The sequence below is a fragment of the Lucilia sericata genome, unplaced genomic scaffold (assembly GCF_015586225.1).
Source record: "Lucilia sericata isolate MDLA Ls3-8-SP2 unplaced genomic scaffold, ASM1558622v1 Contig000043F_arrow, whole genome shotgun sequence".
NCBI lineage: Eukaryota > Metazoa > Arthropoda > Insecta > Diptera > Calliphoridae > Lucilia > Lucilia sericata.
The window spans coordinates 995,804-1,067,892 of NW_023994081.1; the positions used below are offsets into that span (position 1 = coordinate 995,804).

Here is a 72,089-nt window from a genome sequence, read left to right on the forward strand (position 1 = left end):
TTAAACGCGCATAACTCATTACTAAATTAAGATATCCATATAAAATTTGGTACAAGTATTGCTCATTTGCACAGAAATATTACTATAAAATTGTTTTACGATCGGTCCATAATTGGTCATAGCTCCCATACAAGGCCCCTCCAGAAAATCACTTAAACGCACATAACTCATTACTAAATTAAGATATCCATATAAAATTTGGTACAGGCATTGCTCACATAAACAGAAATATTACTATGAAATTTTTTTCTTATCGGCCCATACAAGGTCCCCTACCTAAAATCACTTAAGGTATTTTCAGACTACAATACTGAGTATTAACACACTTCAAATTAAAAATATTATGAAAATAATTCGCATTTTCAAAACATCAATCCGAAAAATACATTTTATGTTTACACTATAATATTTGTAATATTTTTTATCCAATTTTTAATTATTTATGCACTTTTCGTTCTTATTTTTAATGTATTTTACACTTTTTGTTTGTTTTTTATTGTATTTATAAAATACATACCGAATACGTTTGAAAATAAAAAGTTTTTGAATTGTTTTAAAAAATTTATGAATACCGACCGTATGCCAAAAAAATCAGTAATATTTTTGAAAATCAAATTACAAATTATATTTAGACTAGTAAATTGTATTATGATACAAACATTTTTGACAAGTATTAATACTCAGTATTGTAGTCTAAAAATACCTTTAAACGCACATAACTCATTACAAAATATTGATATCTGTACATTTAGCACAAATATTGCTCTTATATACATAAATTACAATCGTTTTACGATCGGTCCATATTTGGTCATAGCTCCCATACAAGGTCCTTTTACGAAAATCTCTTAAACGCCCATTACTCATACAAGGTCACCTACCGAAAATCACTTAAACGCACATAACTCATTACAAAATATTGATATTTGTACATTTAGCACAAATATGGCTCTTATATACATAAATTACACTATAAAATTGTTTTACGATCGGTCCATATTTGGTCATAGCTCCCATACAAGGTCCTTTTACGAAAATCTCTTAAACGCCCATTACTCATTACCAAATAAAGCTATTGATACAAAATTTGGCACAAATATTAGTTTGGTATACAAAAATTCTATTTCAAGATTTTTTCACGATCGGTCCATAACATGGGTGCGGTCGGTCCTATGCAAGGTTCCCTTCAGAAAATCACTTGAAAATACATTACTTATTACTTAATTACGATATAGATACAAAATTTGACTGAAATATAGCTTTTATGTACAGAAATTTAGCTTAAAGACTTTTTTACGATCGGTCTATAATTGGTCATATCTCCCATACTAGGTCCTGCCCCTAAAAGCACTTTAACCGTATTTAACTAGTTGCATTATCAATTTGTGTAGAACAAAATTATATATGTACCTATATGTATTTTGAAAATCCTTAAATCTTTCACACACATGCATACATGCACATTATTAAATATCGTTAAAGCATATCTTAGGGCGCTATAAAAATATAAAAGAAAATGTACTGTTCAATAAATCTTGGAATTGTAACAGATTTAAGCTGTTTAAATCTTGGGGTTTTTCCATTTAAGACAAAACTTATTTCTACAAATATTTGATCAATTAAAAAAGTATTAATATAAAAGTAGCTGGTGGAGGGTATTATTCGGCTCAGCCGAATATAGCACTCTAACTTGTTTACATTATTTTGGTTCAAATGTTACCGGGTCCATTATAGGTATTCGAAATAAATTGTTTTATCTTCTTAATTTTTTATGTCAAAAATCGTTGATTTGGAAACATGGAATTTTTCGACAACCTGCCTAATAGGGTTTCCCTCATCAAGACAGTGTAAATTTTCACATTTTTCCTTTAAAGTTAGTGTTTTACATATGTATGCTTGCGTTTATTATTTAAAGACATGGCACTTGGTATGAAATTAGACAAACACGCTTGCGAAAGAATGAACCGAAACTGAAGTAATGATAGTGCAAAATGTAAATAAAAGTATGAATAACAAAACATGCGAGTTAAAAACGGGAAACCCCTGAATTTAATTTTTTTATTGCAAATTTTCAGCTCTATCGGCCAAGAACTGCTGGACTTAGAGGGGGTCAAAGTTAGACATTTTGGTTATACCGGGTTTTATTCAAATGAGTGTAACTCTTCACCTATCGTTCAAAGGAGTTCACATAGATTTTTTTTTAATTTTTTTTTCAAAATGGGCCCTTTTTTTTTTGCTTAAAAGAAAGCCTCCCAGCAAAATATTTGCTTACAAATTCACTAGAAAAATCACCAGAACTCATCGAGTAAAGTACTTACAATTCTACTAGAAAAAGTACTTATTTTTGTTTGAGATGTTCCAAAAGTAAGTCAATATTATTTGGTTGGAAATAAGTTGTTTTTTAGTAGAGTTATTTATAGAATATTTATGAAAAAATAAAAATAAAAAGTCGACACAGACTGGCGTTGAACTCAGTACCTTCCGTCTATTAGTTGAATGCTACTCTTACTACACCACTGCTTTGTTGTTTTATTGTACGTCAAATAATAGTTTTCACACACAAATACTATTTTATTTTCTGTTTGTCAAAAAATAGACATTTGATATGTGATACGTGTGCACAAAAAAAAGGAAAAAAAACAGAAAAACTAAAGCTACGTTCAGACCTGTAAAATATTTGGTCCAAATATTTGTTATAAGTATTTATAAAGTTGCGTCAAACAAATGCAATATTTATTTCATGTTCAGACTTGAACAAATATTTGATGGTATTGTTTTATCAAACAGTTCAAAAATAATTTGGTTCAAACACACACATGTGTTGCAGCCACAATATATCGTATATTTTCATGCAAGAAATAAACAATTTGGCAATTTGTTTTAATTTTAACTATTTTTATTAGGTTTAAAATTAAATTTTTATAATAAAAGTGTATAATATTAATATATAACACGATTGAAAAAACTTTGTTTGTCGAATATGAACATAAAATATTTCATGTTAACAAACAGCAATGCGGATGATTTTCATAAAACAAATTGATTTGCTGGCAAATAAATATTTTCTCATTGTTTCATCAATGTGAACACCAAAAGTCAAATAATTTACGTCATTTTGGTAAAATAATTATTTGATCTTGCAAACCAAATGTAAGATCAAACAGCGTCAATGACAGCTGTTCTTTGTTTATTTTCTGAAAAAGAGTGTTATCACCTCATACAAAAATGTAAATAGTCGCTTATATGACTGGTTTTATTTTATTTTTTATAAAATATAAATCTGAGACAAAGTTGTGACATTTAATTGAAATTCAAGCAATTGCGTAAATTAATGATAATTATTATTTTTGTTGTTTTGTTATTTATTGGTTGGTAACAACTTACTATATATAGTTATGCTACATAATATATGCATCTATAGTCTAGTTTGCAGTCTAGTCCAACGGTTTCCAAATTACAATTAAATAAGAGATACTGTTATCTCGGAGTATGAAGTTAGGTCACATTTCATAATTCAAGGACAAGCTTATCGCAGATTTAAGTTTGTCAAATTGTAAACAAAAGTGTTCTTGTTTGGAAGGACTAAAATAATATATTTCCGAAACAGAGGTGACTCTTTATTCGTCTTCAATACGTTAATCCAGGTAATTTTAAATATAAATATTCCATTCCGACGTGATACACAGATTTTAACTTGATTTTGTCGACCAATATTATTAAATTAACATCAGAAAATGCGTAAATAGTCAAAACCATGCAGTAAAATTCACAGTACTTTCGCAAAGAGTTCAAGTCATATATTATGCGGATAAACGCATTCCGCAACAATATCGAAGAAGTTCAACTTTCTTATATTATTTTCCCGAAAAATTAGCTAACATACTCAGATTACCCGTCTGCAATCGCAAAAAAATTTTGCAACGTGACTCTTTAAGCACATGTCGACGATATTTGATGAAGAAACCTTTTCGTTACCTTAAAGAAAAATGAACGTGAAAGATCTCACGATCATAAAATTAAACATCATGTTAACATTTCAACAATGAAGTCATTCTATCTTCAAAAACAGGCAATTGAAACTTCTCTGAAATATTAATTATTCTCAATGTACGGGAATATTTTATAGAAATGACATATCTACATCTGTTTGACCTTGGGATTTATGGACTATGACAATTTTCGGATGAACAATTACATATTTAGAACAATAAGATATCAAAATATGTATGGGGTCCGCGAATTTAAATAAATTCCTCAAGGGGTCCGCGAAGTAAAAACCGGGGGAACCGCTGGTCTAGTCTATAGTCAAGCTATAGTTTAGTCTATAGTCTTGTCTATACTCTAGTTTATAGTATTGTTTATAGTCTAGTCTATAGGTTATAATCTAGTCTATAGTTTAGTAATTAATTGAGAAATTATTTAATTAATTTATTACTCAATTTATTTAAACAATTATTTATTATATTAATGGATATAAAAATATATTGATAATAAACAATTCTCTATAATTTTCAATTTTATTGATATGTAATTTAATGAAAATTATTTATAATTTGGTTATTTCCGGGCTTATAGCGATTTTTTTGAAATCGCTATAAACCGTTCCAAACAACCAAGGTTTTTCGCTACATTGACTATACTAAATAGCAACAACATGACAGTAAAGATCCACCATCTATCTCTTTTCCACTTGCACAAGGTATTGAAATGTAATTTCAATACCTTATGCAAGTCTATCTATCTCTTTTCCACTTGCACAAGGTATTGAAATGTAGTTTGTATTTTTTTGTGGTAAAATTTTGATGAAAAACAATATTAAATGAAATTTTAGGATATATAGAAGTTATTATTCAATGATATAGCTTTTTAGTAAATATAAACACATATATTTTTGGCTTTTGGTTTGGTTGCGCATTAGCTGTTCTTGTTGTTATGTTCCTCTTTGCCTGCAAACAAAATCTTGTTTTTTTTACTGTTTTATCCGTCAATTGCTTTACGAAATTATTTGTTGTAATGTGAACAAACTTTTACTATTTGTATTGAATTATGTTTGGCTTTGTTTCTTCAAACAAAACGTCAAAATAGAAATACTCATTTTAAGCACATTATGAAATAAAAATGTATTTAATTTTTTGTTTTTAGGCAGAAATTTCTATGAAATCGTAAAAAATATTATTAAATAGTTTCTTTAACGTTTAACAAAAATGTTTCATGTTTGGTGTTCACATTGTGTTCACATTAAGAAAATATTTGTAGGTTGACAAATAAAAATGTTTCACGAAAAACAGCTGATATTTAGTTTACTCTTCAAAAATATTTTGTGTTCACATTACAGCCAACAAATATTTGATAAAAAACGTAAAATATTTGATAGGTGTGAACGTACCTTAACTGTTTTATTTTTGTTTGTTTCTTTATTTTGATTTATTTTAGACTTTGCCTACAAATTAAGTCATTAATGAAGTACTCAATGGTAATCATTGTAAGCAAAGATTTTGCTGGGTTATACAATTTCCTTTAAGAGCTTTATATGTAGTCCCATAATGGGATGCGAATGGGATATCTGTCAAGAATAATTTTTTTTCAATATTTTGCACTTAATTTTCCAAATGGACGTTTTTGTTGCCTTTGTTTTGCTAAGAGCTTTGTAATTACTTATTTTATTTAAAACAAAAAAAAATTAAAAAATAAAAACAAGTCAGAGTGCAATCATATATATCGTCACCTAAAACGCAAACGGCCCTATCTAACATTTTTTAAATTTACAAGAGAAGCAAAAAACTATTCAAATTGAAAAGTTTGTTTCTATCAACGCGATTTATATGTAGTAAATAAACAAATTGCTTCATAGTGATAGTTGACAATGGCGTATATAAAAATGGATAAATTGGACTTTTTACCTTTAATATTTAAATGTTTTTGTAGATAGGGCCTTTTGTTTTTTTGTCAATAAAATCGCTAATTTTGGTCGGAGGATTCCAATTTTTTCCGTGGACATTTGTTTTGATGCAATACATTAGAATCAACTATAATAACTAACTATATATAGTTAGGGCCGTTTGCGTTTCAGGTGAACATATGTACCTTTTATGGAGATATGGCCAATCCGAACAAAATTTCGCAGAATGATTTATCGATGAAAAAAACACACATGATTTCGGATTTTATCCGTATATACTTGTATTTTAATGAAATTTATTGGAACAATTTAGATTGTTATATTCGGCTATGCCGAACCTTAAATACCCTCCACCAGCAAGCTACTTTTTATTAAAAGCCATTTAACTATCTAATTTTAACTTGACAAAATTTTTGTTTCCGTAGTGAGGGTACTAACATTTCTGTATATATCGAACGAATTTTGATTTGGTCCAGAAAAAATTTATATTAATAGGTCAGTTCGAAAACATTTTAATAGAATGATTTATCTATACACAGAACATACTCATGTCGAATTTTATACGGATATAACCATTTAATAACGAATTAATTGATTTTCGGAAATAAGACAACTTATGTACCGATCCGGAAAAATTCCGTATAATGATTTATATATACAAAATTTTATCCCGATACCTAACTTTGATTGTCAATGTGCATTTAAGTAATTTTCGGAAATGGTCGAATCAAGTCGAATTTTAATCCAATAGATTTATTAATTAATGAAATATGTGTGTTTATGTGATTTTCGGAAGTGGACTTTATATAGGATCTATGACGAATTACGGGCCTATCCGGACAAATTTCGTAGAGTGATTCCTATGTACACAAAACATTTTTTTCGAATTTTATCAAGATAGGTTTATTTGATAAGGAAATATGTTCGTTTAAGTGATTTTTTGAAGTGGACCTATATGAAAACTATTACCAAATATGGACCGATACGGAAAAAATTGGTAGAATGATTTCTATGTACTTTATCCTGATAGTTTTATTATTCAAAGAAATATATGCGTTTAAGTGATTTTTGGAAGTGGACCTTATATGACAGCTATGACCAAATACGGAAAAAATTTCGTAGATTGATTCAAATATAGACAGAACATATTTGTGTAAAATTTTATCAAGATAGGTTTACTTGACAATGAAATATGTGCGTTTTAGTGATTTTCGGAAGTGGGCCTCATATGGGAGCTATGACCAATAATGGACCGATCCAGGAAACAATTAGTAGAATGATTTATATGTACACAAAACATATTCAGGTCTAATTTTATCCATACAGCTTTAGAATTCAATTAAAAACAGTGCCGGCAAAAAATAGAAACTAGAAAAATTTTCAGTGGAAAATCTATTTTCTGCCAAACTATATGTTAGAATTTGATGATCAATATCTTAAATGAAAGCCATTTATGTGTACTTTCTTCTGTTATTCAGTTATTATAGTTTTTTGGACTCGGAAAATTTTTATTAAAATTTAACTGAAATAAGCGTTGGAAAACATAATAGAAACAAGTTATATAATGCCTTGGGTATGTAACAAAATATTTAAAAAAATAGTTGTTCTTCAATTCTTTTGAAAAAAATTAAATAGAAATTTGCATTAATTTTTCACATTAAAGTTGGTTTTATGAGCATTTTATTGAGTATATGGAACCTGACAGCTGAATCGAGGGTCGCAATTTCAAAATATGTTAAAAAACATGAATACTAATATATATCTATATATATAAAAACGAAAGTGTGTTTGTATGTATGTATGTTTGTTAGTTTGTGCTTTATAGACTGCTAATCGGCTGGACCGATTTTCCTGAAATTTTCACAGTTTCTTCCTGTATGTCTGGAAGGAACTATAGGCTACTGCCACGCCCATATTAAGAAAATATTAAATTAGTATATCTGAGATAATATAATAGTTAGAGTCTTCAAATTTTGTCGGAGCAACTTTAGTATCAATATAATTATTTAAGACAAAAAGTGGGCGGATTAGCATTAGGGGGCGTGGCACCTCCCATATAAATTAAATACAAAAATTCGTTTATCTTGGAAACTATTATAGTTAGAATATTAAACATTTCCACGAGTAACTTTAACATTTTGGGAAATAAATTGGCGGACTACCCATGAGGGGAGCAGCACCTCCCATATTAATAAAATACAAAGCTTGGAGCCCCCATATAAATTGAATAGGAAAATTATTATATCTGAGAAACTATTAGAGCTAGAATCTATATATATAAAAATGAAAGTGTGTTTGTATGTATGTATGTATGTATGTATGTATGTATGTATGTATGTATGTATGTATGTATGTATGTATGTATGTATGTATGTATGTATGTATGTATGTATGTATGTATGTATGTATGTATGTATGTATGTATGTATGTATGTATGTATGTATGTATGTATGTATGTATGTATGTATGTATGTATGTATGTATGTATGTATGTATGTATGTATGTATGTATGTATGTATGTATGTATGTATGTATGTATGTATGTATGTATGTATGTATGTATGTATGTATGTATGTATGTATGTATGAATGTATGTATGTATGTATGTATGTATGTATGTATGTATGTATGTATGAATGTATGTATGTATGTATGTATGTTTGTTTGTTTGTTTGTTTGTGCTTTATAGACTACTAAACGGCTGGACCGATTTTCCTGAAATTTTCACAGTTTCTTCCTGTATGTCTGGAAGGAACTATAGGCTACTTTTTATGTTGAAACTAGCTAAAACCCGGCGTGCTTTGCTACTCCTGTCGATATAAAATAAAAAATTTCCAAAATATATTGATATGCATTTTTTGTTTATAAAAATTTTATTAATATTTGTTTGTCACTATCCAAAACCATAAAGTAATAAGACAAAGAAAGTTTGATATTTAAAGTATTTTATTAATTAATGATATTTATGTACATATATTATTTCTTAATAATTATTTCTTACAAGGAGGATTTTATTTCATTGATGCGCCAGGAGGAACCGGAGAAACCTTTCTCATCTCATTAATTTTAGCTAAAGTTCGATCACAAAAGAATATTGCCTTAGCCATTGCGTCATCAGGTATTGCAGCAACACTTTTAGATTATGCACTCAAATTACCGTTGAAAACACAATTTTCTGAAGATTATACATGTAATGTTAAGAAAAATTCTTCAATGGGTAAAATCCTGCAAACATATAAAATAATAGTGTGGAATAAATGCACCATGGCCCACAAAAAATACTTAGAAGCGCTTGATCGCACTTTAAAGTACATGAGAAGTAATTCTAATTTATTTGGATGTGCATTAATTCTTTTAGCGGGTGATTTTCGCCAGACACTTCCTGTGATACCTGGTTCAACACCGGCTGATGAACTCAATGTTTGCCTAAAATCATCATATCTCTGGCAACATGTTCACACGTTAAAATTAACAACAAAACAATTGCTGGATTTAGGAAATGGAAAAATGACAATTGAGCCAACCACAAATTATGTAAAGTTTCCCTCTAACTTTTGTAGGATCACACAATCAAAGAAAGAGTTAATATATTGTGTTTTTCCAAATCTTCAACGTAATTTCAAAAATAGGCAGTGGTTATGTGAGCGTGCTTTACTGGCACCCAAAAACATTGACGTTAATTGTATCAATAATATTATTTTGAATAGAATCGATGGTAATTTAAAAACATATAAATTCATCGATACTGTTACAAATAATGATGATGTCGTCAATGTATCCCCACGAATTGAAGTTGAAAATTGGCGTTCCAATTATTTTATTGCGAAATATTGATCCACCACGTCTTTGTAATGGTACTCGATTAACAGTTAAAAAATTAATGAACAACTTAATCGAAGCAACGATTACAACTGGCCAATATAAAGGAACGGATGTCTTACTACCTCGGATCTCAATGACAACATCGGAAATGCCATTCGACTTTAAACGGTTGCAATTTCCTACACGTTTGGCATTCGCGATGACAATAAATAAATTTCAGGGTCAATCCCTGCAAGTGTGTGGAATAAATCTCGAAAATCCATGCTTCTCACATGGTCAGCTTTATGTTGCATGCTCGCGAGTTGAGAAACCTTCAGATTTGTATATCTACGCGCCTGAGGGGAAAACGAAAAATATTGTATATCCCAAGGCTTTAGAATAGGAAATAATTATTAAGGAAAATTTTAATTGTAAATATTAAGTCAATTAAATTTTAGTAATTTTGTAATATTTTGTAAATTTATGCTAATGAATAGGAATAAGAAATAATTATTAAGAAATAATATATGTACATAAATATCATTAATAATAACTTTAAATATCAAACTTTCTTTGTCTTATTACTTTATGGTTTTGGATAGTGACAAACAAATATTAATAAAATTTTTATAAACAAAAAATGTATATGAATATATTTTGAAAATTTTTTATTTTATATCGACAGGAGTAGCAAAGCACGCCGGGTTTTAGCTAGTATATTATAAATCTCTTTGTAAGTCTGTTCGTTTGTTTATTTGTTTGTTTGTTCGTCAATCACGCCTAAACGGCTGGACCGATTTTCTTAAAATTTGGAAAATAGTTAGATCTATACTTGGAGAGTATTATAGGCTATATTTTTTGGACTTGGACTAGGAGGGGACAAAAAGAGGGTTAAATGGGTGAAAAACGTGCAAAATTGGTACTTTTGATAGTAAATACTCTGATTTTGTCTATCCTTAATCATGAGCATTTTCTATTAACCTACTTAATTTGTTAGAAATATATATTAGCAAAGTACCGTTGCGAAAATTGGACCGGAAGGGGACAAAACAATAGGCCAAATGGCGAAAATCTGACAAAATAAGTATTTTTGTGCTTTAAGAACGATTTTTTTCTATTCTAAAGCCAAAATATTATAAACTATGATTTTGATAGTCTCAGACATATGTATGTACATATATTTCGAAATTCCAGACTTAGGGGGAAAAATGGGTAAATAAGGGAAATCTGTATTTGCTGCGTATAAATAAATGCATGTTTTGAGATAATCCAAACTACTTCAATGAATAAATAAAACAAATAAATAATCAAGTAAAAATTTATAGTTGGGCATGGCCGACCATATGATGCCCTACACCAGTGATTATGTTACAAATGTTGATTAGTAATAAATTTATTGACAAAAAAGGGATTTTCTAAAAGAGGGTTATATGGGGGTAAGTGGTTAATATGTTAATATCCCATATTAACCACCTACGTCTACATTAAAGTTATTCATGTAGAATATCGCCGTAATATTAGTGTTTATAAGTGAATTTGAACAATCAAGTCCTTTTATGAAGGGGACTATATATGGGGGATGTGATCTAATGAGGACCGATCATTACGAAAATCAGCAGTGGCATTAAAACTTACATAAAACTAAGTTTTGCCGATTTTTGGTGTGATACAAGAACATTTAACATATTTATGAGCTCAAAAACCATATTCAGTGGATTCGTCCTTGAAAGAGTATGTGCAAAAGTACATCAAATTATCTTGCAAATTGCGACCTGTAGCGAGCGCATAACATTTTTAATTACACTTAAACGGCTGGAACGATTTTCTTTAAATTTGAAACATAGTTAGATATATAGCTCTATGGTGTGATAGGCTATATTGTTTACCTAAACTTGGATAAGAAGGGACAAGAAGAGGTATGTGGATGAAAAAGGGACAAAATTCGTAGTTTTGGGAGTAAATACTAATTATTGTCTAACAATCAAGCAAAACATTTCTGATTAAGCTTTTAAAGTGTCTGAAATATGTATTATGTAGCATAGTTCCGTTTCAAAATATGAGAAAAAGCGAAAAAAAACTAGAAAAATTTGTACATCTGTGTTTTAAGTCTGATTTTTTTTTCGTTCTAAATTAAAAATATTTTAGACGATGAGTTTTTAGTTTAAGAGATACTTGAATTCGAGAGTCCACCTCTAGAGGAAAAAACAGGAAAAAGAAATTCAAAGTAAACGGGCAAAAACGTCTAATTATGTGTTCCTTTGCTACATTTTTTGTACTTTTATGAAATTTGAGAAATATATATTTTTTTATAAATATTTTTCCGTAATCGGTCAAGAAATGTGTTTTTCAATAATATCATTAAAGAGGGAAAGGTTCCTCTCTGACGTGATTTTTTTAATAAATGTTCTACAACATCGACTTCTGAAGTGATACAAAATATATTAAACAAAATACATAAATTTGAATAATTCAATGGAGAAAGTGGTTATGGGTAGTAGTTTTGGTACTGTGAAATTTCAATGAAATTTCTTTTGTAGCTTTATAAGATCACAAAGAAATTGTAAGGACTTTCTTCATAAGGAGACCTTCACCATGTTTTGAAACACGAAGAAGTTAGGGAAAAATTTTTATATTTCTGAATGTTCAAAAATTTCAGAAATTAATCTATGGACATAAAGCAGATTTTTTAGTTTACTCTGACGGGAGAATACTTAAGTATAATGTTATGAAACCACTTAAAACCCCGAGCAACGCCGGGTACAAATATCTAGTATAAAATAAATTGGTAAAAATACTAAAATGACCTATAAAACTGTTTTTTTTATTATTTAGTGTCGAAAAAGTTTTGGGACCATTAATAGGTATCGAAAACTTATCGATTTTCAGGGCAATTTTTGGCCAATTTAGCACCCCTTAACCCCATGTCTATATTTGTCTTGTTAACAAACGTCATTTTATTGTAAAATTTGTTTAGAATTTTGTTTTTGTGCAATTAAAATTGATTTTTAACATTAGTTTTAGTGAAATTAGTGTTTATTTACAAAATTTGCATTTAATTTTAATTGTTTTTATAAAATACTAGCTATACCCAGTGTGCTTTGCTACCCTTAAAGGAATATGTATAAATAAAAATCCCACTTAACGATTTTGAAGATTCTAACTACAATAGTTTTCCAGATTTATAATATGTTATATATGAGAGATGTCAAGCAAATTGTAAGTTCGCCAGTTTCCATCTATCGCCAATTTCTATCTATCTATAAAAATTTGAATAATATAAGAGTTTCCAAGATGCACGAAATTTTGTATTTAATTCATATATGTTGTGCCAAGCCGCCCGTTATGCTCTAAATGTTCACATGAATTTCAAAGTTCTCCATGTAAAATTTGAAGATTCTAGCTCTAATAATTTCATACGTACGAATTTTTCTATTTGATTCATGTGGGGGCTTCAAGACCCCCAGATGAAAGTCCGCTTTTTTTCCTCCAATATGTTCAGATGAATATTTAAGTTCTTCGAGCGAAATTTGAAGAATTTAGTTCCATTAGTTTTCCAGATAAACGAATTTTTGTCTTTAATTAATATGGGAGGTGCCGCTCCCCTCATGGGTAGTCCGCCAATTTATTACCCAAAATGTTTAGATGGATGTTAAAGTTTTTCGTGCAAAATTTGAAGATTCTAACTGTAATAGTTTCCAAGATAAACGTATTTTTATACCCTCCACCACCATCAGTGGTGACAAAGGGTATATATAACTTTGTCATTCCGTATGTAACACCAAGAAATATTCATCTGAGACCCAACAAAGTATATATATTCTGGGTCCTTATCAAATTCTGAGTCGATTTAGCTATGTCCGTCTGTCTGTGTAAAACACGCTCACGATAAAACGAAGCAATAGAGTTTAACCAAATTCACCCAAAATGTTCTTCATTTTCCTGAGTTGTTTGGTATTGAAAATTCGCAATATCGGTTCACACCGGGAAAAGTTATGAATCAAAATTTGAAACAACCTCGAAAAAAATAAGCATTTTTTACACATTCTGATGTATTTTCTCGAAAACTATGCAAGATAAATCCATGAAAATTACCACACATTCATTTCTACACAAGATCTTGATCCCTGCTGAAAATTGCCAGAATCGGTCCACAGTTTCATATACCTCCCTTACAAAAGTACATATTCCCGGAAAATGGGTTTTTTGTTAATAACTTCCGTCACAATGTCGATATCTTCATAAAATTTCACAAATTAAAATCTTATGTCAATAGAATTCTTTTAGAGAAAAAATTTTCTGGATCGGTCCATAATTGGACATAGCTCCCATACAAGGACCCCTCCCGAAAATCACTTAAACGCGCATAACTCATTATTAAATTAAGATATCCATATAAAATTTGGTATAAGTATTGCCCATATGCATAAAAATATTACTGAGAAAATTTTTTCCGATCGGTCCAAAATTGGTCATAGCTCCCACACAAGGTCCCCTCCCGAAAATCACTTAAACGCGCATAACTCATTACTAAATTAAGATATCCATATAAAATTTGGTATAAGTATTGCCCATGTGCATAAAAATATTACTGAGAAAATTTTTTCCGTTCGGTCCAAAATTGGTCATAGCTCCCATACAAGGTCCCCTCCCGAAAATCACTTAAACGCGCATAACCCATTACTAAATTAAGATATCCATATAAAATTTGGTGTAAGTATTGCCCATATGCATTAAAATATTACTGAGAAATTTTTTTCCGATCGGTCCAAAATTGGTCATAGCTCCCATACATGGTCCCCTCCCGAAAATCACTTAAACGCGCATAACTCATTACTTAATTAAGATATCTATGTATAATTTGGTATAAGTATTGCCCATATGCATAGAAATATTACTGTGAAAATTTTTTCCGATCGGTCCAAAATTGGTCATAGCTCCCATACAAGCTCCCCTCCCGGAAATCACTTAAACGCGCATAGCTCATTACTAAATTAAGATATCCATGTATAATTTGGTATAAGTATTGCCCATATGCATAAAAATATTACTGAGAAAATTTTTTCCGATCGGTCCAAAATTGGTCATAGCTCCCATACATGGTCCCCTCCCGAAAATCACTTAAACGCGCATAACTCATTACTAAATTAAGATATCCATGTATAATTTGGTATCACTATTGCCCATATGCATAGAAATATTACTGTGAAAATTTTTTCCGATCGGTCCAAAATTGCTCATAGCTCCCATACAAGGTCCCCTCCCGAAAATCACTTAAACGCGCATAACTCATTACTAAATTAAGATATCCATATAAAATTTAATATAAGTATTGCCCATATGCATAAAAATATTACTGAGAAAATTTTTTCCGATCGGTCCAAAATTGGTCATAGCTCCCATACAAGGTCCTCTCCCGAAAATCACTTAAACGCGCATAACTCATTACTAAATTAAGATATCCATATCAAATTTGGTATAAGTATTGCCCATATACATAAAAATATTACTGAGAAATTTTTTTCCGATCGGTCCAAAATTGGTCATAGCTCCCATACATGGTCCTCTCCCGAAAATCACTTCAACGCGCATAACTCATTACTAAATTAAGATATCTATGTATAATTTGGTATAAGTATTGCCCATATGCATAGAAATATTACTGTGAAAATTTTTTCCGATCGGTCCAAAATTGGTCATAGCTCCCATACAAGCTCCCCTCCCGGAAATCACTTAAACGCGCATAGCTCATTACTAAATTAAGATATCCATGTATAATTTGGTATTAGTATTGCCCATATGCATAGAAATATTACTGTGAAAGTTTTTTCCGATCGGTACATAATTGGTCATAGCTCCCATACAAGGTCCCCTCCCGAAAATCACTTAAACGCGCATAACTCATTACTAAATTAAGATATCCATATAAAATTTGGTACAAATATTACTCATATGTACAGAAATATTACTAAGAAATTTTTTCTGATCGGTCCATAATTGGTAATAGCTCCCATACAAGGTCCCCTCCCGAAAATCACTTAAACGCACATAACTCATTACTAAATTAAGGTATCCATATAAAGTTTGGTACAAGTATTGTCTATATGCATAAAAATATTACTGTGAAATTGTTTTCCGATCGGTCTATAACTAGTCATAGCTCCCATACAAGGTCCCCTCCCGAAAATCACTTAAACGTACATAACTCACTACTAAATTAAGATATCCATATAAAGTTTGGAACAAGTATTGCTTATGTGCACGGAAATATTACTGAGACATTTTTTCCGATCGGTCCATAACTGGTCATAGCTCCCATACAAGGTCCCCTACCGAAAATCACTTAAACGCACATAACTCATTACTAAATATAAAGTTTGGCAAAAGTATTGCTCATATACAGAGAAATATTACTGTGAAATTGTTTTCCTATCGGTCCATAATTGATCATAGCTGCTATACAAGGTGCCTTTCAGAAAACACTTAAAGGCACCTAACTCATTACCAAATAGTGATACCCATAAAATATTTGGCATAAATACTATTGTTTATGCGCACAGTGTATATGGCCAGTTACTGTTCACTGGCCATTCTATGTTTTTAATTCTTTGGCGCTTTTTACCCTTTTTCTCTCTTTTTTTAAAGTTGTAATACTTACTTACATTTGTAACCCCGAAGCGTACGGTACGTACAAAACCCCAAATTAAAACCCGAGAAAAACCAATAATAAAACCCCATTTTTCTTATTATTAAAATAAAACTAATTTGTGTTTTTATTTTTCAACCCCACCCCCAATATTTTCGAGGAAATATTTCAAGGAAACATTTTGGTCCTTCGAACCGGATTATAAACCCCCCGAGTCCTTGAAATATTTTAAGAAAATATTTCTATTTCCAGATTACCCCGGATTGTTTCTCCCTAACCCCATTTCACTTGGAAATTATTTTATTTATTACCCCCTTACCCCGAAATCCCTAAGGAAAAAAGGTACGTTCTTGCGAATTTATAAAGTGAAAGAACAAAAAAGTGACAATAAAAGTGTTTCTAATAAAACAAAAAAAATAATAACCAACAAGTGTTTTAAAACAAAAAAACCCTTTGTACAAATTTCAATTTGCCGTCGGCAAAACATATATTTTATTTTTTTTAAACAGTGCTTTTTTTTTCTCTCCTCACTTTCTTTTTACCCGTGTTTTTATTTAATTTATTTATTCGCGTGTGTGCAACAAAACTTTAAAATAAAAGAAAATATAAAAAAAACTCTTATATCAGTGCATATTTTTATTTATTTACTCAGTTCCTTTTTTACCCGCGTTTCTTTTATTTAAAAGTGATTTTTATTTACTTACTGTGCTAATATTAGCGAATATAGCACAAAAGACAATAAAGAAGTTAAAAATTTACTCGCTAGTTTATATGTAAACAGAAACGGACGGACACTCGAACAAATAAAATAAATTTGTGAATTTTTTATTTGTGATATTTTTCTTATTAATATTAAATAAATTAATTTAAATAATAAAAATAAAAATTATATATTTTTTTATTTTACCCATATACCCGTGAGAAGTGAGAGTGTTATTAATTATAATAAACAATAATAATTCAAAAAAAGCTACAGTGTTGTTGGTTGTTTTTTTTATTTATCTCTTGCTTTTATTGTCACACACATTAGTGCTGCAATATTTTGATTGTACGAATAAACCGGTTACTGTGTATTTTTATAGTGATAAAGTACATTTTTACTCAATTTTTTATATTTTAACCCGTGAAAATAGATAAATCGTTTAATTTAAATACAAATTTAACTCATTAATTAAATTTCATTAAATAATAATTATTTTTAAGTGAAAAATAATTATTAATTTTATTCGAAGTGAGTAACCGTTTATTCGTTTGCAGTATTAGTGTGTTTTTATATATTTTTATACCTTTTTTAATATTTAAAGTGCTTTTACACTATAACAAATTGTTGTTCGAAATATTTTAAACCCATTTTTTGTAAAATTTTTACTCTTAAAAACGAACAACGTGTAAAATCACTTTAATATTTAATATTTTTATACTTTTAACCCGTTTTTTGTGGAATTTACGTCGTAAATTCCAATTTATCCAAATATTTATTGAAATTTATTCCTATTTTGAGAAGTTTTTTGACTTTTTGAAATTTTTTACTCGTTTTTTGTCGATTTCGATTTTATTCTGATCCTTAAATCCTTGATACGTGATAAAATTCAATCTTTTAAATTAATTTTGAAGATTAGATTGTTTATTTTTTAATTTTTTTTGAGCAAGTTTACTCTATTTATTGAATATTTTTCAATTTCCCCCTAATTTTTCTTGCTTTTTGCCAAAATTACCCGGTATTTATTAAGATCTAAAATGGACATGTCCACATTAATTCGTAATGCAGATCGTTTAGCCGAATTCGAGGCTTATATTTCAATAATTCCTGTTGGCGAACATCGAATTGGTTCGTTAAGTAGCCATGAAAAGGAATTAACCCGTTTATGGGAAGCTGTTCGTTCAGCATACGATACTTTGTTGATCGAAGCTGAACAATTGAAAACCCCACAAATCGTTGAAGTGAAGTCCAGGTATATGGCTTCTTATAGTATCTACACTCGTGGTATCTCCTTGATCACGACCCATTTGGACAATTTAAAATCCGCTGCTCAGGCAGAAAAGTCCAATGATCATGGAGCAAGTTCAATACCACTCGTTCATTTACCCCCTTGTGACACCCCAATTTTCTATGGTGACTATAAGAACTGGCCTTCATTCCTAGACATGTTCTCTGCGTTGTATGGCAATAACCCCCGTTTGACCCCAGTACAGAAATTGTACTATTTATTGCAGAAAACTGCAAAAAATGCTCATGATGTCATACAAACTGTTCCATTGACTAACGATGGCTATGCAGTGGCATGGAAAAAGTTAGTTGACTAATATGAGAACAAAGACGCCCTCATAAATGAACAGCTTCGTACTCTTTTGAGTATTAAACCCCTTACCCAAGAAACAGGCCCGAATATTAAAAATCTGCAACGATCACTTAATGATTGTATTACGAATCTTTCATTATTAGAAGTTACCCCGGAAATATTCTATCACTTTGTCCTAACTTCTTGAGTCAGAGTGTAGATGATAGGCTGTCAACTGTCAAGAGACTTAGGTGTTGTTCAAATTGTTTGGCGACTTCTCACGATTTTAAGAATTGTAGAAGTACTCATGTTTGTTCGTTGTGTAGACAAAAGCATCACTCTTTGCTTCATAGAGATCCTAGATCGCAAGGTCAAGTTTCTCAAATTTCACCCCAGCTCCCTACAGCTTCTGGTACAAATGTACCAATTCAACCCCTATCTAACCAAACCCCACATAATATAAACCCGATTCCAGCAAGCAACCAAAATCAACACCCTCTCAATTTTCCCCCATCAACTTCTGCAGCGACTCAGAACGTTCATACGTATGCTGCACATCTGAGCCCTAACCCCCATTCCACAGTCCTTTTGGGCTCGGCTATTTGTATAGTCCATTTTGACCATCTCAGATGTACAGCAAGAGCGCTAGTTGACCCTGGTTCGCAAGGTACTTTTATCTCTAGGAGATTACAAAGGAAGCTTGCAATACCAACATTTTCGGTGCCATCGATAAATGTTACTGGTATGATGGATTGCTTGGCTGGAAATTTCTCGACTATGTGCGTTCTTACTATTGGTTCTCCAATAGACCCGAGTTTCAAATTGAAAATTTGTGCATATGTAGTCGAGAAGATTACCGGTCGGTTGCCCTCGTGTTCCCTTACAGATATTGTAAGCTCTAGTTTTCCCGATATTACCATGACCGACGTCATGTGTACCCGTATGGATATTCTATTAGGAGGAAATGTTTATCCAAAAATTGTAACTTCGGATGTTAGAAAGCATCCGAATGGCAACCTGATCGCCCAGAGAACAGTTTTTGGTTGGATAGTAACTGGTAAAGTTTTTCAATCTGAACCCCCTTATACTATTGCATCGTTTTGCAATCAAGTGGAGCTGAACGCTCAATTTGCTCGGTTTTGGTAACTTGAAGAAGTTCCACAAGCGACACGGTTGTCGGAAACTGAGGAATATTGTGAAGAACTTTACCGGTCTACTACCTATAGGAACCCCGATGGTCGCTATGTAGTTTCACTCCCGTTTCGTCGGGAATTTCTTAATGAAGTGACATTAGGAGATTCTCGACATAGTGCTCTGTCCCAGTTTAGGCGAAATGAAACTCGACTTTTGAAAAACCCCGATTTAAAATCACAGTATGATACTGTAATTAGAGAGTATTTCGAAATGGGATATATCATAGCAGTTAACCCCCCGAGTTCAGATGCGACTAATTATTATTTACCGCATCATGCAGTATTTTAACCCGATAGCGTGACCACTAAACTTCGTGTGGTATTTAATGCCTCGAACCCATCCTCCAATGGCGTAAGCCTTAATAATGTTTTGTACCCCGGTCCTGTTTTACAGGCAGACCCAACGGTCTTAATCCTACAATGGCGACTCTTTCGTTACGTTTTTAACGCTGACATTGAGAAAATGTATCGCCAAATTTTAACTCATCCCGAACAGACACAATTTGAACGGGTCTTGTACCTCTGTAATCCCGAAGCTGATATAAAGGACTATGAGCTAAATACTGTCACATTCGGAGTGAATTGTGCGCCGTATTTAGCGATTCGAATTCTTTTACAATTGGCCAACGATTGTGAACCCCTAAGTCCGTTAGCATCTGAAATTTTGAAAACCCAAATGTATGTCGACGACGTACTTGCTGGCTCTCATGAGCTAGAATACGCTTTTAGGAGACATATTGAACTTACCCATGTTCTTGAATCGGCTGGTTTCGTTTTGAGAAAATGGACTGCCAATCACATACGTCTCTTAGAAGATTTACCCCGTGAGAATCTGCTTGATGCAGACTTCTTAAAATTTTCAGATGCTAGTACAACAAAAACCCTAGGCTTGCGATGGAATGCCGAAACTGACAGTTTCTACTTCCGACTCATATCGCAGCCACGCCGGGATATTGTGACTAAACGTGCTGTCTTGTCAGAAATAGCTAAGCTATTTGACCCCGCCGGTTGGCTATCCCCCAAAATCATTGTTGCTAAAATTATAATGCAACAAATATGGAAAGACAAGACAGATTGGGATGAATGTTTAAAACCCTTAACCCTTGTGCAATGGCACTCATTTTTAAATGATTACCCCAATATTGAGAAAATTAACATTCCAAGATGGGTTAATTTTCACCCGAGTTATGATATTGAACTTCATGCATTTTCTGATGCGTCAGAAAAGGCTTATGGCGCTGCTCTTTACGTTCGAAGTATTTCTTCGAATGAAATCACTTGACATTTACTCTCTGCAAAGACGAAGGTAGCTCCTGTTAAGTCTGAAACATTACCCCGTTTAGAACTTTGTGGAGCGGCTTTGATGGCAAATATGGTAGAATCCTTGTGTAGTCAATTAAATCTAGACAAGAGAAAGATTTATCTGTGGACTGATTCTACTATAGTTTTATCTTGGCTCAAAAAACCCCCGTGCCATTGGCCAACCTTTGTCAAAAACAGAGTTGCCCTAATCGTAAAGAAAGTTGGTAACGAGAATTGGTTTCATGTAGATTCCAAAGATAACCCTGCAGATCTTGCAAGTCGTGGAACTCTTGCTCGATATTTAGTTGATAACCCCCTATGGTGGCATGGTCACTCGTGGTTAAAACAGCCGCGAGAGTATTGGCCACAAAATATCGTTACCGAACATCAGCATTTAGAAGTTCAATCTTTTTCTGTTCAGACAGAACCAACATTTGACATACTGGAACGTTTCTCAGATTTACCCCGTGCAATGCGAATTATTTCGTATTGGTTCAGGTGTTTACAATAGTTAAAAACCAGAAAATGCTTGTACAACACCTTAGATTTAACCCAGTCAGAAATGAAATTTACTCGAGATCGATTGGTTCTAGTATGTCAAAAGAATTATATACCCGAATATTCTCTACTCTCGAAAGGTAAACCCATTTCGTCTAAAAGTAATTTACTCACTTTGAACCCGTTTATTGATTCAAATTGTTTTGTCCGAATCAATGGTCGATTAACTCGATCCCCTGGCTTAACATACGATGAGCGTTACCCTAAAATTCTGCCTTATGCAGCCCGATTTACCCGTTTGTTTGTTGAACATGTTCACAAATGCTGTGCCCATGGTGGCCATTCATTAATGCTCAGATTAGTAAGAAATGAGTTTTGGGTCCCCAAGTTAAAAATCTAATTTGTACAGTCATTTTCAATTGCAAGGAATGTACTATATATCGAAAGAAAACCGGTCAGCAGATTATGGCTGCTTTACCCCCTGAACGTGCTTCTATTACGAGGTCCGTTCGACATAAAATCCTACATTGGTAGAGGTTGCCGAATAACGAAAGGTTATGTCCTCGTTTTTGTTTGTTTCGCCACAAAAGCGATACATTTAGAGGCAACCGGTGATATGTCGACCGAAACATTTCTTGGTGCTTTTGCCCGTTTTTTCTCCCGTCGTGGTTGTCCTGCCCACATATACTCCGACAACGGAACTGCATTTGTCGGTGCTGCTAATTTACTCGAAGTAGACCGAAAGTAGTTTTTACCCCAATTAAGAGAAAAAGTACTTGTACGAAATAGTTTTCAGCCAGTTGAATGGCATTTTATACCCCCTGGTGCTCCTCATATGGGCGGCTTATGGGAAGCCGGCGTAAAGAGTGTAAAAACTCATTTTCGCAAAATTGCTGGAATGCAGAAATTTACCTTTGAGGAGTTTTCGACAATGTTAACCCGAATAGAAGCTTGCCTAAACTCAAGACCCTTAACTGCAATGAGCGATGATCCCTTCGATTTAGTCCCTTTAACCCCAGGTCATTTTCTGATAGGAGCACCTCTTTTGGCACCCCCTGAACCCGATCATTCCGATCTTTCATTGAGTATTGCTAATAGATGGCAAAAACTCAAAGTGCTCCATCATCAGTTTGCTCAAAGATGGAAAGAGGAATACCTCAAAGAACTCCATCGGCGAATTAAATGGAAATATCCGCAAAGGGACTACAAAGTCGGAGATTTAGTTGTGATCCGTCAGGATAATTTACCCCCGAATGAATGGCGTTTAGGTAGGATAGAGAAGACCCATGTAGGCCATGACAGCAAGGTCCGCACAGCGGACGTGAGAACAGCTTCGGGCATTTTTACCCGCCCCATAGTGATGCTTGTTCTCTTGCCAAAGTCAGAAATTGACTAATTTGTATTCTTTGTCTCTTTTTTCTTCTCTCTTTCTTTTTTTTACCATAGCAAGATGTCAAGTGTGAACCGGCGATTAGAAATCCACCGCAAACCCGTCGAGGCCCCCGGTACGTCTAAGGATGCAAAAACCACCCGTGACGAGATCCTTCGAGACTGTCGCTTATGCAAAAGCGAGCATGCCCTGCGTAAATGTCCCAAATTTCGCAAGATGTCGGTGGGGGAGCGATGGGAAACGGTGAAGAAGTATCGCTATTGTTTCAACTGCCTGGCTCACTCCCACATGAAAGACAAATGCACCAGCAGAGAGCGGTGCATCGAGTGCATGTCAGAGCACCATACCCTCCTCCACCGTCATAAGGTAAAAAAGGGGCACAAACCCGCAGCCCAACAACAAACCCACACCAGCGGCAGTCCCAAGGATCAAAACTCCTCCAAAAGAAGGAGAAATAAAAATAAGAAGCGGGGAACACCAAAAAAGGTCGCCACACAGCCACAACAACATCATTGCTGCTCACTACCCCTACAACAACAACCCCAGCATTATGTGCAACCACAACAGCAGCAGTATCAACAACAACAACCCCAGCATTATGTGCAACCAGCACAGCAGCACTACCCTCAACAACAGCTTCAGCCGTATCAGCAGCAACCACCTCATCCATACGGCCAGCAACATCAAACCCCAGCCACTATTGTCATAAATGTTATGTCTGGCCGTATAGTTTGAAGTTTTTTTTCCATTTTTTTTATTGTTATTTTTATCAATGAATTTATTATAAATGAATTGTTATTTTTATTTAACTCTGTTTTCAGCTCATTTTACCCCGCAGTATCCTTAGCCTTCCTTGTTGCAGTATAGCCAGGGGGCGGGATGTTTATGCGCACAGTGTATATGGCCAGTTACTGTTCACTGGCCATTCTATGTTCTTAATTCTTTGGCGCTTTTTACCCTTTTTCTCACTTTTTTTAAAGTTGTAATACTTACTTACATTTGTAACCCCGAAGCGTACGGTACGTACAAAACCCCAAATTAAAACCCGAGAAAAACCAATAATAAAACCCCATTTTTCTTATTATTAAAATAAAACTAATTTGTGTTTTTATTTTTCAACCCCCGATATTTTCGAGGAAATATTTCAAAGAAACAACTATTTTTGTACACATAAATCTTATTTAAAATTTTTTTTCACGATTAATCCATCCTTGGTCATAGCTCCCATACAAGGTTCCCTCCCGAAAATCACTTAAAAGCACATAATTCATTACCAAATATTGATATCCATACATTTAGCAAAATTATTGCTCTTATACACATAAATTACACTATAAAATTGTTTTACGATCGGTCCATATTTGGCCATAGCTCTCATACTAGGTCCCCTACCGAAAATCACTTAAACGCACATAACTCATTACTAAATATAAAGTTTGGCAAAAGTATTGCTCATATACAGAGAAATATTACTGTGAAATTGTTTTCCTATCGGTCCATAATTGATCATAGCTGCTATACAAGGTGCCTTTCAGAAAACACTTAAAGGCACATAACTCATTACCAAATAGTGACACCCATAAAATATTTGGCATAAATACTATTTTTGTACACATAAATGTTATTTAAAATTTTTTTCACGATTAGTCCATCCTTGGTCATAGCTCCCATACATGGTTCCCTCCCGAAAATCACTTAAACGCACATAATTCATTACCAAATATTGATATCCATACATTTAGCAAAATTATTGCTCTTATGCACATAAATTACACTATAAAATTGTTTTACGATCGGTCCATATTTGGTCATAGCTCTCATACTAGGTCCCCTCCAGAAAATCACTTAAATGCACAATATTCATTACCAAATAATGATATAGATACAGAATTTTGAAATTTTGTCTTTATATACATAATTCGTCATAGCTCCCATACAAAGTCCTTTTTCGAAAATATCTTAAACGCATATTACTCATTACCAAATAAAGCTATTGATACAAAATTTTCCACAAATATTAGTTTTGTATACAAAAATTCTATTTCAAGATTTTTCACGATCGGTTCATAACATGGGTGCGGTCGGTCCTATACAAGGTTCCCTTCCGAAAATCACTTAAACACACATTACTTATTACTTAATTACGATATAGATAAAAAATTTTACTGAAATATAGCTTTTATGTACAGAAATTTAGCTTAAAGAATTATTTACGATCCGTCTATAATTGGTCATATCTAGGTTCTGCCCCTGAAAGCACTTTAACTGTATTTAACTAGTTGCATTATCAATTTGTGTAGATTATATATATGTATTTTGAAAATCCTTTAATTTTTCATACACATGCAAATTACTAAAAATCGCTATATAAAAAGCGCTATAAAAATATAAAGATAATTGCGTTTGTAATGTTCAATAAATCTTGGAATTGTAATAGATTTAAGCTGTTTAAATATTGCGATTTTTCTATTTAAGGCATGAGATAACTTATTTCTACAAATATTTGACCAATTAGAAAAGTATTAATATAAAAGTAGCTGGTGGAGGGTATTTAAGATTCGGCTCAGCCGAATATAGCACTCTAACTTGTTGTATTTAATTTATATGGGAGGTGTCACGCCCTCTAATGATAGTCCGCCTACTTTTTGTCCTAAATAATTATATTGACACTAAAGTTGGTCCGACAAAATTTGAGGACTCTAACTGTTATATTATCTAAAATATACGGATTTAATATTTTCTTAATATAGGCGTAGCAAAATAAAAAGTAGCCTATTACTTATTCCAGAAATACAGGAACACGCTGTGAAAATTTGAATAAAATCGGTTCAACCGTTTAGTAGTCTATAACGTTCAAACATACAAAGATAGATAGATAGATAGATGGATAGATAGATAGATAGATAGATAGATAGATAGATAGATAGATAGATAGATAGATAGATAGATAGATAGATAGATAGATAGATAGATAGATAGATAGATAGATAGATAGATAGATAGATAGATAGATAGATAGATAGATAGATAGATAGATAGATAGATAGATAGATAGATAGATAGATAGATAGATAGATAGATAGATAGATAGATAGATAGATAGATAGATAGATAGATAGATAGCATTATTTCAATTAAATTATCTGTGAGTTGTCGTGATAAAATCAGCATTTTGTTATGCATTAACATAAACAAATAACTGACAATTTTTCTGCCGACGTTTTTTCAAGTGCCGTGATAAATATTTGTCTAATATATGGGGTAAAAATGGAATCAAACATCAAGGTATTTCGATGAAATGTTAAAAATATGCTAAAGTCATATTTAATACAAAATGTCCAATTAACATCAAAAATTCATGACAAATCATAACCTAATAGAGAGTTTAGAATTTGGGATTAATACCATTATAAAAACGATATATTCTATTATGTAAAAATTAAAAATAAATATAAAAACCAAAACATTTGAAATAGTTTAGTATAGTTTTCCTTTGATTATATATATTTTGTATAAGTCTAATAAGCCTTTATTATCAAAAAAGGAATGAAAAAAATTAGTTTGTAGGATTTTATACCATATAAAAAATAGTTTCTATATCGATATTAATTTCCAATGTTAAGTCCCCTACGACATTTTGATTTGTCAAGCATTTTCGATACTAATTCGACATTTTTGTATTAAATTTAACTTACTTTAGCATCATACCTTTATATAAGTCCATTTTTATTCGATCTAAAGTTTTTGAATTGTTAGGTAGTCAAAAATTTGCTAAAATTATCTGTGAAAATCGGTAAGTTTTCGATTCTGTTGTCAGGTTCCATATATTCAAAAAATTGCTGCTAAAACCAACTTAAATGTGAAAAATCCTAACAAAAAGTCTATTTAATTTTCAGAAATACATTTCTATTTAAAAATTTTCAAAAGAAATGAAAAACAAATATTTTTTAAATATTTTGTTACATACCCAATTCCACCAAATATTGATATCCATACATTTAGCAAAATTATTGCTCTTATACACATAAATTACACTATAAAATTGTTTTACGATCGGTCCATATTTGGCCATAGCTCTCATACTAGGTCCCCTACCGAAAATCACTTAAACGCACATAACTCATTACTAAATATAAAGTTTGGCAAAAGTATTGCTCATATACAGAGAAATATTACTGTGAAATTGTTTTCCTATCGGTCCATAATTGATCATAGCTGCTATACAAGGTGCCTTTCAGAAAACACTTAAAGGCACATAACTCATTACCAAATAGTGACACCCATAAAATATTTGGCATAAATACTATTTTTGTACACATAAATGTTATTTAAAATTTTTTTCACGATTAGTCCATCCTTGGTCATAGCTCCCATACATGGTTCCCTCCCGAAAATCACTTAAACGCACATAATTCATTACCAAATATTGATATCCATACATTTAGCAAAATTATTGCTCTTATGCACATAAATTACACTATAAAATTGTTTTACGATCGGTCCATATTTGGTCATAGCTCTCATACTAGGTCCCCTCCAGAAAATCACTTAAATGCACAATATTCATTACCAAATAATGATATAGATACAGAATTTTGAAATTTTGTCTTTATATACATAATTCGTCATAGCTCCCATACAAAGTCCTTTTTCGAAAATATCTTAAACGCATATTACTCATTACCAAATAAAGCTATTGATACAAAATTTTCCACAAATATTAGTTTTGTATACAAAAATTCTATTTCAAGATTTTTCACGATCGGTTCATAACATGGGTGCGGTCGGTCCTATACAAGGTTCCCTTCCGAAAATCACTTAAACACACATTACTTATTACTTAATTACGATATAGATAAAAAATTTTACTGAAATATAGCTTTTATGTACAGAAATTTAGCTTAAAGAATTATTTACGATCCGTCTATAATTGGTCATATCTAGGTTCTGCCCCTGAAAGCACTTTAACTGTATTTAACTAGTTGCATTATCAATTTGTGTAGATTATATATATGTATTTTGAAAATCCTTTAATTTTTCATACACATGCAAATTACTAAAAATCGCTATATAAAAAGCGCTATAAAAATATAAAGATAATTGCGTTTGTAATGTTCAATAAATCTTGGAATTGTAATAGATTTAAGCTGTTTAAATATTGCGATTTTTCTATTTAAGGCATGAGATAACTTATTTCTACAAATATTTGACCAATTAGAAAAGTATTAATATAAAAGTAGCTGGTGGAGGGTATTTAAGATTCGGCTCAGCCGAATATAGCACTCTAACTTGTTGTATTTAATTTATATGGGAGGTGTCACGCCCTCTAATGATAGTCCGCCTACTTTTTGTCCTAAATAATTATATTGACACTAAAGTTGGTCCGACAAAATTTGAGGACTCTAACTGTTATATTATCTAAAATATACGGATTTAATATTTTCTTAATATAGGCGTAGCAAAATAAAAAGTAGCCTATTACTTATTCCAGAAATACAGGAACACGCTGTGAAAATTTGAATAAAATCGGTTCAACCGTTTAGTAGTCTATAACGTTCAAACATACAAAGATAGATAGATAGATAGATGGATAGATAGATAGATAGATAGATAGATAGATAGATAGATAGATAGATAGATAGATAGATAGATAGATAGATAGATAGATAGATAGATTAGATAGATAGATAGATAGATAGATAGATAGATAGATAGATAGATAGATAGATAGATAGATAGATAGATAGATAGATAGATAGATAGATAGATAGATAGATAGATAGATAGATAGATAGATAGATAGATAGATAGATAGCATTATTTCAATTAAATTATCTGTGAGTTGTCGTGATAAAATCAGCATTTTGTTATGCATTAACATAAACAAATAACTGACAATTTTTCTGCCGACGTTTTTTCAAGTGCCGTGATAAATATTTGTCTAATATATGGGGTAAAAATGGAATCAAACATCAAGGTATTTCGATGAAATGTTAAAAATATGCTAAAGTCATATTTAATACAAAATGTCCAATTAACATCAAAAATTCATGACAAATCATAACCTAATAGAGAGTTTAGAATTTGGGATTAATACCATTATAAAAACGATATATTCTATTATGTAAAAATTAAAAATAAATATAAAAACCAAAACATTTGAAATAGTTTAGTATAGTTTTCCTTTGATTATATATATTTTGTATAAGTCTAATAAGCCTTTATTATCAAAAAAGGAATGAAAAAAATTAGTTTGTAGGATTTTATACCATATAAAAAATAGTTTCTATATCGATATTAATTTCCAATGTTAAGTCCCCTACGACATTTTGATTTGTCAAGCATTTTCGATACTAATTCGACATTTTTGTATTAAATTTAACTTACTTTAGCATCATACCTTTATATAAGTCCATTTTTATTCGATCTAAAGTTTTTGAATTGTTAGGTAGTCAAAAATTTGCTAAAATTATCTGTGAAAATCGGTAAGTTTTCGATTCTGTTGTCAGGTTCCATATATTCAAAAAATTGCTGCTAAAACCAACTTAAATGTGAAAAATCCTAACAAAAAGTCTATTTAATTTTCAGAAATACATTTCTATTTAAAAATTTTCAAAAGAAATGAAAAACAAATATTTTTTAAATATTTTGTTACATACCCAATTCATTATAATAACTTGTTTCTATTATTTTTTCCAACGCATATTTCAGAAAATAGGTTTTCCACTGAAAAATGTTCTTCTTTCTATTTTTTTGCCGGCACTGTATATGCGATTAAGTGATTTTCAGAAGTGGACCTTATATGGGAGCTATTACCAATTATGGACATATCCGGAAAAAATGTCGTAGAGTGATTCATATTTAGAAAAAAAGATATTTGTGTCGAATTTTTTCGATATTTGATTTGATTTGTATGTACACAAAACATATCGTCCCTGTTTTGAATTCTAGTACTATGTGGATTTTTTCGACATTTTTTTTATTGTTGCAATTTGTATCTCTACTGGTTATACTTATGTGTACAAAAGCACTTATCGATATCTTAATTGGTTTGGGATTTAGTAAAAGCACCTATGAGATTTCCATATATTAAATGCTCCAACAAAAAGTTCTATGTGTTTCAAATTTTATTGACTGAATCATAAAACCGCCATAATATAACAGCAAAAAATAATTGATGTCATACTTTACAAACTACATCTTAATCACATCTTAAAATGCGATCACATATTTTTCACTTTTATAAACCAAATATTTCCTTACAAATGAAACCCCGGTTAAAAGTGAGGAAAGAGATGTGGAAAAGTCATTACAAATAACATATTTGAAGTACATCAAGATTTGGTGAAAGAGTAGTGAAATTTACATAAGCGTGTCATTAAGAGAATGTGTTTTATTTTTGACATCCAAATATCGGATTTTTACTGCTTCTAAAAATAAGATCAGATGTAGTTCAAAGTTGCCAAAAATGAACAACATCCCTCCAATGACACGCTAATGTAAAATTCATAGGTTTTACACCCGAATTTGAAGCACTTCGGGTTACTAGTTGTGATGAAAATTCTACATCTTTTTCTACACTTTTTTTGCTGGGATTATATTATTTACTCAAGTTAATATAATACCGTAAATAACACTGTGCTTTCCCGAATGAGACCAACGGCAAATGAAAGTAGACCATCAGTAGACTAAAATCCCCGAAGAGTTTGAAAAAGTTAGCTCGAGTTTTTAATTTAGAGGCATTTAAAGTTTTGCAATTTTGTGAAAAATTTTTCCATATATGTATTTTATATGTACATATGTAATCCAATGAAATAAGTCAATATATAAATTACTCAATTACTTAAGGTCTTAGATATTTAAATTTATTAATGTTTATACACCTAGGCCCCTATCGGGCCTGTTGTGCGCTCCTTAACCAGTGCCTCAGGTGGGAATCGAACCCACCACCTCCGGTCTACCAGACTAGAACACTAACCACTAACCTACCAGAGGCCACCCGAAAATCACTTAAGCACACATATTTAATTGTCAAATAAAGGTATCTTGATAAAATTCGACACAAATATGTTTCGTCTATATGAATCACTCTACGAAATTTTTTCGGATAGGGCCATAATTGGTCATAGCTCTCATATAAGGCCCACTTCCGAAAATTACCCAAACGCACATATTATCATTGATAAATAAATTCAACTTGAATATGTTTTGTGTACATATAAATCATTCTACCATTTTTTCCCCGAATCAGTCCATTATTGGTCATAGCTCCCATATAAGGCCCACTTTCGAAAATCAATTAAACGCAAATATTTCATAAATTAATAAATCTATTGGAGTAATATTCGACTTGAATTTTTTTTCATTATACGAAATTTTTTCCTGATTAGTCCATAATTGGTCACATAAGGATCATTTCCGAAAATCACTTAAACGCACATTGACAATCAAAGTCATCGGGATAAAATTCGACATAAATGTGTATCTATATATATAAAAATGAATGTGTGTTTATTTCTTTGTGGGTTTGTTTGTTTGTTTGAAGTCTATAGACGGCTAAACGGCTGGACCGATTTTCTTCAAATTTTAACAGTACCTTCCTGTATATCTGGAAGGAACTATAGGCTACTTTTTATTTTAAAATTTCAAGTAGGCGAGGTGCCACGCCTACTTATTAAAAAACTATTAAAAGTCATATGTCTTAGAAACTGATACAATTAGAGTCCTTAAATTTTGCAAGGACATCTTTGACATTCATAAGAATATTTTTGGAAAAAATGGTGGGCGTGGCACCTTCCATATTAAGAAAATATTAAATCAGTATATCTAGGAAAATTTAACAGTTAGAGCCCTCAAATTTGATCGCAGTCACATAAGTCTCAATATGATTAGTCAAGATAAAAAGTGGTCGGACTAGCAGCAGGGGGCGTGGCACCTCCCATATTAATTAAATACACAAATTCGCTTACCTTGGAAACTATTACAGTTAAAAGCTTCAAATTTACCACGAAGAACTTTAGCATCCATGTAAATATTTTGGGTAATAAATTGGCGGACTACCAATGGGGGGAGCGGCGGCTCCCATATGAATTAAATACAACAAAATATTTTATCTAGGAAACTAATAGAACTAGATTCCTAAAATTTTGCAAAAAGGACTTTCATATTCATCTGAACATTTTGGGGGAAAAAAGCGGACTTTCATCAGGGGGTGTCTTGGAACCCCCATCCATATGTATATATAACAAGTTAGAGTGCTATATTCGGCTGAGCCGAATCTTAAATACCCTCCACCAGCTACTTTTATATTAATACTTTTATTAATTGACCAAATATTTGAAGGAATAAGTTTTGTCTTAAATAGAAAAACCCCAAGATTTAAACAGCTAAAATCCAAAATTTATTGAACATTACATTTTCTTTTATATTTTTATAGCGCCCTAAGATATGCTTTAACGATATTTAATAATGTGCATGTATGCATGTGTGTGAAAGATTTAAGGATTTTCAAAATACATATAGGTACATATATAATTTTGTTCTACACAAATTGATAATGCAACTAGTTAAATACGGTTAAAGTGCTTTTAGGAGCAGGACCTAGTATGGGAGATATAACCAATTATAGACCGATTGTAAAAAAGTCTTTAAGCAAAATTTCTGTACATAAAAGCTATATTTCAGTCAAATTTTGTATCTATATCGTAATTTAGTAATAAGTAATGTGTTTTCAAGTGATTTTCTGAAGGGAACCTTGCATAGGACCGACCGCACCCATGTTATGGACCGATCGTGAAAAAATCTTGAAATAGAATTTTTGTATACCAAACGAATATTTGTGCCAATTTTTGTATCAATAGCTTTATTTGGTAATGAGTAATGGGCGTTTAAGAGATTTTCGTAAAAGGACCTTGTATGGGAGCTATGACCAATTATGTTCAAAATTCTGTATCTATATCATTATTGGTAATGAATATTGTGCATTTAAGTGATTTTCTGGAGGGGACCTAGTATGAGAGCTATGACCAAATATGGACCGATTGTAAAACAATTTTATAGTGTAATTTATGTATATAAGAGCAATATTTGTGCTAAATGTACGGATATCAATATTTTGTAATGAGTTATGTGCGTTTGATTTTCGGGAGGATACTTTGTATGGCCGATCGGAAAAAAATTTCATAGTAATATTTCTGTATATGTGAGCAATACCTGTACCAAATTTTATATGGATATCTTAATTTAGTAATGAGTTATGTGCGTTTAAGTGATTTTCGGGAGAGGAGCTTGTATGGGAGCTATGACCAATTATGGACCCATCCAGAAATTTTTTTCTTTAAGTTGTAAAATTTTGGGAAGATATCAGCATTCTGACGGAAGTTATTAACAAAAAACTCATTTTCCGGGAATATGTACTTTTGTATGGGAGGTATATGAAATTAGGGACCGATTCTGGAAATTTTCAGCAGGAATCAAGATATGTGTAGAAACGAATGTATGATGACTTTCATTGAAATTATCTTGCATAGTTTTCGAGAAAATTACTTTAGAATGTGTAAAAAATGCTTATTTTTTTCGGAGTTGTTTTAAATTGTGATTCATAACTTTTCCCGATGTGAACCGATTTTGCTCATTTTCAATATCAAACTGTACCAGATAATAATGAATATTTTGGGTGAATTTGGTTAAATTATATTGCTTCGTTTTAACGTGAGCGTGTTTTACACAGACAGACGGACGGACGGACAGACGGACATAGCTAAATCGACTCAGAATTTCATAAGGACCCAGAATATATATACTTTGTTGGATCTCAGATGAATATTTCTTGGTGTTACACACGGAATGACAAACTTATATATACCCTCTATCACCACTGATGGTGGTGGAGAGTATAAAAAATGAATGTGTGTTTGTTTGTGGGTTTGTTTGAAGTCTATAGACGGCTAAACGGCTGGACCGATTTTCTTCAAATTTTAACAGTATCTTCCTGTATATCTGGAAGGAACTATAGGCTACTTTTTATTACCTCTTATATGAATTAAATACAACAAAATATTTTATCTAAGAAGCTAAAAGAACTAGATTCCTAAAATTTTGCAAAAAGGACGTTTATATTCATCTGAACATTTTGGGGGAAAAAAGCGGACTTTCACCAGGGTGTCTTGGGACCCCAATATGAATTATATAGAAAAATTTGCGGAAAAATGGGCGGACTTTCAATGGGGGGATTGGCCCCTCCCATATGAATTAAATACAATACAATATTATTTACATTTTTCATAGCTTGCATTCAAATCCATAGTAGCGTTCGGAAAAATTGCCGAACTTGTAATAATTTGAGTGGCATCTCCCATGTGTAAGTGGGTTTTTTTGCTTTTAGGGTAGCAAAGCACACTGGATATAGCTAGTTTTGTACATATAAAACGTTATACGGAATTTTACTTCTGAAAATCACTTAATACCACTTAATTCATTATTAAATGATTATATCCAGATAAAATTCCACATGAGTATCTTTGTGTAAAGATAAGTCATCCTACCTCAGTCAACCTAATCAAAATTAGTTCAACATATGCATAAATGTTAGTACCCTCACTACGGAAACAAAATTGTTGTCAAGTTATCTAAAAATTGGATAGTTAAATGGGTGTTTATATTCAGTAGAGCACAATATAGGTTTATTCAGAAGAATGCAAAATACCAATTATTAATTTTTTCTTCAAATAAAAACTTCACTTTATTGAGTAGCTTGCCTGTTACTTCATGGGATATTACAATTCAACTGAACATCATTTGTAATATTCTACTTAAAACTTAAAAAACAAGAGATATCATCTCATCTCCAAGAGAGGATATTCTTCGTCAAAAAAATACAATTCAACAATGATAATAAATATAAAGACAGTTGTATCCACTGTTTTGACGATTTATCGTCATTTTGACGATTTTCACTGTCAAAAATGGCCTGTTGACGATTTGACGATTTTAACCCTAAATTTGATGATTTTTTAAAATATGATTTTTGTACTAATTTTAATACATTTTTATCATTTTTCTGTCTATAATTTTTAAGAACATCGATGTATTTAGAATATACAATGAAAATGTTAATAAAATTAAACATTATAATGTTTTAGAGAATGTCCATTGATCGAATGAATTACGTAATAACGATCTCAAAAATGTTTGAGAATTTCTCTTTTTTTGGGCCAGCACTTAGGGGTTATTGGATCTAGAATAATTGGTAGTGGGAAGAAGGATAGAGGAAGTAGTGTTTTTGGACATTTGATTTAATGGAGGAACTTTGTTTTGCATACAACTAATTGAAACATCTAATATACATACATTTACTAGGGATCATACCAAGTTAGTCTGCAAGAACTCAATGCATTCGTAATTCAGCTCTGGGTGGGGGAGGATCGTCGTGCGTCGTTGCCATTATCGCTTAAGAGGAATCTGGACGTTCTTTTTGCTCTGCCTTCGTGAGTTTTACGTTTCGAACCTCATTGGTCAATTGTGTGACGTGGAATAACGGCCAAGAAGTCTTAGCTGCAGATGCAGCTTAGCAAACTTAAAGTACAAACAAACAAAAAAACTAAAACTCGATAGTTAAAATAATTACTATAAAATCGTAAAAATACCACCAAACATGTATATTATATAAATGAAGCTTTGACGATTTAATGACGATTTCGAAAAATTAGTTGACGATTTTTTCCTCGAAATTTGACGATTTTACACCCAAATCATCTGGCAACTATGGTTGTATCTATAATTATAGATATACGTACATATGGAAATTATTCTAAGACTGAACATCCCGCCCCGCTTGAAGTATTGCAATTTCATAAAAACAAGCATGGAGGATATTATGGAGTTAAGTTCAGAAAATATATAAAGATATATAACTAATACGGATATGTGTACTACAATAGAAAATATACCATGCACTATTTTAATACATTTTTAATTCATTTAAATTCATAAATACTGTAGAAGACTATATAGATATAAAGATAGTTATTCAAAATAATCAAGGTTTAGCAGTTACGTTAATGACAATGGTGGGGGCACCTTTCGCTGGAGCAATAAGTTGTGGTTGGGATTGTACTTGGTTAGGTGATGACCGACGCGATCCAGAAGGTAGGTAGTTACTGTTTGTTGAACTATTTCTCACGGTTAGTCTTTAAGCGTCGAGGTTGTGTTGACCTAGTTACTGGAAATTAGAAAATTAATTAGTTAATTTGTCTCAATAGGAGGTAATAATACGAGTTTAACTATTGGTCTGGCTATTAGTCTTCGAGAGGCACAAACTTGCGCAACTTGCACTTAAGAATCTGATCCAGGCATAACCTTTTCAATTCTACCCAGTAACCACTGGGTGGGTGGTAAATTATCTCGTCCTACGACCACTAAATCATTGGGAGAAACGTTTCTTTCTGGATACTGCCACTTAGTACGTTTGTGCAGTTCCTTGAAATAATCTTCCTTCCACCTTATCGCGAAATTCTGGTGCAGAATTTTCAGCGTTTGCCTTCGATTGGCAATGCTTAGTGACCTAGCGGAAGCGTCAACTTCAGCTGGTGCTAAGAGAGGAGATCCTACCAAGAAGTGGCCAGGGGTTAAAGCCTTAAGTTCGTTTGGGTCATCACTGACTGGACAAAGGGGTCTAGTGTTCAAGCATGCCTCTATCCTACTCAACATTGTATTGAACTCTTCATAAGTAAATTTTTGAGCGTGACGGATTTCAATTCAAAATTTTGAGCTACATGAGTACGTTTGGGTTTTATTTCCTCATTAGTTTCAAACCTTCTACGATTTGAAGGCCATGAAAGGCGAGCTAGCCTAAGCCAATACGGACCACGCCACCATAGTTCGTTATTAACCAGGTCACTAGCCGAGCAACCACGAGAGGCTATGTCCGCCGGGTTATCCTTAGAGTCAACATGAGACCATAAATCAGCATTCACAGTCTCAGTTATAGAAGCTGCACGATTGGCTACAAAAGTATTCCAATGAAAGGAGGGTTTCTGCAACAATGCAAGGACGATCGTTGAGTCTGTCCTCATATAGGTGCGGTAATTCGAAGGAGAAAAATTGGATTTGAAGTACTTAAACAACTTGATAAGAAGCTCTGCACCACAAAGTTCCTTTGCTGCGTAGGTCTTCTAGGGCTTAATAACCTCATCCCAACCCGTATTATCCTTCCAGATCTGTTGAATTATTATTTTAGCAACAATTAACTTGGGGGCTAACCATCCAGCACGGTCAAATAACTTGGCTATCTCTGACATTACAGTTCTTTTAGTATAAAGATTTGTGTTAGGATGTTTAATGGGGTTGAAATAGAAATAGTCGTTACCAGCGTTCCATCGTAAACCTAATGGTTTCGAAATACACAAGTCTGAGAGATTCATAAAATCTGTATCCAATATATGAGCGGGGTTTAAATCTTTCAAGATAGATGTGTTATTGGCTGTCCACATTCTTAATGAGAATCCCACTGAGTCTAACTTTACGCCCTACTTCTTTACGATAAGTAGTACCCTTATATAGATCCTCACAGTATCTATCGTAATCTGATAGTTGCGCATTCCGAGGGACTTCTTCAAGTTCCCAAAAAAAAATTAAGCAAATATTCCACGTTAATTTCGCCTCCTAAGAGCAGGTCTATCTGAGAACCTGTATGATTGTCAGTATCAGCTAATGGTAAGCCAGAGAAATCAGATCTACTTGATGCTGAATAGGGGTGGCAAGGCAACTGTCCTGTAAGTTTCCAGACCACAAAAACTTTAACATTAGAAGAGAATAACGGTTCCAGAGGCGATCTGATTAATATGGAACAGGTATGGGTAGATGTTGTAGTTATAGGACCACTTAGTCCTAAGATGTCCATTTGTGAGAGTCTAGAAGGTAAGTATAATTTTCTCTGAATGGATCTAGATATGAATGATGCTTCGGGTGCGGGATCTATTGGGGCTCGAACGCTATGGGTAATATTACCTACATTGATATGTACCAAAGCCGTTCGAATAATTATTGAGTTCGATGGGGTGGACTGCAAGTGAGTGGGGTAATCAGTGAGAGATACCGTTGATGGGACATTTTGAGCGGAATTCATAGGAGATGGAGCAGAAGAAGTATCGCGATGTAGGAGCGAATGATGTTTCTTTTTGCAAATCGTACATACATATGGACTTTTGCAATTCGCGAAGTAATGTGAGGTGTCAAAGCAGTTATTGCAGCGTTTTTAACTTCTTATCGTAGCAAATCGTTCCTCGACAGACATTTGCAAAAAAATGGGACACAAATGAAGGGGATGAAAATCTTGACACAAAAAACACTTGATTGCCTTATTTTTGGAAACGTTGGTATTGTAAGCATTTACCTTTCGGTTCTCACGAGTACTAGAATCTACTTTAGACTGTTGGCTCTTTTTAGATGAATTTTGACTAGGGTAACAGGACCTTATGTCACTCACGGATTCTAAAGTATGAAATCGGCTAGTTGCTGTTGTTCACCGTACAGAGGTGAAAATTGGTCTCTAAAAGTCGGCCACGAGTCATAATATTCGTTAAAACTGTCCATGTCACAGGGCGGTAAATTAATGCGATTATTCAACCTAACTGGGTTGTTTAAATTGTCATCAGATGGGGTAATTCGTACATTCAACAAATCTAGGAGCTCGTTTGCCTTGGAAAGACATTTGAGATGGGCGCTGTATGCAACATAGAATTTGTTTTTCACAGTTTCTATCGTTACTTCCTCCTCCAAAGAAGAAATTTTTTCCAAAAGGTTGTCGTACGCAGTGCGTAATGTTGTCCAAAGGTGAACTATTTCATCCTTTTGGATCTCTAGACTGTGTATCGTATGTTCCTCGTGAGGAACAGAGGAAAAATACACGTGGAATTCCACCACTCGATCAGAAGCGTGTATAAAACTATCTAACTCTGACATTATAGTTAGTGTGTGTATTCAATTCTTAATTAAGATGATAAGATTCAATTCAAATTTCGTGTTAAAATTCTAAAACTACCAAAAAAAGTAGTAAATTCGTATGCGCAACTAAGGGGTTAAATCTCATGAAATCTTCCAACAGTAGAAGAGATATGTAGAACAAAGAGGTTTTTTATAAAAATTAAGAGAGTTTAAAAAGGGTTGATTAATGTGCAATTATAATAGAAAACTACTAGGAAACTTTGAAAAATAACTATTCTTTTTGATCCAAAAGAAAAACCAACCACACTGTTAATAAGAAATAATGATTAACACTTAATTCATCTTCTACTTATTAAATTATTCAAATTATAGAATGCTCTCTCTTTCTTCGTTCTCTTTCACACTATCGATAACAAAAAAAGTAGCTATACAATAAATTCTTGTTTACTTTTGCAATTTGTATAGATTCAATGTTGAAACAGATAATTAAAAAGCTCTTTACATAGAACAATAAATACCCAGCGGTAAATGAAACAAAGTACTTAGATAATATTCGATGACATCAGTATGACGTTCTAAGCGAGCAATCTAAGTACTTAGAGTGCAATATATGCGTAATCCAACATATCATGATGCATTTTAATTATAACATAGATTACGATTTAAGCAGAGAGTTATCTGCCTTTTTCATGTTTTTTTTTTTTGTTTTTATTTCTTTATAAAAAAACTTAACTAAAGTACCGTTTTATTTTTCTTTTGTATACTACATACATGAAAAGAAGAATATTTTTGTTTCAGTTTAAAGTTGATCTTTTGTAAGTGACGTTGTGTTTTGTTAAAAAAGTTATTTTATTGTAAAAATTTAAAATAATTGTGGTGATCTAAATGGCAGAAACGGACTTAAAAATTGGGGTAAATTTACTTCATATATTCTTGTTTTAATACTGACAATTTCCTCTTGATTATTTACAGGATCTCTAAAGGAAGATGACCGAAAGTTTCAAAAGAAAATTAAGATTCATTTCATTTATCTTCGTTAAAATTGTTTAATTATATTTTTATTGAATTAACTATAATACATGTTTATTATTTGATGATAATTTTTAAATAAACTTGCATAATTTTAAAATAAATATAAAAAGTATATATTTTTTCTATAACAAATGCAAATAGGATTGTAATCTACATACATTACATTCTTATTTCCAAGCGTTTATAGGCGTCTTATTAACTTCGCTTAGAACTCCACACATTATGTAAGTGAAATTTTAATTTGTCTTAATGACATTGTGGCTTATATTCTAAGCGAGAGCACATCGATGAGGCAGCCTAGGACACTTTTATGTTAAATCTAAGTGGAAGAATAAGTGAAAGCATCACCACTGACTGCCAGGAAATATCACTTAGATAAGCGAGTACATAATGTGTATTTTTACCGCTGGGTAGAACTGAAACTGAGCGTAAGAAACATAGATGACATAGATCATAGATAATACACAAAAAAAAAACGATTCGGACACAATTTGTATAACAAAAACACACATTTTTTTATTTTTTTACAATTTTTTTAATATAATTTCTTTATCAAAATCTTTTTAATTTTCACAAACAAAAAAATGTATTTTTAAACTAATACTTCAAAGAAAATCCTATTAATACATGCTTAGAGTTAGGTTTTTTGACAGCTGAGTTAGGTTTTTTCGGAGAGAGTTGGCTGTCTAGTCTACTCTATGCTAAGCAGTGTTACCATATGTCAAGTTTTCCCTTTTTTTGCAAGTTTTTTGAGATTCAAAAAAGTTTTCAAGTTTTATTCCAATAAAAAAAGTTTTTTTAAAATTTATACAGTTTCTCAGTTTTTATTTTATTTAATCAATAAATAAGTTTAAAATAAAAAAACAATGTTTACCATTAACAAAATAATATTTTATACCATTAATATTCGAGATATTCCTAAAAACTGAAAAAAATTAACCGGTGTTGATGACCTTAATCCCTTAGAATAGACATTAAGGACACAGTGCACTTCGACCATATTGTAGAGATTTTGTGCAGCCCATTGGTTCACCATACTAGGCCAAATTCGCGCATGAAGATAAATGGATTAATCGGTGAGTGTTTGAAGATATCATCTGGGTCTGGGTAAGACAAAATCTTCGTGTTTCGAGTACCCAATGACGGGTAGTTACAAAAGTTCAGAGGTTTCCTCTTGTAGTATACAGAATCTACATAGATTCATCATGACATTTCAAGTGTAAATTTATGGTGTCTAAGACCACAATATCCAGTAATTCCTTGCTACTGATGTTAAGGAAAAGTTCTGTACCAATTATCATTAAGCTATTTAAAATTCCTCAATTTGCTCATTTTTTCACTAAATTTTCTTGGGTATTTTGTAATTTTAGTACAAAAAAAGTTTTTTTTGTTGAAAAAAAGTTTTTTTCATAAAAATAAAAAGTTTTCTTCAAAAAATATATGGCAACACTGATGCTAAGAAATATTACTCTCTCACATGTACAGGTTCTGTGTGAACTTGTATAAGTATTTTTATTTTTGTTTATACCCAGCGGGAAAAAATGGTAGGACTTCGATTTTTAGGCCTTCTAAGAGACATATTTACTAATTCTAAAAGATGCGATACTCATTCCTCATTGCCTTCTCGCGGAAGATATTCCACAAGCACATAGCTTCCCCTTCTTGTAGGATTCATGCACATTACAAGTTGCATTGCCAAACAAACAATTATTAAAATTATTTTTATATATTGGCTCTCTAAAATCGACTCTATAAAATTTATTTTGCCCTCTTTTTTATAAACCGCTACCTGAAAACAGAAGAATGTATTTTTTTACATTCCAAATAAAATTTAGTCTTTTGCAAAACTTTATGTTGTAAAGTTCTCGTAAAGTAGGCTTTTATAATTAAAAATACGCATGTGCCAATTTCTTATGTTTAATGTCGAATTTATTAATAATGTCTTCCCTAATAACCCATGCTTCCGCATGCTTTGTAGAATGTCTGCTTAGGTAATTATATTAAAAGTCTTAGGATAAGAATTTATCAATTTTTTATGAAAATTTATTTTATAAAACTTTGATAAACTCCCATGAATATATCCCTAAAACTTTTATAATAATTTCCTATACAGACTTTTTACAAGCCTTTGACTGAAGATCTTCTAATATGACTTTAACGGAAGATCATCTTATATACATTACGTTATAGGTATTCTTATAAGCGTTCAGCGAAAGATATTCTAATAGGCCTACAACGGAAGACCGTTTAATAGGACAAGGCAAGCACTTGTCTGACAATGACACGCCGTGTAAAATTGAAATGATTTTGCAATGCAGAGGGGTGTGCTTGTGTCTGCAAAATAATGCCTTTAGTAAGGCCTCTTTACTGCCTCTTTTTCCCGCTGGGTATAAAAGAACAAAAATATGAAAGTACAAAATGTATCCGAATACATCATACCCTACGACACACAGTGAGACATTTGGTACTTTTAGAACGACAAAAATAAAAAATTAAACGCTTTCCAATTGTCTTGCTTGTTATTATAGTTAACAGTAAACATTCCATATAGTATAGAAAAATAACTAAAAATATTGCAGAGTTCCTTTAACCCGAAATATAGGTGCTCAAAGTTGCTACTTTTAAAAATAAAATAATTTTCTTGTAATATTCCTGAAGCGGCATATTAATTTTGAATACGTATATCTTGGTAAATATTTCAGATATTTATATAGTTTCTTCACTGTATTATAATTTAGTACTTCAAGATTATTCTGCAATGATTTTTTAGACAAAAGCTCAATTTTAAAGGTTTTATTTTTAACTCTAAGGAAAAATAATATTAATAATAAAAATATATTTAAAAATTATATTTTTAATGGAATAGATCTAATGACTGCAGCCAATTGCAGTTATCTAATTGTAACCCTTGCATAGGAAATTTTCTATAGAAACATATATATGAAAATTGGCTGCGATCTTTTGCGATCTTCAGAGATATTCAAAAGAAAATATAGTGTCCTATAGAATTTAATATGTTTTTTCTTTTAAAAAACAATTACTTAAGCCAATCAGGTATCATAGCTTTATTTAAAAAGTAAAATTTTCTGTTTATTTCCAGATTTAAATTCATAGATTATAAATTTATTTTGTTCTTTGTAAAAACCGCGGAATTTAAATTTTATTTTAAATTTTAATTAGAGTATAAATTGTTTGTTAATGTTGCATTCAATTATTTGCAAATATTTGTACAATTTGATAAAAATATCTAAGAGTGACTACCCTAATATTCATTAGGGTGGTTATATAAAGCATGTTTTTAAAAAGTATAGAAGAGCATGCACTAAAACTGCAATGCAGAGCATTTGAGACAAATCGCATAATACTAACCCGTTTAAAACAGTATCTAAACGTTGAAAATGTGTTCAAATAGGAAAATGGGTTTTATTAACTTTTTGCAGAGACTGTGCTACAAATATTTATATTTTGCATTTTCTTATAAATAAATAGCAATCTGTATAAAATTGTCTTTCTAAAAATATATAAAAATTCAAAATCGATTGCAAAAGTTTTGAGATATATGCGACCTAAAATTTAATTTTTATTCAATATATACTTGTAAAAAATGGGCGTGGCATCAGTCTTATCGTGCTGATTATTATGTGGAGCGTTTGGCCAATTGTTTGCTAACTGTAACTAAAATTAGAACTCAATATCACTAAGATTTGATTAATGTCGTTCTAAAAGTGCCAAATGTCTCACTGTGCGACATTGCGAAAAAAATAATTTTTCCATGTGTCAATATTGGTCCAGCCCAGCAAACACAAAGAGTTAATTTAAAATTGAGAATAATTTTACAGCAGACTTAAGTTTTGTCATACTCAGTTTCAGTGCTATGTATACCTTTTTTATGGTTCTTTACTTTAAAACGCCAAAGTATGCATTTAAAGAGAAATGTATCTGACAAATGTTTTAAACGACAAAACATATGTATATGTTGATATAAACTTTAAAAATTAAAATAATTCATTGTTTAGTAAAATGTGGAGTTTATTTTTAATAGCGAGGGATTTTTACAAGGCGAATAAAACCTAACAGTTCTGCCTGTCCGACTCTCGAAGACATAGAATATTACCGTAGAAGGCCAACTCTCCCGGAAAAAACCTAACTCAACTGTCAAAAAAACTTAACTCTAAATATGTATTAGTAAGATTTTCTTTAGAAGTGTTAGTGTATAAAAGCTTTTTACCACACATAAAATCCATAGTTGCATAAAATCGGTAGAAATAATAGTACAATGAGTTTATTGCATTAATTTTCTTATTACATTTTAAATTGTAGATTGCATTTATTAAAGTATGATAATATTTTTCATGCATTCTATATTTGACTAGCTATACCCAGTGTGCTTTGCTACCCTAAAAGAAAAAACCTCACTAACACATTTGAGATGCCACTAATAAGGATTTTTTTGTTTAGTAAGATTTTCTTTAGAAGTGTTAGTGTATAAAAAAAAGCTTTTTACCACACATAAAATCCATAGTTGCATAAAATCGGTAGAAATAATAGTACAATGAGTTTATTGCATTAATTTTCTTATTACATTTTAAATTGTAGATTACATTTATTAAAGTATGATAATATTTTTCATGCATTCTATATTTGACTAGCTATACCCAGTGTGCTTTGCTACCCTAAAAGAAAAAACCTCACTAACACATCTGAGATGCCACTAATGAGGATTTTTTTGTTTGTTTGGACTTTATAGACAGCTAAACGTCTGGACGGATTTTTCTGAAATTTTCACAGTGTCTTCCTGTATGCCTAGAAGGAACTATAGGCTACTTTTTACTTCAAAATTTCAAGTGCCACGCCCACATGCAAACTAAGTATTAAAAGTCGCATATCTCAGAAACTGCAAGAGTTGGAGTCCTCAAATTTTGTATGGACAACTTTGACATCCATAAGAATATTTTTGTTTAAAATGGGCGGAATGGCGATAGTGGGCGTGACACCTTCCATATGAAGAAAATCTTAAATCAGTGTATCTGAGAAAATATAACAGACAGAATCCTCAAATTTTGTAGGACCCACTTTAGGATCAATATGATTATTTAAGGAAAAAGGGGGCGTACTAGTAGTAGGTGGCGCGGTAGCCCCCATATGAATATAACCTTCAAATTTTGCACGAAGAACATTAGCATCCATGTAAATATTGGGGGGGCGTTCCTCCTCCCATATGAATAAAATATACAAAAATTCGTTTATCTGGGATACTAATAGAGCTAGCTTCTTAAAATTTTGCAAGAAGAACTTTAATATTCATCTGAATATTTTGGGGGGAAAGGGCGGACTTTTATCAGGGGGGCTTGGAACCCCCCATATGAAATAAATAGTAAAATTCGTATATTTGAAAAACTATTATAGCTAAAATCCTCAAATTTTGCATGAACAACTTTAACATCCATGTAAATAAATTGGCGTTGTCGTTTGTCTGAGAAACTAATAGACCTAAAATCTTCAAATTGTGCACGATGAAATTTAACATTTTTTTGAACATTTTGGGGAAAATGGGCGGATTATCATTAGAGGGTTGGAACCTCCCATATGAAATAAGTAGAAAAAATTGTATGTCTGGGGAACTATTAGAGCAAAAATCCTTTAAAGTCAATGTGAACATTTGGGTAATATATTGGCTGATTGCAAATTGGAACTTCCCATATGAATTAAATAAAAAATTCATATATCTGAAAAAATATAAGAACTAGAAAATTTTACATGAAAAACCTCTACATTTATGTGAACATTTAGAGAAAAGTTGGCGGATTATCAATGGGATCTTGGGATCTCCCATATGAATTAAATACAAAATTTCGTACATGTGGGAAACTATTATATTATTTAATTTTTCAAAGGTTACATTGAAATTTAAATTAACGTTTGGAAAAATTGGCGAACTTGCAATAATTTGCGTGACATCCCCAAAATGTAAAAAATGTATATCTGGGAAACTATTACATTTGGAATCTTCAAAATCGTGAAGTGTGTTTTTATATACATTGATTTTAGGGGAGCAAAGCACACTGGGTATGTACGTATGTATGTATGTATGTATGTATGTATGTATGTATGTATGTATGTATGTATGTATGTATGTATGTATGTATGTATGTATGTATGTATGTATGTAGTCTGTATGTATGTCTGTCTGTCTGTATGTATGTCTGTATTATGTCTGTATGTATGTACTGTATGTCTGTCTGATGTATGTCTGTCTGTATGTATGTCTGTCTGTCTGTCTGTATGTTGTCTGTCTGTCTGTATGTTGTATCTGTCGTCTGTCTGTCTGTATGTCTGTCTGTCTGTATGTCTGTCTGTCTGTCTGTCTGTCTGTCTGTCTGTCTGTATGTCTGTCTGTCTGTCTGTCTGTCTGTCTGTCTGTCTGTCTGTCTGTCTGTCTGTTTCTGTCTGTCTGTCTGTCTGTCTGTCTGTCTGTCTGTCTGTCTGTCTGTCTGTATTCTGTCTGTCTGTCTGTCTGTCTGTCTGTTGTCTGTCTGTCTGTCTGTCTTTCTGTCTGTCTGTCTGTCTGTCTGTCTGTCTGTCTGTTGTCTGTCTGTCTGTCTGTCTGTCTGTCTGTCTGTCTGTCTGTCTGTCTGTCTGTCTGTCTGTCTGTCTGTCTGTCTGTCTGTCTGTCTGTCTGTCTGTCTGTCTGTCTGTCTGTCTGTCTGTCTGTCGTCTGTCTGTCTTTCTGTCTGTCTGTCTGTCTGTCTGTCTGTCTGCCTGTCTGTCCTGTCTGTCTGTCTGTCTGTCTGTCTGTCTGTCTGTCTGTCTGTCTGTCTGTCTGTCTGTCTGTCTGTCTGTCTGTCTGTCTGTCTGTCTGTCTGTCTGTCTGTCTGTATGTCTGTCTGTCTGTCTGTCTGTCTGTCTGTCTGTCTGTCTGTCTGTCTGTCTGTCTGTCTGTCTGTCTGTGTCTGTCTGTCTGTCTGTCTGTTGTCGTCTGTCGTCTGTCTGTCTGTATGCTGTCTGTCTGTCTGTCTGTCTGTCTGTCTGTCTTTCTGTCTGTCTGTCTGTCTTCTGTCTGTCTGGCCTTTCTCGCCCGCTCCCGGCTGCCCCGCTTTTCTTGCCCTTTTCCCGTGTCTTCCGGTATGTCTGGAGACCTATCGTCTCCCCTTTGTTTTGGAAATTCATGTAGGCGAGGTGCCACGCCCACATACCTAATAACTATTAAAAGTCGCATATCTCAGAAACTATAACAGCAAGAGTTCCCAAATTTTTTATGAACAACTTTGACATCTATGTGAACACATGTTAACAAAATGGGTAGCCTAGCAGTGGGCGTGGCACCTCCCATATAAAGAAATCTTAAATTAGTACATCCCAAAAAGTATAACAGCTAGGGTCCTCAATTTTTTTCGGAGCCACTTTAGTATCGACATGAATATTTAGCAGAAAAAATTTGCGGACTAGCAATAGGGTGCGTGGCATGTCCCATAGGAATTACATACTAAAATTAGTTTATCTGGAAAACTATTGGAGTTAGAATCTTAAAATTTTGCACGATGACTTTTAACATCCATGTGAATATTTGGGAGTGAAATGGGCGGACTTTCACAAGGGGGGCTTGGCACCTCCCATATGAATTAAATACAAAAATTCGTTTATCTCAGAAACTATTAGAGCAAAAATTCTAAAATTTTGCACGAACAACTTTGACATCCATGTTAACATATGTGTGATAAATTAGCGGACTTGATTTTAGGGGCGGGTACCTCCCATATGAATTAAATACAAAAATTCGTTTTTCTAGGAAACTATTGGAGCTAGAATCTTAAAATTTTTAACGAAGAACTTTAACATCCGTGTGAACTAAGTACAAAAATTCTTATATCTGGGAAACTGTTAGAGCTAGAATTATCAAATTTTGCACGAAGAACTCTGACATGTAAATATATTGCCTTCTGGCAGTCGGTGAATATATTAAGGGCCGTGGGCGCCATATTTATTATAATCCAATTTACACATTCCGTTATTGCTCGGACTTCTGCCTGGAAGCTTGATTAGCTTGAAACGGTGGTATATTTCTGTTTCTGGGTCTACAATATAGAACCTCACGCCCACTTTATCCCCCAATTTAGAGCCACCGGATTCCTACTGGTATTTGCTCGGCTTGACCAACACATTCTATCTGGGATCAGCGTTTCAAAGTTTCCGACATATTCTGTGTCTGGTATGCGATCAGGCACGTCCAATGATTGTGTATAACCTTCCAATATTTCCAGTATACATTGATGACGTGTCCTATAACCGCTTTTGGCCAGTTCGCCTAAGGTAAAGAGACGTTCGGCTGTAAGCGCCAGAGCTTTGGTTGAAGTAGTACACATGGCACCACTTATACCCAAGCAGCATGTACTCTGAACTCCCTGTAGTAGTTTGATATTACGCTTTTTGTCCAAACCAGTCCACCACATTATTGAAGCATAAGCTAGAATTGGTCTAATTACACTTTTATAAAGCCAATTTGTCATAGTAGGACTAAGACCCCTATAATTCTCCTACATATCGCCCAGCACCGATGTGCCTTGTTGATCCTATCCTCTATGTGGTGTCTCCATTTTAATTTCCGGTCGAGAATTACACCTAAGTACTTAACTTTGTCTGTCACCGGTATCTTCTTGCCCAGGATACGTAGAATTTGTTTCTTCCTTGTGAAAAGACAGATTTCTGTCTTCGCCGGGTTAACATTGAGACCTCTCGGTTGAGCCCAGCTCAAGGCCGTATTCAGCTCTTCTACACAAGTAATTTGGATCTTTTCCCTTTAAAAGTATTACGACAACGTCTGAATAGCAGACAGGTCTAAGTCCTTTCTCAGTTAGGGTCCTTAGGAGACTAGTAATCGTGGTAACCCAGAGTAAAGGTGACAAAATGCCACCCTGTGGTATACCGCGAAATACCTTTTTCCTGATAGTAATATCGTTCATTTCGCAATTTATCCTTCTGTTCCTTAACATGTAGTTGATCCAGTTGCGGAGCACCCGGTCAACATAAAACTGGTGTAGGGATTGGATAAGAGTATCAGTGTGCACGTTATTGAAAGCGCCTTCGATGTCAATGCATACCGCCAGTGTATACAGTTTGCTATCGAAGGATGCACCTATGTAGTGAACAACTTCGTTTAAAGCGCTTTCCACCGATCGTCCCTTTACATAAGCATGCTGCTTAAATTTTAGGTCTTTGTCGGGTATATTGCTTTTAACCATACTATCGATTTTAACCATACTATCGGATTTAAGTAGGAAGGACGTAAGACTTATCGATCGATAAGACATAGGTGTCGCATTGCTAGGTTTTTCTGGTTTAGGTATAAATATTACACTTGCAGCCTGCCATTTAAGGGGGTATATGTGAATTTCAAGCATGCAGTGAATATCTGAGACAGATGTACCGAAACCAGTCCCGCCTCCATCTGTAAGAGTGCTGGGAAATTGCCATACGTCCCTGCAGCTTTATAGGGAGCGAAGCTCTTGATTGCCCCTTTAACCATATCAGATGTACCTACAATTTCCGTGTTAGCCTCCCCCTCCTCCAATATCGGTTCATCTATGTTATTCGATATACCGGACCGGAAATGAGAGTCCATTAGGAGTTTCGTTGTCTCGTCCATATCCTCCAGCCTCCAGCCCTTGTCATCGACCATAGATTCCGGTTGGACATGAGTTTTGGATAGGATTTTTTTATCTTCGATACGTCATTTACGCTGTCTACCTGTTCACAGAAAAATCTCCAGGAGTCTCGTTTGGCTTTACGAACAATTTTCTTATATTCACCAAGTTTACTACGATACTCATCCCAGTATACTGCGGTCTTTTTACGCCGTGCCCGGTTATATAGTTTGCGAAGAATTTTACTAATATTCGGATCTCTCCGGTTACCCAGGGTTTCTCCTGGGCAGATCCCCTCTCTCGCAGAGGGCAGCTGTCCTCGAACGATCTAACAAGGGCACTTGTGAGCATTTTTACTTTGGCGTCTATGTGCCATAATTCGACATTGAAAAGTGTCCTGAAATAAACGATTTTTTAGAGAAAACATAAGCTCTTGTGACATAAGATACATGTTCTCGGTCGAGACCCTGTATCAGAGTAGAAAAGTTGGACATTTACGTGATTTAATCCAGAAACCTTGTTGCGAATCGTCCTCGCTTGTAGGATTTGACTCCCTAACGTTATCAGCAGTTGCTACTGATGCTGTGGTCTTCGGTTTTTTATTATCCTTTTCGAGGCTTGTTGTAACAGCCATTCCAATCGGCACTTTCTCAATTTTGAATATGACAGCTTTAGAGGCGAAGAAAGACCTTACTTTATTCTTGGCAATACTAGCCATAGATTTCTGGTCGATACCTATTATAAATAAAGTTCCCTCAGGTTCTTCTTTCCTGTAAAAGACGTCCCATTTTTCTACGGACAGTTCAGCATTTTGGCCACCAAGAATTTCCAGTATATGTTCATTAGCCAGTTTACTGCCCCATCCTTTTATGTAGACAGTGGCCTTTAAGAGCACCATTATCGTAAACTGCATAGCAGAGATCATACCGGTGTCTTTGGCATAAAATGGCTCTTTTTCTTTTCCACTGTCTAGCCTCTCTTTTCTCGCTTTTCGGTGCTTCTCTTGAGATACCCTACCTTCGAAGTTGATTTCGCCGACGTGGTCGTCTTCGGAATATCTATCTTGGCATTGTCACTGACTGCATTGGCTATTTAATAATTTTTAATAATCGGTCAATTATATATTTTGCAAGACCTCTTGCTTAACAAGGCCCATATTAACCATCTACCTCCATATAACCCTCTTTTAGGAAATCCCTTTTTTGTCAATAAATTGTTAAAATATTTCTGAATTAAGATAAAAATAAATTTTAATGCGTAATTATTTTAAAAAATATAATAATAATAATTTGTAACATAATCACTAGTGTAGGGCATCACATGGTATATCTATATATATATATATATATATATATATATATATATATATATATATATATATATATATATATATATCTGCCCAGGTGAAACCCTGGGTAACTGGAGAGATCCGGAATCTTAGTAAAATTCTTCGCAAACTATTTAACCGGGCACGGCAGTATACTGGGATGAGTATCGTAGTAAACTTGGTGAATATAAGAAAATTGTTCGTAAAGCCAAACGAGACTCCTGCAGATTTTTCTGTGAACAGGTAGACAGCGTAAATGACGTATTGAAGATAAAAAAATTCCTATCCAAAACTCATGTCCAACCGGAATCTATGGTCGATGACACGGGCAGAAGGCTGGAGGATATGGAGGAGACAACGAAACTCCTAATGGACTCTCATTTCCGACCCGGTATATCGAATAACATAGATGAACCGATATTGGAGGAAGGGGAGGCTAACACGGAAATTGTAGGTACATCTGATCAAGAGCTTCGCTCCCTATAAAGCTGCAGGCACGTATGGCAATTTCCCAGCACTCTTACAGATGGATGCGGGACTGGTTTCGGTACATCTGTCTCAGATATTCACTGCATGCTTGAAATTCACATATACCCCCTTAAATGGCAGGCTGCAAGGGTAATATTTATACCTAAACCAGAAAAAACCTAGCAATGCGACACCTATGTCTTATCGATCGATAAGTCTTACGTCCTTCCTATTTAAATCCGATAGTATGGTTAAAATCGATAGTATGGTTAAAAGCAATATACCCGACAAAGACCTAAAATTTAAGCAGCATGCTTATGTAAAGGGACGATCGGTGGAAAGCGCTTTAAACGAAGTTGTTCACTTCGATAGCAAACTGTATACACTGGCGGTATGCATTGACGTCGAAGGCGCTTTCAATAACGTGCACACTGATACTCTTATCCAATCCCTGCACCAGTTTTATGTTGACCGGGTGCTCCGCAACTGGATCAACTACATGCTAAGGAACAGAAGGATAAATTGCGAAATGAACGATATTACTATCAGGAAAAAGGTATTTCGCGGTATACCACAGGGTGGCATTTTGTCACCTTTACTCTGGGTTACCACGATTACTAGTCTCCTAAGGACCCTAACTGAGAAAGGACTTAGACCTGTCTGCTATTCAGACGTTGTCGTAATACTTTTAAAGGGAAAAGATCCAAATTACTTGTGTAGAAGAGCTGAATACGGCCTTGAGCTGGGCTCAACCGAGAGGTCTCAATGTTAACCCGGCGAAGACAGAAATCTGTCTTTTCACAAGGAAGAAACAAATTCTACGTATCCTGAACCTTACTTCCTGGGCAAGAAGATACCGGTGACAGACAAAGCTAAGTACTTAGGTGTAATTCTCGACCGGAAATTAAAATGGAGACACCACATAGAGGATAGGATCAACAAGGCACATCGGTGCTGGGCGATATGTAGGAGAATTATAGGGGTCTTAGTCCTACTATGACAAATTGGCTTTATAAAAGTGTAATTAGTCCAATTCTAGCTTATGCTTCAATAATGTGGTGGACTGCTTTGGACAAAAAGCGTAATATCAAACTACTACAGGGAGTTCAGAGTACATGCTGCTTGGGTATAAGTGGTGCCATGTGTACTACTTCAACCAAAGCTCTGGCGCTTACAGCCGAACGTCTCTTTACCTTAGGCGAACTGGCCAAAAGCGGTTATAGGACACGTCATCAATGTATACTGGAAACATTGGAAGGTTATACACAATCATTGTGCCTGATCGCATACCAGACACAGAATATGTCGGAAACTTTGAAACGCTGATCCCAGATAGAATGTCTTGGTCAAGCCGAGCAAATACCAGTAGGAATCCGGTGGCTCTAAATTGGGGGATAAAGTGGGTCTGAGGTTCTATATTGTAGACCCAGAAACAGAAATATACCACCGTTTACCTAATCATAACACAAGCTTCCAGGCAGAAGTCCGAGCACTAACGGAATGTGTAAATTGGATTAGAAAAAATATGGCGCCCACGGTCCTTAATATATTTACCGACAGCCAGAAGGCAATTAGGGCGATATCAGGTTATAGAATTAAATCTAAGAACGTATTGGATTGTAAGAAGCTTTAACTGAATACTCTCCCAGAGGTAAGGTTCACATCATATGGGTACCAGGACTTTCGGGAGTAGTCGGCAACGAAAGGGCGAATGTAATAGCTTTAAAGGGAAGGGAGCCCATGGTAGTTAACCGGACGAACGCATAACCATTCGATGCAAGAAATGCTGAAATAAAAATATGGGTGAGAAAATCCCATAAGGCCTCTTGGAATAATGAAAAGGTGGGTAGAACCATGATGGTACGTATTCTGAGTGGACAGACAGGATTACGAGCACATCTATACAAAATTGGTCGTGCGGATTCAGACGAATGTAGAGCATGTGGAGAGGACAGTGAAACTTTCAAACACTTTCTTTGCCACTGCAGGCATTCGTCGAAGTTAGATCCAATTATCTCGGAAGTGATGTTATTCCGGAAATAACATTCCAGACTAACACTGATTGGAAAATTCTTAGGAAATACGTCCAGGAAACTGAGTTTCTGAACACTGAGGAGCGCACAACAGGCCCGATAGTGGCCTAGGTGTAGTTCTTCTGATTTGATGTACTATACATTCTTATCAACCTAACCTAACCTATAATGTATAAGAGTTTACATTAAAATTACCCAAGCCTTTTTTTAAGGACAGCCCTGGGAGGTATGAAGGCGAACTCCATGCCTTTGTTGGCCGTGAACGATTCTGCTTTGTGAAGCATTGCCTCTCTGGCCTCCCGTAACACTCGACTGGCGCCGACGAAGTTCGTTGCCTTGTCGCAGTGGATCCTCGTTGGCGTTCCTCTCCTGACGATAAACTTTTTGAGACACAAAAGAAACGAATCTGAAGATAAATCACTAACAAGTTCTAAGTGTACTGCCTTTGAAGTGAAACATTTTTACGGGTGGACGGCCACGAATTTTTAAAGTTATATTCATTGGTACGCAAAAATCTACGCCACATACATATCTTAAATGGTCGCAAAGCTCTCACCCTATCAGCAGGCAAATTTCCCGTTATTTGGTTCATTAGCTTGGGTTTATACATAAAGCAATGAATACATTTGTGACATTTTTTAGGCATCAATTAGAAATCGCCTGCCTACAGTGATTAGTGAAAATGTTCGATTATGATCATTGAATTCGTGAATAAATGGATTCAGCTTTTGAAAATTTGATTGCAAAACTTGCGAATTCTGAAGTATTTTTAATTTCTTGCGAATACTCATCGTTTTGTATAATTTCTACTATTTTAAGGAATGACCAATTCATCTCATTTGCTGTTAAGTTTACGGTTAATATATCCAATTATTTTTTACGGCAGCGCTGGATGAAACGTAATACATACGAAAACACTCGAATTAACTTAAGGTAGGATGAATGTTTATTAATCAGCTCTATTATAGAATTGGATTCTTTGACATAAAAAATACATTGGTTTTTCTTTTCTCTAATGACATTTGTTGATCGTTCAACGTAATATGTTGATTTTCTGGCCTTGTTAATACATGGCGGGGAACTTCGATGTTATCAATTTTAGATAAATTTGTCTTAAAATTGTCCCAGGATGTGTGAAGATTCTTCGGAATCGATTGATCCCAGTTCAATTTCTGTAGCCAAAGTTCCTGTAGTAGGACCTTGGTTTTGACAACTAATGGAAACAATAATCCGAGTGGATCCAACAATCTGGCCGAAACAGATAAAATATTTCGCTTCGTAGCCTTAAGCGAATGAAACGAAACATCTAATTGATATTTAAATATATCACTCTTCGGAAGCCAATATGTGTCCAATGCTTTTGTAAAAGATATCTTGTATATTCTTTTGAATCATACTGGAATCAGGATTGGTCCATAATTGACCCTACCCCCCATATAAGGTCCCCTTCGGAAAATCACTATATAAGGTCCTCTCCAGACAATTAATTTAACGCTTATTATTGGCTTAAAAGTACGAGTGTAGAGATGAAATTTGACATAAGTAAGTTTCTTACGAGCTAAGAAACTTTTATAGGAACGTAAATCTTCCTACCGAATTTAATGCGGAAAGTGTCAGGAACTGGTGTTCGATGTAAACATGTTTCATATGAACCAAAGAAGATCTAAAAAGTTATGAGAAACGGTCAATAATTCACCCTACCTCTTATATAAGGTCCTCTTCAGTAAATTTGATGAGTAATATCACCCGGATGTTTATAGGAGATCATTCCTTTTACGGCATAAGGGTTGATGGTGGGTATATTAGATTCGGCATAGTCGAATATAGCACTCTTACTTGTTTAGAACTAAAAATGTAAAATTTAATTACACATGTTCACAAATTAAGATTTTTTGTTTGCTCATGGAATGAAACATATATTTTTGGAAAGGGCTATTATTTTTTCCTATACGTCGAAATTTTGAGATAAAGTGGTTTTTGTTATTAAGTGATGGAAAAATATTTGAAAATAAGAATTAATTTTTGGGTGCTTGCACCTGTTTTGGGAACCTAACAATCAACTCCGAAAAAAAAATCAATAATATAAAATTTACGTCTTCATTAACCCACATTTTACCAGATTTCTTTATTTTTGGTCCGATTTTTAGTAATTTTACAAGTAAGAAGTTATAGTCGGGCGAGGCCGACTATATTATACCCTACACCAGTTATAAAAGAAGTGTGATTTAGTGTTCATAATAAAGCATTTAAGTTGAATTGTACCTCAGATATACTTTAGCCATTTTTGTTGAATAAAATTGTCATATTTCGAAGGGGTCTTTGTTTAGGGGCTAGGGTCAAATGAGGCTCTATCATCAGAAAATTCATCAGGGTTGAAGGTTAGACTTTCTACTTAGCCTTTGTAATTTTGTAATTAAAAAAAAAAGACTCTGTCTTTTCCTTAGTTGAAATTCAGGTTTATTAAGCTTCTTGCTTCTTTGAAAGTTAAACTTAAACTCTAAAACTAAAAACGACCAGAAGGTCTTTAACGACCAAAAATAAAAAAGTTCAAATCTACTCAGTTATACAAAAAAAACTCAAATTAAATAAAAGAAAATTTGAGTGCACTCTCTTTACACGGAAGAAAAAAAATGGTTACATATATATACAAAAAAAAACGAAATAAAAATAAAGTTGAAGTCGCTTCAACATGCTCCCCCCTGAGAGTGGCAAGAGCATCCCCTCCACACTCCAGACACGATCCAGCCAAATGTTGATAATTGGGCTATTGGTAAATCAAGGGACGACTGCTCAATATCGGGCTTTAATATTTTACGAGCGACGTCACTCCCCAAGACTCCGTCAACCTCACGCCAGGTATCAAAAAAAGGATGCGCCAGAGGCTCGTATTGTTTAAAATGCTGAAGCAATGAAGCATCCAAAATCGGGTCCGGCATATTGACGTCCAGGCGTTCCTTTATGGGTAGGTCCATCACAAACGAATCTTGTTCGGGATGGGGAAAACTTGGCTCCAATCTAAACCGACCAAATACTTGCCCCTTAAGTCTTATTGGCCTAAATTCTGGCAGTATTTTAACCACATCCCACAGGATATATGAATTTTCCGCTTTTCTGTCTAACAGAAATTCGGTGAACATCTTCGCTCCTTTAAAATTAAGATTCACCCGCACGATAGGCTGGATTGGCCAAGCTGCCGTTATCGGTGTCTGTGTTGCCACTATTTTCCTGACTGGGGTTGAAAACTTGTGATGGTTTGCTCGTGGTAAAGTTTGGGTGCCCTGGCTGACTAAAATTCTTTTGTGATGAGTCGGAGTATTGGTCGCTGCATTAATGAATTCCTTTTTTACGGTTCTGGGGGTGTCTTCAAGATGAAGTTCATCGACCAATCGAATGTCCTCCAGTTGAGGTGTCACAGTTTTCTCGCGATGAGGTGCAGCAAGTACGTCCTTTTCCGTTGGTTCTGGATGGAGCAGTGTGTGATGGAAAGCATTGCAAGGCTGCTCGTTAACTAACGCTGCACATCGCTTTGTCGACGGACACTCTTTCCGGAAATGATTGTACGCCAGGCAGTTAAGGCAAAATCCCTTAACTCGTGCTGATTTCCAGCGCAAACCCACACTGAGCTCTCTAAAAGGCTTGCAATACTGCAGGGGATGGTTGACGCGGCAAATATGACAACGTGGGCGCTTCTCCATCTAAGTTGATAGTAAAAGAAAGAAAGAAATATATACAGTGTTAAAAAATACCTAATGCGATTGAGTTTTCTAAGTTTCTATTTTTGTTGGGGAATTTGGTAGATTATTTGGTAGGTTGTGGTGGGAGTTTACTTTCAGTATTGTTAGTTGGTAGCAAACACAATTTTACAACTGGACGTAAAATTTTACCATTCTTTGTGAGAACTTCAGCAACTCTTATTTTACTGTCTCGACCATAGATAACGTTGGTAACGCGACCAAGGAGCCACTCGGTAGGTGGTAGAAAGTCTTCTTTGACTATCACAATGTCATTTGGTTTAAGGTTGTCGCGTTCCTTCTGCCATTTAAAACGTCTCTGGAGCTCGGTGATATATTCAGACTTCCAACGTCGAGCAAAAATATGTTGGAGCGCTTTTAATCTTTCCCAGCGTTTAAGGAATGGAACATCTTTGATTGGGGGTTCAGCAGGTGCTTCTGGTAGTGCTGTAATCGGAGCACCTCGAAGTAAATGTCCTGGGGTCAGAGGTAAAATCTCATTCGGGTTTTCGGTTAGAGGCGAAAGAGGTCGCGAATTTAAAACAGCTTCGATACGAACTAGAAGCGTATTGAATTCTTCGAAGGTGAAGGACAAGTTGTTGGTAACTTTCTTCAGATGAGACTTCATGCTCTTTACTGCTGCCTCCCAAAGGCCACCCATATGAGGCGCGTATGGCGGTATAAAAGACCAAGTAAAGCCCAATGTAGTGTACTTTTCAATTAAAGCCTTTTCAGTTGATTTTAGAAAATCATTATGGCTTTTTAGAAGTGCGTAGCTTGCACCGAGGAAGTTTCGACCGTTGTCCGAGAACATTGTCTTAGGGAGACCTCGAAGGCATCTGTCGAGAGATCTGAACAAACTTCTAAATGGACGGTTCGAGTAGAGAAACACACGAACACTGCAGCATAACCTTTAAGGATTTTCGCATTTCTCAGTGTAGAGGATTTAATGCTGAATGGACCAGCGAAATCGACTCCGTCTTACATTCTCGTATGCATTTTCGAACAAGATTTTTTAATCTTGGGATGTAAAATCCTTGACGAATCGCACGTAGCATTATGTGATGCTCAGAGTGGAGCAAAATGCGATGTGTGAAATTAACTAAATGTTTCGCTAGATGTGACCTTTCTGGAACAATAACTGGATGACGTTCCTCGTAGCTTAAACCTGAGTTACTGAGCCTGCCGCCAACTCGTAGAAGGTCGTTTTTGTCAATAAAGGGATTTAAGTTTAGTAATCTGCTTTTGCGGCTTAACGGTTTCTTTTCGTTGAGACAATCATATTCACGGTAAAAATACCTCTTCTGAGCGATAGAAATAAGTCGTGTTTTCAATGAGCTTATTTCATCAGCCGTAATAAACTTTTCGGTTGAAAATGGTTTCTTTAAGTCGATAACAAATAACTCGCAACGCTCTTGGAAAAGATGAAAACTCTCCTAGTACATCTGCACAATTCACTTCAAGATGAAGGTTGATGATAGACTTCTTTGTCTCCAAGTCGACTGGATCAAAAGTCCGAGGAATTGGCCACAATGGAGTGGGAAGGTGTAGCCAAGTAGGCCCATGCCACCAGAGTTGATTTTCTGCAAGTTCCTGCGGGGAGCAGCCACGCGTGCCCATATCTGCAGGATTTTCTTCAGTTTTGACATGTTTCCAGTGCTGAGCGCTGGCGATACTAATGATCTGAGCCACACGATTTGCGACAAACGTTTTTAACGTATAAGGAGGTTTTTGTAACCAACCCAATACTATGGACGAGTCTGTCCATAGAAAAAGTTCATATGAGAACTGGCTGTTCGTAACTAAACTACGGATGAGCTTAGCAAGCAATATTGCTCCACACAATTCAAGTTTCGGAACGGTAGTCCGTTTGATTGGAGCCACTTTCGTTTTTGCAACTAACAAATGACTTTTTATTTGGCCTTCTGAGTTCTCTGTTCGAATGTATACCGATCCACAATATACCTTCTCTGAGGCGTCACAGAAGCCATGTATCTGAATTTTATATCCTGGAGAGAAATCTACCCATCTAGGTATCTTAATGGTTGAAACAAATGGCAAGTTCTTTAAGAATAAATTCCATTTCAGGAGTATGTGTGGAGGAACCCCTTCATCCCAATCGGAATTTTCTTCCCATAATTCTTGCATCAAAGTTTTAGCAATAATAACGACTGGGCCTAGCCAACCTAGAGGGTCAAATAATCTTGCGATAACCGACAAGATTTTTCGTTTTGTAGCGGATGGGGTAATTTCAACTGGCTCTACAGCGTAGTAGAATATATCAGTTAACGCATTCCAGCATATTCCTAAAGTTTTTATAGAGCTGGAGTCATCTAACTTCAAGAAATCTTCGTCTAGAAGATCCTCCCGGCACAAACTTTCGAGTAGAAACTGGTCGTTTGCAGTTATCTTTTTAAGGGGAAATCCAGCAGATTGCAAAGCTTTAATAAGCTCATCTTGTTTCAACTTGGCTTCTTCAAGCGTATGTCCACCCGAGAGTATGTCGTCAACGTAAACCTCGTTTTTCAAAATAACCGATGCTTTGGGATATATGTATCTGCAATCATGACCTAACTCAAGTAGAGTCCTAATCGCCAAAAAAGGGGCGCAATTGACGCCAAACGTAACAGTTTTAAGTTGAAAAGAATTCACATGTCCATCAGCTTTGTCGCGGAATAAGATCTGTTGATAGGATCGATCTGCTTCATGTATCAAAATTTGCCTATACATCTTCTGTATATCTCCTGTGAATACGTATTTGTAATTTTGCCATCGTAGAACAAGCTGCATCAAATCCGTTTGAAGCGTTGGGCCCTGGTACAGCACATCATTCAATGAAAACCCGCTTCCTGTCTTCTTTGAGGCATTAAATACCACTCGAAACTTGGTGGTTTTGCTCTCTGGCTTGACAACCGCGTGGTGGGGTAGAAAGAACGAAGAAACTTTTTCAGCTTTGGGTTCAAAATGTACAACTGGTTCCATGTGATCCAAATCTATGTATTCTTGGAGAACTTCAGCGTACTGCGCTTTTAAATCTGGTGTTCTATCGAGCATTTTCTCCATTCTGTGGTACTGTGCTAGAGCCATATTTCGAGAAGGACCTAAAAAGATCTCATTGGGAAATTGTTCTATAAAAGGGAGCCGCACCATATAACGTCCATCAGATTGTCGAATTGTGGTACGTTTGAAAAAATTTTCACAATAAATGTCGCTTTCCGACTGAATATCTCCCTTTTCCGCCTCTTCTATCTCCCAAAACTTCTTTAGCTGTTCATGAAGAACCAAATCGCTACAAGGCAAAACTAAAGTGTGAAAAGATTGGATTTCTGTGCCAGGTTCAGGGCCTAATAAATACCATCCGAAGTGAGACTTTCGAGCTTCAAGACAGTTCCCAATATCCATCTTTACTCCGTTCAAATTTATAAAGGGCAAATAATCGCTACCAATAATCATTTCTATTGCAGAAGGTTTGTAAAAATAGGGATCTGCAAGAGCTAAACATTTGATATCTTCTAAATTTTGGATTGGAATCGGGCGTGAAGGCATAAAATGTGCCAATGTTGATACCACAATCGCTCGGATTTTGATTTTAAAATCGGATATACGAGATTTAACTGTGACATAGCACCTTCCCTTCGAACTTCCTACCACCGTCTCACCAAATCCTGATATTTCGCTACGATGGGGTTCGAGAGGTATCGATAAACTCTGTTGAACACGTTTTAGGATAAAACTTCTAGTCGACCCTGTATCAATTAATGCTCGAACAGTGAATTTTTCGCCTAAATGTTCTACGTGGATCAAAGCTGTTGGCAAAATAGTAGTTCCGCTGTGTTGAGATAAATGAACTTGAATTGACTCTATTTCATTTGCATTAGAAGTTGCAGATCTTTCGGGTTGAGAATTGGACGAATTCATTTTGTTTTGAATACCCGACACAGTAGGTCTGTCATCGTCCTGACGATTCTGTTGAGATGATGTCCTTGGAGCTGGAAGTTTTTTCGACTTATCTTCATCAATATGTAGCATGGTGTGATGCCTTTTATTACAAATAGTGCAGCTACTGGCACTCTGACAATTCATCTTAAAATGAGTGGGTGAAAAACAATTCGCACAAATTTTGTTCGCATATACATATTTTATTCTATCCTTGACTGACAAACCCTTAAAATATTTGCAAAACCGTAACGCATGGTTCTGTTTGCATTTCTTGCAACTAAATTTATTTCTTTCGGTTTCAGTATTGGAATAAAAAACTTGAGATTTGGAGGTGTTGTTGTCTCTGCTGGACGACTTCCTCAAATTTGTAAAAGTTTCCAGGGTTTCAATTCGTTCAGTCAGAAATTGGCTAAGTTGTTGCCAAGTAGGCAATTCCTTGTGGTTACTCAAGGAGTCTTCCCATGCACGTGATGTTTCTTCTGGGAGCTTTGAAGTGCAAATGTGCATAAGAAAGGGGTCATTACTTCCTACTTCAATTTGAAAAGATCTAATAACTGACAAACCATCGTTTACTGTATTTTGAAGTAGCCTTAAAAACTTTAAAGTTTCACTCTGAGGAGCCTGGATGCCATAAATATTCTTGACTTGATTATTAATTAAAATCCGCTTATTTTCGTAACGATTTTTCAAAGCCTGCCAAGCTAATTCGAAATTAGAATCCACCAACTCATAATCTTTTATGAGCTGGTAGGCCTCCCCCCTCGTTTTGCCAAGCAAATAATATAATTTGTGAGCTGGAGCTACAGAAGGCTCATTTCCAACCACTGCCATAAAAATATCCCTAAATGCTGGCCATTTGGTGAAGCCTCCTTCAAATGTTTGAATTTCGACTGCTGGTAGCTTAAGCGATGACTGACGAACGGCTGTTCCTTTTTGTTCTGGTGCTTTAGCCTTTATCATTTCCATAATTTTTGCTTTTAAAATTTGATACTGCTCACAAGCATCTTCATATTTCAAAGAAACCTCGTCTTGAAATTCTTCCTCTTCCTTCACCTTTTCTTCGCCTATGATGAATTCTTCAAAGGTTTCTATCATCTTCAGCCATCTTCTCTCTAATTCCGACTGCTTTACCTCTAAAAGTGAAATCGTCAAAGTTTCGGGATCGATTTTTTCAAAAGCAGAGCAAAAAGCAGATACTTGCTGAATGTCGTATTTACATTTTCTTTTAGAAACCATTTTTCTTAATTGTAAATCGAAAACTTCAAAATATTTTATACCTCACCGAATTTTCTTGAGAAATAACTGACCTTGTAGATCAACTTTAAAAAAAATCGTGAAGAAATTTAACCTCTTATTAAGGTTTCTCCAAATTCAAAATATTCGCGAAGAATGAAAGCGATGACAAAAAAGTCTAAAAACAATGTTTAATTTTCAAAAACTGTTATCAGACGATAATATAGCAGTAGTAGTATTTTATTTTTTCAAATGTATATTTCCATAAATTCCGTACTCTACCACCTTGAATTTATTTTTATCCAAAAAATTTTGTAAAAGTCTAATCAACAAATTCCCTATAAATTTTATTGCAATTGTGCTTTAAAATATATTTTCCAAAAATTACTCTTTTCTCCAAACAAATTTTCAAAAAAAAAAAATCGAACTCACTATTTGAGTTACCTTTTTCTTTTTAAAATCCAAAATATTAAGCATGTAGTTTCTGAGCAATCATTTATTTTAAATTGCTTTACCCAAATTGTTTACCACTTGAAGTGTCACCGTGTAAAGTTCTCCAAAAAATACCTCTTTTTGGTTCACCCTTTTTATCTTAAATTGAACTTATACAACATTGGTCGAGAACAAAGACTTTTTTAAAAAATGTTTCCAACTTTACTTCATGTATGTACCACTTTTTATTTTCGAGAAAAAAAGTATACAAATTTATCAACTCCTGTCCAATCATTCGTTAAGTAACGTTTGTACCAAATTCTCCACCAAAAAATTACTATCTGGTAAAATTTCACAAACTCACCGTTTCCCCGCAAAAATACTTGTACTAGAAACCCTTGTTGTGTGCCGTTTCCCTGAGACAGTTTCTTTGAAGAGTTGTTGTTGTTGTTGAGACACCAGTATTTAATTGTTGCTGGATGCTATTCTGGCAAATTTTTCTTCTAGGCGAAGTAATGTGTTTTTTTCTCGTATTTTATTACACCACTGTTTTCCTTGAAGAAATTCTGCGCTTTGTATTTATTTATTATTTTTTTTATTTTTTTTCTTTTAAAAACTCTACTTTTTTATCCGCAGATATTCAGTGCTATTTTATTTTATCACTCCACTTATATTTTATTTATTATTGTTTAATATAATGTTTCAATTATTTATTTTATGTTGTTCACTGCACTTTTAGTTTTTTTCTTTTAATTTAATTTTTTCACTCTGCGTTTGCCTGAAGTTTGCTTAAAGTTGCCGGTATATGTATGTAAAGCCAAATGAACATACATATGTAAGTTGTGGAAACAATTGAAATTGAAACACTTGTTAACAAGTGTGAAGAGTATGACAATTTGTTATATGCTTCTGCGCATGTCCAAAAAAAAATCCGCTATTTTCTTTTATTTACTAGTGTTGGTATTTTTCAACAGAGATGGTACGTAAGGGATTTTTGTTGTTAGTGATATTCCCTAAGGGATTTTATTAAATTTGGAGGTTATGTTCGAATTCTTGCTTGGATATGATTGTGAAGTAATTTTAATTAATTTTTTAGCACTTTTTAACGAATTTTATCAGAAATTAAACAATCGCACTAAATATAAATTAATCACTGTACATACCCAATCAATTCTTTTTGATGAACCTTGTTGATTTTTCGCTTCGAAAAATAAATTTTCTGGGAAACACATCTTCCTTCTTGGAATGGCATGCAACGTCTGGGAGTTTTCTTATTCGATGGAACGGGATGCACACTAAAGATTGTTCTGTAAGCAGCCCTCTTGACTGCTGTTGATGCCTTAGTTGTTGCGGTAGAACAACTATTGTAGACACTTCAACAAAATTTGCCGTGGTTGTTACGATAGAACAACTGTTGAAGGCAATCAGTGGACAGGTTTTCCACTAGTTAATCCAATCCTAGCTCTTCTAGGATTTTATCGAAGGACCAAAATGAAGGTTAGACTTTCTACTTAGCCTTTGTAATTTTGTAATTAAAAAAAAAGACTCTGTCTTTTCCTTAGTTGAAATTCAGGTTTATTAAGCTTCTTGCTTCTTTGAAAGTTAAACTTAAACTCTAAAACTAAAAACGACCAGAAGGTCTTTAACGACCAAAAATAAAAAAGTTCAAATCTACTCAGTTATACAAAAAAAACTCAAATTAAATAAAAGAAAATTTGAGTGCACTCTCTTTACACGGAAGAAAAAAAATGGTTACATATATACAAAAAAAAAAAAAAACGAAATAAAAATAAAGTTGAAGTCGCTTCAACAAGGGTCATAAAGAACTTGATTTTACAGCTTTTTGTCGAGATACGAGTATATTGAACATACTTATGAACTTAAAAGCCCTACTCGGGGGGTTCAGTTGTATGGGGGCTAGATCAAATATTGGACCGATGTTACCCATTTTCAATAGGATTCGTTTCTATTACAATAGAAGATCATGTGTATAGGGGTTATGTGAAATAATCGACCGATCATAACCATTTTCAATAGGCTTCGTCACTGAGACAATAGACGATCAAGTATGAAATTTCATTGAATTATCTTTAAAAATGCTAGGTTTACATGGACGGGCGAAGATAGCTAAATCCACTCAGAAAATTATTCTAAGCCGATTGGTATACTTTAAGGTGGGTATAGGAACAATATTTTTGTGCGTTACAAACATCAGCATAAACACATTGACATTTTATTGCTGGATAGCAATCTTACGGATCTGAATTTATCATTCATAGTTCATTTCTTACATTCCCACTTGTATTTTTTTCGAAAAACTCTTGACAGTGTGAGTGATAAAAATGGCATCTATTCACCAAGATTTAAGATTATTGCTACGTAATTTTTAATATTTTTGTGACAGGAAGTTTGTAACGTTTTCTTTGGCACTGTTGCCAATTATAAAATCAAGTTTAGTGGTGAGGAATTGATCGAGCTTGGAATGCATGAAGGCTTTGCTCGTCGGTTATGGGGAGGTTCTTGATCATTCCTAATCACCATACATTGACATAAAACAAAAATAAATATTATCATTCCAAGGCTTATGAAGTTAAACAATTAAACAAATTACTAAAATTCTAAGCTATTGTGAATGTTAATCACCATGTTGCACTGTGTTGTAGTTAATGCAATATAAGTCACAGATGTTAATATGACCATGATCACTATAAGGATTTTCCCACCTATATTTCCCAAAATACCACAGTGATCTATTAAGCAACTGCTAAGTATTTCCCTAAAAATTTTGCTAGATAGAGTTTTAAATTATTCTAGTCAACATTCCCTTAAATTTCTTCTACTCAGTGTGATTCATGTCAATTCAATAAGATATTTTATTAAAATCGAAACTTATAATTTTTTTGACAATACTTATAAATATATTTAAGTATAAAGGTAAGCTGTTATGATAATAGTTTATCAAATTCATAAAAAAATTAAATAAAAATTTAATATAAATGACATATTTTAAATACTAACTTTTGATCATATGTTAAATCGACAGCATGTATATAATTTTATTATTGCATATTATAACTTACAGTTTACGAGATTGTTTTTTTTTTTAAATTCCCATCTTACACTTTAGGTGATGATCTGAGCTCAAATGCATCCGTTAGTTCTGTAATATCATAAAATCTATTAGTTGTTGTGCAATGATAATTATTATAATATACAATAATAATAACATGCCAATAGTATTATTAAGGTTTAAAAATATTTTATAAAACTAGTACTTTTTTTAAATTCTGTACATTCTAAGATTAAATGTATTTAGATAAATATTTTTTTTTTTATAATTAGTAAGATATAATCATTAGTTGTAATTTATAATATTAATTGATTATAACTTAATTATTTGCATATAATTGTTTTAACAATATATAGTTTAATATTTAATATTTGTTACTCCTATTATAAATTAACAAAGTGTAACTACATGCAATTTATATAGGTTTAAAAAAATATTTTTGAAAAGAGAATAAAAAGGTAAAAGAAGAGAGTATAACAATTATAAAATGTATAACAATAAAATGTTAATTAGAGCTTAAAGTTATGGTTAATTAACATAATACTTATTCCTTGTAACATAACATAAGGATATGTAAGTTGCTGAGATCAATGATGACGTTACCATTTTTTTTAATAACAGTTCAAGTTATAATATTTATGTGATGTTAATTAGCACTGTTTTACCATTATCTCTATGGAAGATTCCCATTGATGTTGTTGACGTCACAAATTGAGATGCAATACTTCGACAATGCTTTAAGTACAGTGTAACATGTCATATAACCTCTACTCTTTTACGTTCACTTTTGGTCTGGTGTATATTCCTGTACTATAATATTTAATCATCACTATTTCTTTCAATTATATGAAATGTATAGTTTTCTTTTTTTTAAAAATTTTGGTACTGATGAATTACTTATTTCACTTCATAAGAATTAGTATTAATATTTTAGATGAAAAATTTTTCAGGCTATGTATGCAAGTGAAGTTCATTTAAGTGCCAAAATGCTGATGTTTAACTCCACAATTGGATTTGATATTTCCAAATCTTTACATCATTATATAATTGACTCATATTTCTTAGGAGTTATTAAACTTATCTTAAATAACCACGCTGATTAAGATTAATTAAATAATCTTATATAAAAACCCTGTAGAATTTCATAATTTTTCTTTAATTTTCCACTTAAAATACTTAGTTTATTACATTAAATCTTACCAAAATTTTGGGTTTTTCTTTTCATTCAACAAAAAAAATCGATTTATTTAAATGCGAAAGATGTATAATAAAAAAATTTATATATAATTACTTTATTACTTTTTGTGTTTAAACTTATAGCTTTCCGTATTAAAATTTGTGCTCTGAGAGCTATGGAATCAAAAAGGAAAAAGAAAGATTCTCGTTTGTCTCGTCAACATTACATGTCATTAGTTATGATAATCTGTCATCATGTAGATTGATAACTGTAAACATAGATCGATAACAATCATGTATTGTGTACAAACGGCCTAAAGACATTAATAAGTCATGATAATAATTTTCTGTAAAGTTACATGACTTCTTATAAAGTAACATAATATTTTTACAAATTTTAATTAAAATACTTATATTTTTACTAATGTTACAAACTGTAACACTACCAATGCTATAGACTGTAATTTAGAAGAATACTTGTACTATATAAAATAATGAAGCAAAAAAAAAGGAAATTAACTTTTAATTTTCAAAATCTGTTACAAACCTTCTTTGCAGATAAGTATACATACGTAATCGGAAATAAGGAAAGGGATTTTGAAAAGTTTTTTTCGTGGGGCACAACCACACCCTGAGTAACTAGTTAGTCGGGCAACAAATTCTTCAGAAGGATTTTATATCCTTCGCATGATATAAACCGATATATTTACCCTTTAGGTCCTCCAATTCGTAACATGACGACCCTATTTTTCTTCTTATTCTACATTTAATGTATGGTGGTAACAGTTTTGCATTTATACCTTTTTTGAAATCAGACTGCCGAAAGTTTTTACGGAATATTTCCTGACCCACTCTGAACTGAACATTCCTACATCTAAGGTTGTATGACTTTTTCGCTTTTTCATGAGCAGTGGCTAGATTGTCTCTCACTTTGTCATGTAAAACTTGCATTTTCGTATCGTTTGTTAAAATATTTATTTGTCCATCGTTCATAGAACCTAGTTTTTTCATAACAGGATATGCGGAAGCATGCCCAATCATATTACTACCAAAAATACAAAAGTAAGGAGAACATTTAATCGAATCATGATAATCACTACGAAGTATAAAGGCAATTTTTGATACATGAGTGTCCCAATTATCCTGTTTTTCCTTCAGAAGTATTCTAAGTTTTACTAAAAATTCTCTATTTGTTCTTTCTGAGCAATTGGCTTGTGGTGAATAAAACGCAGAAAATATATTTAGAAAAATGGTCTATAGCCACAAATACCATTGTATTTCCCATTTTAGTCCTAGGGTAAGGACCAAGGAGGTCCATGTAGATCCTTTGAAATGGACGTTCTGTCACCAATTGTTGTCCCATTGGAGGCCTCAATATCTGATTTGTTGGTTTTGAAACCTTACAAATCTCACAATTAGACACAAACTCTCTGACCTCTTTTGCCATGTTCGGCCAGAAGTATTTCTGTCTAATCCTATTTAATGTCTTGGAAAATCCCCCGTGACATGATTCGATACAATGATTATCAAATATTACCTTCTCTCTAAGCTGAATTGGTAACCACAATCGCCATAAGGATTCTTCGTCAATGAATTCCCCTTTTCTAAATTTTATCCTTTGATAAATATATCCGTCTGAGACAATGGTATCTGGAAATTTGTGTGGACTTTGTCCTATAGTTTGAACCAAATTTTCGTACTCTCCGGACCTAAAACAATCTGAATCTAAATTGATCTCAGATGATATCGTAGGAAGTTCTATCTCATCCACATCGAATCTAGAGAGTGCATCCGGAACTATATGTGTAGCCCCTTTTCTGAACTCAACGTCAAAATCGTATCCTTGTAATACTAAACTCCAGCGACCAAGCCGTCCTGACAAGTCCTTTTGTGACATTAACCAACGAAGGCTGGAGTGGTCTGTAACTATGGTAAAAGGCAGTCCTTCAACGTAAGGTCGAAATCTTTTTAAGCAAACTATTGCCGCTAAACATTCTAATTCTGTCACTGTATAGTTTTTTTGATTTTTGTTTAGTTTTTGTGATACATATGACACTGGGTGTTCCTTGCCATCTTCGTCCGTTTGAGTGAGCACTCCTCCTACACCAACACGTGATGCGTCACATTGTATTTTAAAATGACGGCAAAAATTGTGTTGAACCAATACGGGAGCCGTGGTCAAAGCTTCTTTTAATTTATTGAAGGAATCTTCGGCTTGAGGAGTTAATTGGAATTTGGAATGCTTTTTGAGACAATCAGTTAATGGTGCAGCCAATTCTGCGAAATTTGGAATGAATTGCCTGTACCAGCCAGTCATACCAATGTACTTACGAATCTGTCTTGGTGTTTTCGGCAAAGGAAACTTCGTAATGGCTTCTATTTTTGAACTATCAGTTTTTAAACATCCCTGACCCACTATATAACCCAAATACTTAATTTCCTTCTGACAAAAACGGCTTTTTTCAACATTAATTGTCAAATTGGCGGCTTTAAGGCAGTTGGCTACTTGTTGCAACATATCAATATGAGACTTAAAATCGGATGTGCATATCAATAAATCATCTAGGTAGATGAACACGTTTTGACGAAGACGACTGGGTATAGTCTTATCCATCAATCGGCTCATCCTTTGTGCAGCGTTGCAGAGACCGAACGGCATTACTGTAAAGTGATACAGCGGCCGCCCAGGCACTGCAAATGCAGTCTTTTCTTTCGAGCACTCGTCCAACGGTATTTGCCAGAATGCATCTTTCAGGTCAATCCACGTTATATAATGAGTGTCTTGCAACCGACTTAAAAGTCAATTGATGTGTGGCAATGGGTATGCATCTTTCTTTGTTAAACTATTCAATTTTCTTGAATCAAGACAAAGCCGTATTTTGCCAGGTTTTCTAACTAAGACAACAGGGCTACAGTAAGGACTGTTGATCTCCTCAATAACACCTAATGAAAGCATTCGGTCCAGCTCATTATATGCCTCCATTTGGCGCGGTGGGGATAATGGATAATGTTTAGTTTTGAAGGGTACAGAGTCACCAGTATCAATTACGTGAGTTTCAAATGTCGTACGACCTAATCCTAATTTGCTAAACGACGGAAAACTAGAGAGTTGGGTAGGTTTTAAATGCAATTGATCTATTAAATTAGTACAATTTTTGCCTAATACACAGATGGATGCACCAGAATCAAGCAGTCCAAATATTTCAATGTTGCCTAACTGAACTTTTGCATATGGTCGATTGTCCCTGTTCTCATCTATAATTGTAGATTCTAATAATTTAGAAAAACTCTTTCTTTTATGAAATCTGTCTCTACATTTAATAATTTTCTTCGAGATATTTAGTTTAATATAACTTTTTCTTGTTTCAATTTCATTTATAAGCTTTCTCTGGTGAAAGGATAACGTCTCAGTACTATTATCATCAATTATTTTATGAAGATTTTCAGAAATGTGGGTTACATTTACATTATCGGGACTCTTGTGTGAATTTCCTGATTTTAATTTTCCTACCAGATCTATATATAAATTATTTGCATTTATTTCTGAGGGCTTTTGGGTTTCGAACGGAATACCCTCTTTTATCCGTTCTAAATCTTGTTTTTCGAGTGTTTAGTACATTTCGGGCTTGAAACATTTTTCTCACCGCATCGATAACAAAATAAATTGCGAGTTTCAGATGTGCAATCGTAAAAAGAATGACCCATCTGGTCACAATTCCAACACTTGAAATGCCTAGTGTCTAACTCTTTTCTTTCCTTGCCTGGAATATTATGATATCTAATTGCGGAAACATCACCCTCAATGCACACGCTTTCTTCTACATTGTTCTCGCCCTCGATCTCTGATACAAACTTCTTGGACATTCTTAATTGGTATTGTCTATAAAGAAATTTTTCAGCTTTTCTAGCTGCGTCCCGCAAATGATCTAAGCTAAACAGATCATATGAAAACAAAAGAGCGCCTAAGGACTCCTAGACATTATTTTTAATAAGTTCTATTATTTTCTCATCACTCATAGGGTGTGATAATTTCGAGTTCATGGTTACTATTTCAGTAAAATAATCATCAAAATTTTCTTTGGGCATTTGTCTGCGCTCTACAATACGTACAATTTTGTCGCAGTCATTTTCAATCCTACCATATTGCCTCATTAATGCATTCTTTAATTGATCATAAGTTGTATTGGGATTTTGACGTAAATAGGTCCAAAACCACGTTTCCGCCTTACCCTTCAAAAGAGTATGAAAGCTAGCAACTAATTGGTCTGTAGCACAGTTCCATCGATCTTTTAAGGTATCAACTTTGAATAAAAAGTCATTGATGTCGTGAGAGCCATCATACAATATGTTCCATTTATCTACCCTAGTGGAATTACCATTTGAGTTATTTCTGCTCAACTCTGAATTAGCACTGCGATTATGAAATGATGAATTATTATTTCCAATATGTGCTGTATCAGTATGCCTATTATGATCATTAGGATCATTGCGCAAGGGCAGGTTAGTATTATGCTGATTTACCTGTAAACTTTCCGCTAAAGTTCTATTTAATGCGGTTAATTCACCCATAAATACTTGATGGTTCAATGTCAAAACTCGTTCTAAGCGCTGCGTCAAACTTTCTAAATTTCCTACCTCTGATACATTCGAAGAATTTTGATTTACTTGTTGTGTGCCAGAAGGCATGTCCATATTTGAATTACTCTCCATTGTCTGTTCTAAAGTAGCAGCTTTTGCTCTTGAACGGGTTATAATTGGGCTCTTTTCTATTCTTGGTCTAGGTGCAAAAGGATTTTCTACTTCCTCATCAAATGTATAATTGATTTGAGAGTCACTATTAGATGGATCTTCACTACTTACAAAATTACTAACTTTTCTTCTCCTATGTGACATATCCTACTAAACACTATTTAAAAATTATATAAATTATATATGGTTTACTTATTATTTCAAAATTTGGGAATGTTGACTAATTAACTATAACAAAATCTAGCTTTCACCATCTACAACAAGGCGATCCCCTCCTAATTTAAATATCAGTATTATGTCGCAAATAAACA

General features: G+C 33.6%; 1 protein-coding gene across 1 annotated transcript; it reads right to left on the minus strand.

Annotated features, from left to right (window-relative positions):
* Window positions 1-36,340: 36,340 nt before the first annotated feature.
* LOC119614686 lies at window positions 36,341-37,080 on the minus strand. Its single transcript, XM_037970812.1, has 2 exons — window positions 36,821-37,080; window positions 36,341-36,704 (listed from the first exon to the last, which is right to left on the minus strand). The coding sequence occupies exons 1-2, from the start codon at window positions 37,078-37,080 to the stop codon at window positions 36,341-36,343; spliced, it is 624 nt and encodes a 207-aa protein (XP_037826740.1).
* Window positions 37,081-72,089: the final 35,009 nt, after the last annotated feature.

Excerpts from the sequence above, each read along its gene's own strand:
- LOC119614686 (XM_037970812.1), bottom strand. The coding sequence starts at position 37,080 with ATGAGGACAGACTCAACGATCGTCCTTGCATTGTTGCAGAAACCCTCC. Across the intron at positions 36,705-36,820 it reads TGGCCTTCAAATCGTAGAAG|GATAGAGGCATGCTTGAACA; the intron begins GTTTGAAACTAA and ends AATGTTGAGTAG.